The 72,089-nt window shown below is 37.3% G+C and overlaps 2 protein-coding genes across 4 annotated transcripts in view; both read left to right on the forward strand.

The window, feature by feature from the left end:
- Positions 1 to 5,162: 5,162 nt before the first annotated feature.
- MYCT1 (MYC target 1) lies at positions 5,163 to 32,344 on the forward strand. Of its 2 annotated transcripts, none has more exons than XM_045500074.1 (2): positions 5,163 to 5,361; positions 29,719 to 32,344. In XM_045500074.1, exons 1-2 carry the CDS (start codon positions 5,163 to 5,165, stop codon positions 30,225 to 30,227), a joined length of 708 nt encoding a protein of 235 aa, XP_045356030.1. In that variant the 3' UTR covers positions 30,228 to 32,344. The 2 variants fall into 2 exon arrangements, with proteins under 2 accessions (XP_045356030.1, XP_045356031.1); XM_045500075.1 differs by lacking the exon at positions 5,163 to 5,361 and adding an exon at positions 23,878 to 23,908.
- A 38,811-nt stretch (positions 32,345 to 71,155) lies between these two features.
- Positions 71,156 to 72,089, forward strand: part of LOC123609188 (vasoactive intestinal peptide) — a 9,004-nt gene continuing 8,070 nt past the window's right edge. Inside the window, exon 1 of one of the 2 annotated variants that reach the window (XM_045500077.1) lies at positions 71,156 to 71,420. The gene's annotated coding sequence lies outside the window, so the exon portion shown is untranslated. The remainder of the gene's footprint in view (positions 71,421 to 72,089) is intronic. The other variant, XM_045500076.1, reaches the window with a different exon arrangement.

Here is a 72,089-nt window from a genome sequence, read left to right on the forward strand (position 1 = left end):
TTATTATTATAATTCTTATAAACATTTGGATTTATTTGCATATTTATCAGGGTTTGGGGGTTTCATCAAATTTTCTATCAAGAATAATTTTCCTTCTTTCTGAACAAACTTCTATAGTAATTAACTTAGGATAACAAAATCGTTCCATTTTTATTTTCCTAAAAGTATATTTCACTTTTATCTTTAAAACATAGACTCATTAAATGGGGCACCTGGGTGGCTCAGTCAGCTAAGTGTCTGACTCTTGATCTTGGCTCAGGTCATGGTCTCATGGTTCCTGAGTTCATATTGAGAATGTGGAGCCTGCTTGGAATTCTCTATCTGCCCTTCCCCCATGCACACACTCTCTGGTGCACGTGCTCTCCCTCTCAAAATAAATAATTAAACTTAAAAACATAAATGAATAAAGGATAGGTTCATTAATACTCAGATGCCTAAGTAGACAGGTGATTTTTTTTATCTCAGCACATTGAAGATATGATTTCATTTTCTCCTGGTTTCCACTGTTACCATTACAGGTCACCTTTCAGAGGAGTTCATTCCTTTGGAAATAATCTACTTCCGTGGGCTGGAAGTCCAGCCACCGTGTGGTTTAGCTGATTTCTCTGTCCCAGACCTCATCCAACTGAAACCAAAACCTTAGCAGGGCTGCTTCCCTTGCTTGAGGCTCTGGGGGAGAACCCGCTCTGAGCTCGTTCAGGTCATTGGCTGCTAAATTCAGTTCCTTGAAGTTGCATAGGACCGAGTTCCCCATTTCCTTGCTGGCTTTCAGCTGGCCAAGGGCTACCCTTGGCTTCTGGAAGCCTCCACTGGTCCTCGGACATGGTCCCCACATCTCAGAGCCAACAAAGGCATGTTAATCTTGCTCAAACTGGGGTCTCTCTGACTTAGTCTTGGTTGCATCTCTCATGTGTCTCTCCCACCACATTTCTCTGACTCCGGGCAGAACAAGTTGGTTTTAAGATCTTATGTGACTGCATCGGGCCCACTCAGTTAATCCAAGATAATCTCCCTACTTACATTGCCACATGATGTAACATTCCATCAGGGACCAGGGTATGGACATCTTGGTGGAGATGGGCTTTTTGATGTTTGTCTCCTTATGTTTTGTAAGCCCTTGTTTCTTACAACTATCTCTGGGCATTCTTGGTTTAAAGCCTGTTCCTTTAGCAAGTTTGCTTCTCTAAGCATGTAGGTTACTGCTAATACACCTAAATAATGTAAATTTCCAGTGTGATGTTTTCTGATCCTCAGCACAGGATTTTCATGAGGAATTCTCAGAGGTGCCGAGTTTTCTCCTCCCATTTCCCTGAGTGGAGGCAAGGTGAGCAAATCTTTTACAGGACAATTCCTTTTTCTTCTCTGGTTTGTATTGTATTGATCAGCAAGGGGCTGACAGCATCCTAACCTGGACATCAACTCCAGGCTCCCTCCCTGTGGCTCCAGCTTCTCACTGTTCATGTCCGTCGGCTCCCCACCTCTCTCCCATTATCACCAACCGTAGCATCACTCAGACATTCAGGAAGACATATCTACTTAGAAAAAAATACCCCCCTCCCCCAGTCCCAGAAAATCATCTTTATTTACCCTGCAGTTTGTAAAACCCTAAGCCCCAGCAGTGAGATGTTCACACGCCTGACCTGACCTCTACTACTTTGTCTGTCTCTGTTTTGTCATCACCCTCCAAGAAGAAATGAGTTTAAGGAGAAAGGAGAAAGAAGACCAACTTTCATTCCATGTAAACAAGAAATAAAAAAGGCATAGGTATGTTAAAATAGCATGTTTACATTTTAACTTATCCTCCAAGTGACTTTTTAAATACTTGATATGTTTTTCAACTAGATTTAAATATTCATTTTTTGTGGGTAGTTCTTGTATGTTCTGACACTTTTCTCCATTTAACAAAATTGTTTGGATCAATTTAATACAGGGAAGACAAAACACAGCATTATTTTAAAAGATGAAGCTAAAAATGAAAGTTTAAAGTCAAATACAATATCTTCTCTTAAGTGTGACAATGTCCTTTGTGTCATTTGATTCTGTATCAAGTTGCATGTCAAATTTTTAAAATATTGAAATGCCTGTTAATAGAAGTTGTTAACTTTTGCTTTTAAGTGCAAATGACATTTTTTATTAACCTGACTTGGAATGCCTAAAATACTTTCATCTTCAGATTCCTTGGAATTCTTTCCTTTATTGGATAAATATTTATTAAGAGCCTATTATTAAGAGCCTGTTGTGTTATTTAGTAACATCAATAACTGTTATTAAGAACACTCTATCAGAGCCTGGAGCCTGTTTCCGATTCTGTGTCTCCCTCTCTCTCTGCCCCTCCCCCGTTCATGCTCTGTCTCTCTCTGTCCCAAAAATAAATAAAAACGTGGAAAAAAAAAATTAAAAAAAAAAAAAAAAAAAAAAAAAAAAAAAAAAAAAAAAGAACACTCTATTAGCCACAGGAGAAACAGAGATGAGCAAATCGATAAAGTTCCTGTTCCCATGGAATTCAAGTTCTGCTGGAAGAGACCACAAAAAAAAAAAAAAAAAAAGCAAAAGAATGTATAGCAGAGAATCAGGGAGTGATAAGTGTTCTGAAGGAAATGAGGATGCGGGAGACAGTGGTTAGAGTGGGGACGTTTGAAGCAAAAGAAGCAAGGTGGCTAATGAATGCCTGATAAGGAGGTGACCTGAGCAGACCTGAATGGGGGAAGTAAGTCCCATGCCTAGCTTACCGAAGAACAAACTTCCAGTGTATTCTATGACCCCTGGAGAATGCAGATAGATCTAAAGACCCAACTTGTGAAATAATGAACAGTAGAAAAGCAGACCTAACGTTGTAAAGACAAAAATCAACTGCCTGTTTTGGCATTACAAGTCACGGGACTCAAAAATCCCATAGACATAGACACTCAGTTATATGGAACTCTGCCAAGGAAAAGTACAAATCCTTACCAAGCAAATTACATGCACAGATAAGAACTCATGCTACCAATAAGCTGTTAACAGAAAAAAATATATATATACGCTTAGGTCATAAACTGCTAGAAATCAAGTTTTCTTCAGAGTTTTGACCGGGTTCTGACCATCTGCAAAAGTGAAAACTTAGGAGGAAAAAATCTAGGTGATTAAACAAGAAACAATGAAAGGAAGTCTCAGACTACATCCCTGCCCCGAAATGGAGCGAGCTCCGCGTCTTACACAGAAGGCAGTTTCAACAAACCCCAACTCATCTGTTCCACTCACTGGGTTTGTTGTTTTAGGGTAAATGTGCTCCATGTGACTCTTTATAAAAATTTATCCATTTTTAAAAAAAAAATTTTAAAAAATATCCATTTTTGAAATTAATATTTATTGAGTCAGACAGGCCATATTAACACAAAATGTGTATTTAAAAATACGTATAATAATGGAAGAATCCCACTCTGTTTTTTATAAGAATTTAGAAGTATTTCAGTCTACTTTCACTGTATTATAGATTTTCCAATATCAGATGGTCTTTTAATTTTTTATTTTTAAATTTTGCCAAAAAATATCGAAAAGTAAAGGTAACTATTAAAATGTGAGTCCTTTCTCTTTTCTTCAGCAAAAATGGATATTTTATTTACTCAATAATAATAACCTATATGGGAATAAACCATAGCAAGAATATTATAGAGATGAGTCTTCACATTTGCTCAGTGAAATCTCTAAATTTTCTATGACATTCTATTATTCTCCTTTAGAGTGTCTATATTCTAACTTCCAGTAAACTTATACTTAATGTAAATCTATCAAAATTAAGAAAATGAGCAGAAGCAACAAAAATTAATATGGGGTAAACTTAATGTTATTTTTTCCCCAGATGTTCCTAGAGCTATTCAGAAATGTATGACAGACCTTGGAAAGATGATTACTGCTCCATTAAGAATCACAGTCTAAGGACAATTAGGGTGAATGCAAGAGTTAATGGCTGATTTAATCAAAGATTGAGGAAACCAGGTCTGAACGGGGTTTAGGGCAGTTAAGTGCATTCTGGCACTTTGACTTTGACTTCCAAGGTTCCCCAGTGCTAGAGGAACTGGTCTAAACTAATGAAGCTAAGGGTCCTTGGGTGGCTCAGTCATTAAGTATAGGGCTTAGGCTCACATCATATCTATGGTTCATGAGCTGGAGCCCCACACTGGGTGAACAGGAGCCCTGCTTCTCCCCTCTCTCTGCCCCCTCGCTCACTTGCGCCCTCTCTCTCTCTCTCTCAAAAAAAAAAAAAAAAATCAATAATAATAATAAGCAAATAAAGCTAAAACTAATAAAGACTCTTAAAATTTTAACTTATCTACATCTCCTGAAAATTTTCATATAATTCTTTCCTATAGTCACACCCACGATATCCCCTGTGTGAATTGTGATGATTCTTCTCTGTTTATATCGTCCTTTCTGCCTTCTTACTCTCTCCTCTTGGTAAAATTATGTTCATACTTTCCCACAGAGTTCTTAGACATCTCCATGAAAACAACTACTGTGATCATTGTACTCTCCGTTATAGCGCTTATCTTTCTGCTGTAATTCCGTGTTTGCATTTATGTTTCTCTTACTTGGCTTTAAACAGGCTCCTTCTGTGTGGAAATCATCCTATTCATACTTAAGTACCAATTCAAGAGTAATACAAATTAAACATAAGTTACATTTTAGGTAGCTATTTATGAAAGGAAGCAAATAACTTTTCAAAATTAATATGCCAAATGGAGAAAGAGACAGGTTACGAATTTTAATAAATAACTGAGATTTATAAAAAAGGGTATTAGATAAAATTAATTGTACTTGAATGGAGTATGAATTTCCAATTAGAAATTGGAAATTGGAGAACCCCCCTCCCCCAATTTGCTGAATAAATCTAATTGTGAAATGTTGGAAAGTAGTCTCTTTCTCTATCCTATAGAAATTTAACCCAAAGTGCTGTAGCTTAGATTTTGGAATCTTCCTATATATGTTGGTAGGAGCTGGAGAAGAAGAAATGGAGCCTCTCAGCCCAAAAGCAGCCAGAGAGGAAGAAACTTGGTAATTTAGCTGAGGAAATGACGAGAAGGAAATTGTCTCCTGTCTCAGGAACCATGTGGAGTTCCGAGATAAGAAAAACAGTTGCTAATTTGAGTATAAAAGCAGGAAACATGATACACTTGTTTCCTTTTATGCAAACCCAAGTATATGAGGGGTTGTGTGAAAATTATTTTTCTCTTGCTGAACCACAAAGACATAGAATCAAAGTGCTTCTTTCGAACATACTGGCTTTTCTTTCTTTTTTTTTTTTTTTTCTGTCTCTTCTATTTCTTGTGGATATTATGGCTAATAACACAAGTTTAGGGAGTCCATGGCCAGAAAACTTTTGGGGTAAGATATTTTCTTTAACTGTTTTTAATTTAAAATTAGGATGCAGAAAAGGTCCTGCATAATTTATTGAGTGAAAATCTCTGAGTTAGTTTGTTTACCATAAACTGGTTACTTAAGTTTTCATAAGTTTATTATAATAAATATATTCACATAATGTGTTTAAGGTGGGTTTTGGAGACACTCAAGAAGAATCTGGGCAACAAGTATAGATTTTGTTTGGTGTTACAAAATATAATTAGAAAATAATGAGAATAAAAATGTGAAAAAAGAAAAGATGGAAATAATTGCTGTTTAGAATACGATAATGTGGATTTTGTTGGAAAATTAAGTTTTATTTGTCTTAAGGCTATAAAGTATATGTTTTATTTAATGAAATCAAGACTTGCTGAAGAGGTTATTTTTTCATTGTCAATGTCATACTCTTTATTTTCCAAAGGAAATCAAAACAACAAAATCTATACTTGAGGACTGTGATGTCATAGATAAAATAAGGAATCTTGTTGTGAAATTAAAGGAAGAAAAAACTATAATAAAAAAAGTTCACTTGAACTAACATTACATATAACATTAAAAGGAAGCCTATCACAAAGGAAAAAAGAAACAATACAAAAGTACTTTTTGGCTGAGTTCAGACACAGCTACTAGTTAAATATCAGTAATGGAGTAGAGTTGAGGTCAAAATTACCAGCTGTTCAAGGCTAAAGAAGGAAAATGCTAAGGAACATGGACTAAGATGTAAATTGACGAGTATTCTTGGATTCAGGGATATTTTAAAAATAAGGGGGAATATTTCAGTTAAATTCAGAAGAAAAATTTAAAGGAATCAATGGAGTTTATGAAGAGATCAATAGCCTTATTTTTTGTCTAGAACAGATTTTTTAATTCCCTCAGAGAACTATTTCATACTTTCTTTTGTGATTTGTGGGGATGCTTTGGGAGCTATCAGTGAAACGGAGCAGCAATATTGACTGTCCCTAACAACCTCACCTAGCACCTAGCTGTCCGCCATCACAAAAATGTGCATGAAGGGAAATAATTCTTTTTTTCTTTTTCTTTTTTACTATCAACCCTTTATGTTTGCTTCAGGCCCGGAAAGGAGGGATATTAGTGAACACCCTAACATAATCATTAAAAAATAAGAAGAAAGTAAATTATGTTTGCATACTGTTAAGAATGGCTTTGGTAATTAGTAATTCTTGGAAAACCCAACAGCCAATAAGCCTTAAAACTGTGGGAGTCTTAATTATATATATTTGTTACAATACTGCTTGCTGTCTTCATATATAAGAAAAGTGAATGCATTAAACACACACTGAAAAATAGCTAGAATTTGTTTATGCCAAATTCATCATTACAAAATTAACTATACAAATTATTCAAAAGTAAAGTAGCTCTTACTACAAAAATTAATCTGTGAAAGCCAGATTTATTTTTTTTTTCAGACCATTTGAAGTTAAATTTCAGGTTTACTTAAGTGAAAGGAATCACTAGCCACTGACTCAAACATGGGTAATAATCATAAAATAAACCTGAATTAATAAGACAATGCTTAACTGAAGTCTATTTACCGATCCTAAAAACACTGATTTTTTTGTGTGTTATTTGTGCTTGAGAAGGAATTCAAACTTACTGTTTCAAAGATAGTTCCTAGGGCTTTTTTTTTTTTTTTTTTTTTTTTTGTCTTAGTAGGTGAATGCAATGGAAAATAGATGGAAATAATGAAAACCAGGAAGGGGAGTGTTACATTGATAAGCATTAACAAAACCAATGCAACCATGTTGAGCAGATATACTGTTTGATGATTTGGGGGAAATATATGAAAGATCACATTATTTCTTCTGGGGTAAAAAATACTAAGTGTAAAATGTAAAAATCTAAACATAAATATAGTAAATGTAGAAATTTCCTAAAATATAAATGTAGACCTTTTTTTTATTTATTTTTTTTTTAACATTTTATTTATTTTTGAGACAGGGAGAGACAGAGCATGAACAGGGGAGGGTCAGAGAGAGGGAGACACAGAATCTGAAACAGGCTCCAGGCTCTGAGCTGGAGCCCAATGCGGGGCTCGAACTCACAGACCGCGAGATCATGACCTGAGCCGAAGTCGGCCGCTTAACCGACTGAGCCACCCAGGCGCCCCAAATGTAGACCTTTTAAATTTTATTTCTTATTTATATCTAAATGGGTATCTATTTTGATCACTGATTCCGCAGAAATATTATTTTGAAAATCTTATCAAGTACATTACCATGCATTTTCTATTGTGTCCAATTTCGAATTTAGAGAATAAAGATGGAATTGCTGAGAAAAGGAAAACTTGCGCATTGAACTATATAAATTTCTCGAACTTAACGCACTTAAGATGTATGGAAAGTTGTTTTCCAAATATCAGTTTTTGGGGGGTTACTTTAATGAATGCTGAAAAATAAGATACTGATACCAGGTTGTTACCAATAATAATAGCTTGCATTTTCATAGTAATCACCCACTAGGACTTATTAATGTTGTACAAGCATTACAGTCATTAGCGCAAGAGGAAGCAAAAAAAGTGGTTTGAGGCCAACAACACAGCTGAAGGCCACCTGTATTTCTCTCTTTTGCTTTCTTTAATGCATTTTTCTTCTCTGGGAACATTCCCCACCAAAGCAGCAGGAACCAGAACCTGTAAAATTTGCGGCATCCTGCCTCCATGAAATAGTAGACACGTATCCTTAAACTTAGGATTCTCTCTCTCCCTCTCTCTCTGCCCCTCTCCCACTTGCTCTCTCTGTCTCTCTCTCAAAATAAATAAGTAAACATATACAATTTTTTTAAATGGCAAAAATGGTCCCAAAATCTTTCTTAGAGGAAAAAAAAAAATGATGCTTTATCCGTTCCTGTAAGTCGGAGGAGATTCACAGAAGGAGATAATCCTAGGAAGGACATGTTAATCATCATTTTCCCCACATTAACTTATTAACTCACTCATTCATTCACCTATCAGTTTATTAGTTTACTCGGAAGCATTGACTGGCCACCCATTATGTATTAGTCAATGTGTTAGGTGTTAGTGATATAAGCAAGGCGTAGTTGGACAATTTCAGGGAGTTCAGGAGAAATGCTACCAACATATATGCAGAAGCAAAAGCACACGAACCACATCTGTAGAGGTGAATGTCTTGAGGCAGATATTTTTAAAGTTTTGTGTACTTTCAGTGTAAAAATTTGACCTGATTTAACATAATAATGTTCAATCTTGTGACTTTAGATCTTCCTGTTTTCCTCTTCCTTAGGACCTTTCCCTAAGGTTGGAAAGGGCCTAAGGTGGGGGGATTATAGACTATTAGGGGTATTGGAAGGAGAGGGCCTTTGATTCTTGACCTCATGTTCTGGTCTCTGCTGATATCTACCAATAAGTATTTCTCATCTGTTTTTAGGGCATTGCCCTTTCCTCCCTTGCTTCCACTGCTGAGGGCTCTTACTGTAGAATCCGGCTCATGTGGTCTATGCAAATTTTGTTAATGGCATGGTTTCTCCTTTTTTTCATGTCCCCTCTAGTCTACTACTGCCTTTTATTCAGGGACTTTTCCATCTGTCTCAGTGGTATAGAACAGTATTGAATGCTCTCCCATAATCCGAGGGTTGTGAAAGTCTCTTGAGGTTAAGCTGTTTATCAAGTGCCCTAAGCCCAGATGTACCAATGTCTACCATCCCCACTTCTACTCTGCCTGTCAGGCACCCAGGGTTTCTCAGAGGGAAAACTCCATTTGGACCGCATTTGGACCCCAGGAAGCTGGGAATGGATACCAGTTTCTCTGGGATTCCCTAAATCAGTCTATAACTCATCATGAGCAGAGATGGAGTGATGATCCCTTCTAGTCCCTTACTAGTCACATACTAGGTCAGGAGGGTGGGAGCTACATGGAAGGTTTAATGGCCTGGTAAGAAAAGGAAGAGAGATTGCTCTCTCTCCCACTCTCTGTGAGCATGCACTGAGAAAAGGCCAAGTGAGGTCAACAGCGAGAAATAGGTCACCTGCAAGCTACGAAGCTTTCACCAGACCCTGATCATGCTGACACCTTGATCTTGGACTTTCTAGCTCAAAGAACTAAGAGAAATAAAGACCTGTTGTTTAAGCCATACAGGCTATAGTATTTTGTATGGCAACCCACATTGACAAGGACATGACTCGTAGACTGTGGTTCATTTTTCCCAATACCGTTCTTACAGTAAAAAGATATGTTTTTGAGCCCTTTAGACTCTTAGCATTTTGAAATTCTAGCAAACAAACAGAACACTCTTATCTCTCTCAAAATATCTAGTGATTGCAGTAAAGCAACTGTTTTTCAAGGTTTTTACCTATTTGGTTTTCATCCATTCTACATATTTGATAATCCAGTTAGAAATTCCAAGGATCAACTTTTTCTTTTTCTATGCATGCTTGCTAACCGTACGAATCCTCTCCAAAGTAATTGAAGAGATGAAGGGTTGTGAACTGATTTATTGGGTAGTCAAGTGTCAAGGGGAGAAAACCTTGGTTAATAGCTGAAAGTTCTATTTCCTGTAGAAAAATGTCTACATTTAATACACTAAATTAAATGTTACAGGTCTACTCTCTGTAGATAGGAGCAGGATGTTCTCAGAGAAACTGGAGACAGAGAGAGTTTATTGAACACAAACCCCAATGATGTCCTCTATATTCCCTCCTCCTAAAAAGCAAGCCAATGTTATTATATTTCAAATGCGTCTTTAATTTGTATTTGTAAAACAAACATGTGTCCATCATTGGACACATGTGCATCATTGCACATTAATGGCCTACCAATTATTTCCCTTATCTCAGTTACCCAGAAAGCTTGAAAAACAAGTGTTTACAAATTGTTGTCTTTAAAGCAGCTACATCTGAATTATATAAATAAATTTGAAAATGCATCTCTCACTGGGCTCCATGATCAGAGATTATGATTCAGTAAGCATGAGCCTAGAAGGCTGCACCGTTTACTAGGTCCCTGACCTTAGAACTCCTGTATCTACATTCAAGAGAGAAATTTGCCTATAATAGTCTTTTCTTGCGATAGTCTTGTCGGGCTTTGGTACTAGTGTTAGGCTGGTCTCATAAAACAAGTTAGGAAGCGTTTTCTTCTACGAGTTATGGAAGTTTGTGTTTTCTAAAACTTTTCCCACTTAAATTAAATTTCCATATATATTGCCTTAAAGTTGTTTGGGATACTCTCTCATATGTTTTTCCAACATTTTATTATAAAAATGTTCAAATATAGGGAAACATCAAAGGATGCTTACAGTGAATACCCATACACATACCCCTTAGGTTCTATCATTTACGTTTTTTCTAAATTATTGTTTTAATGTTTTTTTCATTTTTTGAGAGAGAGAGAGAGAGAGAGAGCGAGCATGAGTGGGGGAGGGGCAGAGAGAGGGAGACACAGAATCTGAAGCAGGCTCCAGGCTCTGAGCTGTCAGCACAGAGGCCGACACGGGGCTCGAACTCACAAAGGGTGACATCATGACCTGGCTGAAGTCAGATGCTCAACCAACTGAGCTACCCTAGTGCCCCTATCATTTAGGTTCTTACAATAGTTATTTTATTCACCTACCTATTCACTTGCATTTCTTTCTTTTCTTTTTTTTTTAATGTTTATTATTTTTGAGAGACAGAGAGAGACAGAGCATGAGCGGGGGAGGGGCAGAGAGAGAGGGAGACATAGAATCCGAAGTAGTCTCCAGGCTCTGAGCTGCCAGCACAGAGCCCGATGCGGGGCTCGAACTCACAGACTGCAAGATCATGACCTGAGCTGAAGTCAACCCCTTACCCAGCTGAGCCACCCAAGTACCCCTATTCATTTACATTTCAAAGTAGACTGAAGATGTCAGTATACTTCTTCCTAATTACTTCAGCGTGTATATCATTAATCAGAATTCAATATTTTTTCTGTTTTTTTTCCTTTTAAAGTCAAATTTACCTACAATGAAATGTGTAAAATAAATAATAATGAAGTGCACAGATTGTAACTGAACATTTGCTGAATTTTTACAAACATGTACACACCTGAATCACTCTGTCTTCAATCATAGATATTAAATATTATCACAAACCTAAAAAGTTCCCTAATTCCACATCCCAGTCAGTTCCTGTCTGCAACATCCCCAGAAGAAACCATTACTTTGATTTTTTTTTTTCTAGAACAGATTAGCTTTGCTTGTTCTAGAACTTCTGATAAATGAAATAATATAGGATTTACTCTTTTGGTTATAAGAATAGAGCTGTAACAGATATTCTTGTAAGAGTCTTTTGTTGATACATGTTTTCATTATTCTTGGTAGCTTCCTAGAAGTGGAAGAGCTGGTCATAGCTTTAGTGTAGGTTTGATTTTATAGAAAATTGTCAGGCCTTTTTCCAAAGTGGTTATGCAATTTACTTTTTGCAAAAATATATGAGGTTTCCAGTTGCTTCAGATCTTTTTCAATAGCTCTTTTTTTATTTTCAACCCTTTATATTGTAGCCTTTCTGGTCAGTATTTAGTTTTATCTTATTGTGGTTTTAGTTTGTATCTTCCTGATGCCTGATGATGATGAGCAGAGGTTGGCAAAGTATGGCTTACTGGCTGAATATGATGCATGACTTGTTTTTATAAATAAAGTTTTATTGGGACAATTGTGTGTTTATGATGTTTTGTGCTACAATAATAGAGTTGAGTTGTTTCAATAACGTATGACCTGAAAAGCCCAAAATATTTGCTCCCTGGGCCTTTAAAGACAAAAATTTGCTGATTGTGACATTGAACATCTTCTCTTGTGCTCATGGGAATTTGAATATATATTTTGAAGAAGAATCTGTTCATTTCTTTGGCGCATTTTTATTTTCTTTATCTTTCTCCTTCTCCTTCTCCTTCTCCTTCTCCTTCTCCTTCTCCTTCCCCTTCTTCTGTCTTTTTATTATTGATTATAAAAGTCCTTTATATATTCTGGTGTCAGTCAGTCATCAGATAAATATTTGCGTTTTTTTTTTTTTTTAAGTTTATTTATTTATTTTAGAGAGAGAGGGAGGTGGGGCAGAGAAAGAGGAAGAGAGAGAAAATCCGAAGCAGACAGAGCCCTATGTGGGGCTTGAAAGATGAAGCTGAAATCAAGAATCCAAAGCTTGGGGCACCTGGGTGGCTCAGTCGGTTAAGTGTCCGACTTAGGCTCGGGTCATGATCTCACAGCTCATGATCTCACAGCTCATGATCTCACAGCTCGTGAGTTCAAGCCCCGCGTCAGGCTCTGCGCTGACAGCTCAGAGCCTGGAGCCTGCTTCAGATTCTGTGTCTCCCTCTCTCTCTGCCCCTCCCCCACTCATGCTCTGTCTCTCTCTGCCTCTCAAAATACAGAAATGTAAAAAAAAAAAAAAAAAAAAAAAAAGAATCCGAAGCTTAACCAACACACCATCCAGGCAATGTTTATTACCTGTAATGTGGCTTGTAAATGTTTACTACCTGTCTGTGGCTTGCTTATTTATTTTCTAAAGTGTCTTTTGCTGAGCAGATTTAAAAACTTTTAAGTCTAATCTGTATATCTAGGTATCACCTATCTACTGTGTTTGTGCTTATTTTAAAGAAATTAAAAGAAAATAGTCTTTTATATTTATACTGATACTATTTCTGATGTTCTTTATTTCTTCCTGAAGCTATAAGTCTTTTAGTTGATATCATTCCCCCTCAATCTAAGGGTTTCCTTTAGCAAAGCTTTTATTTTTTTTTATTTTTATTTTTTTCATTTGAGATTCTTTTTTTTTTTTTCAATATATGAAGTTTATTGTCAAATTGGTTTCCATACAACACCCAGGGCTCATCCCAACAGGTGCCCTCCTCAATACCCATCACCCACCCTCCCTCCCCTCCCACCCCCCATCAACCCTCAGTTTGTTCTCAGTTTTTAAGAGTCTCTTATGCTTTGGCTCTCTTCCACTCTAACCTCTTTTTTTTTTTTTCCCCTTCTCCTCCCCCATGGTCTTCTGTTAAGTTTCTCAGGATCCACATAAGAGTGAAACCATATGGTATCTGTCTTTTCTCTGTATGGCTTATTTCACTTAGCATAACACTCTCCAGTTCCATCCATGTTAGCAAAGCTTTTAATGTAGTTCTGCTAGTCATGAGTTTTTCTCTAAACCTGGAAGATTATTTATTTCTCCATTATTCTTAATAGATAATTTTCAGGATATAAAAAATCTAGTTTGATTGATTTTTTTGTTGCTTTGAAATATGATGGTATCCTATTGGGGATTAGTAGTTGTTCAAATAATTGTTTTTCTGAATGTAATTATGTCATTTTAATTTTTAATTAAATTAAAAATTTTATCTTTGGTCTCCAGCTGTTTGATTATGATGTGCCTGTGTACAGTTCTTTACATATTTCCTGCTTGATATTTCAAGACTCTTGAATCTGTAAACTCATTTCTTTCATTAAGTTTGAAAATTTTCAGTCTTATTTCTTCAAGTAGTTTTTAGCTCCATTCTATTAAATATTTGTAAATTGTTCCATAATTCCCTGAGGCTCTGTTCCTCCCCACCAATTTTTTTTTTCTCTTTTTCAAAATGGATGATTTCTATTAACCTATTTCTTTTTTTTTTATAATTTTTTTTACATTTATTTATTTTTGAGAGACAGAGAGAGACAGTGTGAACAGGGGAGGGGCAAAGAGAGAGGGAGACACAGAATCTGAAGCAGGCTCCAGGCTCTGAGCTGTCAGCACAGAGCCCATGCAGGGCTCGAACCCATGAACTGTGAGATCATGACCTGAGCCAAAGTCGACCGCTTAACCAACTGAGCCACCCAGGTGCCCCGTCTATTAACCTATTTCTAAGTTTATTGAATCTTTTCATTGTCATCTTAAGTGTAATGTTAGACTCATTGAGTGATTTTTTTTTTTTTTTTAGTTTTGATGTTCTTTTTAGTTCCATTTGGTTCTTTCTTAGAATTTGTATTTTCTGTTGATATTTCTCACTTTTCACTCTTTTTTTAAAAAAAAGGTTTTTTTTAATGTTTATTTATTTTTGAGAGAGAGAGAGAAAGGCAGAGTGGGCAGGGGAGGGGCAGAGATAGAGGGAGACACAGAATCCGAAGCAGGCTCCAGGCTCTGAGTTGTCAGCACAGAGCCCCATGGGGGGCTCAAACTCATGGGCAGTGAGATATGACCTGAGCCGAAATTAGCAGCTTAACTGTCTGGGCCACTCAGGCACTCCTCCGACTTTTCATTCTTTATGAACACTGTCCTTCACATCACTGAACATAAATATACAAGTTGCTTTAAAATTTTTGTGTGCTAATTCCAACATCTGGGCATTTTAGGCTATATCGTTTGTTTATTATTATTTATTTTTATTTTTTAATTTATACCCAAGTTAGTTAGCATATAGTGCAATAATGATTTCAGGAGTAGAATCCAGTAATTCATCCCCTACGTATAACATCCAGTGCTCATCCCAACAAGTGTCTTCCTTAATACCCCTTTTCCCATTTAGCCATCTCTTCACCCCCAACCCCTCCAGCAGCCCTCAGTTTGTTGTCTATATTTAAGAGTCTCTTATGTTTTGTCTCCCTCCCTGTTTTTATATTATTTTTGCTTCCTTCCTTTATGTTCATCTGTATTGTACCTTAAAGTCCTCACATGAGTGAAGTCATAGGATATTTGTCTTTTTCTTTTTTTTATATTGTAGTATTTATTTATTTATTTATTTTTAATATGAAATTTATTGTCAAATTGGTTTCCATACAACACCCAGTGCTCATCCCAACAGGTGCCCTCCTCAATACCCATCACTCACCCTCCCCTCCCTCCCACCCCCCATCAACCCTCAGTTTGTTCTCAGTTTTTAAGAGTCTCTTATGGTTTGGCTCCCTGCCTCTCTCACTTTTTTTTTTTCCCCTTCCCCTCCCCCATGGTCTTCTGTTAAGTTTCTCAGGATCCACATAAGAGTGAAACCATATGGTATCTGTCTTTCTCTGTATGACTTATTTCACTTAGCATAACACTCTCCAATTCCATCCATGTTGCTACAAAAGGCTATATTTCATTCTTTCTCATTGCCACGTAGTATTCCATTGTGTATATAAACCACAATTTCTTTATCCATTCATCAGTTGTTGGACATTTAGGCTCTTTCCATAATTTGGCTATTGTTGAAAGTGTTGCTATAAACATTGGGGTACAAGTTCCCCTAAGCATCAGCACTTCTGTATCACTTGGGTAAGTTCCTAGCAGTGCTATTGCTGGGTCATAGGGTAGATCTATTTTTAATTTTTTGAGGAACCTCCAGACTGTTTTCCAGAGTGGCTGCACCAGTTTGCATTCCCAACAGTGCAAGAGGGTTCCCATTTCTCCACATCCTCTCCAGCATCTATAGTCTCCTGATTTGTTCATTTTAGCCACTCTGACTTTTTCTAATTTCGCTTAGCATAATACCCTCTAGTTCCATCCATGTAGTTGCAAATGGCAAAATTTCATTCTTTTTGATTGCCTAGTAATACTCCATTGTATATATATATACCACATCTTTATCCATTCATTCATCGATGGACATTTGGGCTCTTTCCATACTTTGGCTATTGTTAATAGTGCTGCTATAAACATGGGGGTGCATGTGTCCCTTTGAAACAGCACATCTGAATCCCGTGGATAAATGCCTAGTAGTGCAATTGCTGGGTCATAGAGTAGCTCTATTTTTAGTTTTTGAGGAACCTCCATACTGTTTTCCAGGGTGGCTGCACCAGTTTGCATTCCCACCAACAGTGCAAAAGAGATCCTCTTTCTCCGCATCCTCACCAACATATGTCGTTGCCTGAGTTGTTAATGTTAGCCATTCTAACAGGTGTGAGGTGGTATCTCATTGTGGTTTTGATTTGTATTTCCCTGATGATGAGTGATGTTGAGCATTTTTTCATGATTGGCCATCTGGGTGTCTTCTTTGGAGAAGTGTCTATTCATGTCTTTTGCCCATTTCTTCACTGGATTATTTGTTTTTTGGGTGTTGAGTTTGAGAAGTTCTTTATAGATTTTGGATACTAACCCTTTATCTAATATGTCATTTGCAAACATTTTCTCCCATTCCATCAGCTGCCTTTTACTTTTGTTGATTGTTTCCTTTGCTGTGCAGAAGTTTTTATTTTAATGAGGTCCCAATAATTCAATTTTGCTTTTGTTTCCCTTGTTTCCTGAGACATGTTGAGTAAGAAGTTGCTGCAGTCAAGTTCAAAGAGGTTTTTGCCTACTTTCTCCTCAAGGATTTTGATGGTTTCCAGTTTTATGTTTAGGTCTTTCATCCATTTTGAGTTTATTTTTGTGTATGGTGTAAGAAAGTGGTCCAGGTTCATTTTTCTGCATGTTGCTGTCCAGTTTTCCCAGCACCACTTGCTGAAGAGACTGTCTTTATTCCATTGGATATTCTTTCCTGTTTGTCAAAGATTAGTTGGCCATATGTTTGTGGGTCCATTTCTGGGTTCTGTATTCTGTTCCATTGATCTGAGTGTTTGTTCTTGTGCCAGTACCATACTGTCTTGATGATTACAGCTTTGTAATATAGTTTGAAGTCCAGGATTGTGATGCCTCCAGGCTATGCCTTTGTTGACTACCTTTTCTCCTGAGAATGGGTCACATTTTCCTGTTTCTTCATATGTCAAGTAATTTCATATTGTATCTTTAACATTTAGAATGGGCTTTTGGATTCGGCTATATTACCCTGAAGACTACTTTTTTTCTCATTTGTTTTCATGGGAAAATAACATAGTAGGAACTCAAACCACAAAAACCTATAAAGCCTGTCCTTTAACAAGCAGTTCAGGTCTCAGTTTGGTTCAGTTAATTTCTTTATTTTCTCTAGTTATTCTAAATGAAACATGCAGTGTAGTTCTGGAGTTGGGCACAGTTACAGGATATGTTTATCCATAAAATTTTGAGACCCTTCTCTCTGGTATTCTCTTTTCTAAAATTTCTCTCCCATACTCAAACAGCTCTGGTTGCCACAACCTCTGTCCTCTATTTCTCCAGATTGGAAATACCGCAGATTTTCAGTTGGTGTTCAGTTATTGCCCACATAATACAGACTGGAAACTGTCCTCGGGCTAGAAGTTTTTCAAACTAGGAAATTCACCTACTGCCTGCTATTTGAGGCTTCCTTCTTTTTAATTTTTTTTAATGTTTCTTTATTTTTGGGAGAGAGAGAGAGAAAGAGAGAGAGGGCGGGGGGAGGAGCAGAGGGAAAGGGAGACACAGAATCTGAAGCAGTCCCGTCTCTGAGCTGTAAGCACAGAGCCTGATGCAGGGCTAAAACCCACAAACTGTGAGATCATGACCTGAGCTTAAGTCGGATGCTTAACCAAATGAACCTGGCTATATAATCTGTTCTAATACCATCTTGTTAATTTCTGATATTAGTAATTCTCTCTCTCTCTCTTTTTCTTTTTCCTTCCCTTCTTCCCATTTGGTCATTCTTATCAGCAGTTAATCAATTTTTTATTAGATGTTTTTTCATGGAAACCACATTAGGCTTTGATAATTCTCCCTCTTTGTTTCTTTTCTTTTTTCTATGTCTTTACATTCTGCTTTCTCTTATCTATTTCTTATTTATTTCTCTTATTATTTCCTGTATTATTCCATTTTACTTGTGTTTGATTTAGTTTTTTTTTTTTGCTAGCTTTTTGATATGGAATATTATATAATTGATTTTTCAGCCTTTCTTCTTTTTATTTTTTTAATTTTTTAAGTTTTTAAATTTATTTTGAGAGAGACAAAGACAGCACCAGTGGGGAATGGGCAGAAAGAAAAAGAGAGAGAATCCCAAGCAGGCTTTGCACAGTCACTGCAAAGCCCCACATGGAGCTCAAACTCACAAAACCATGATTTCATGACCCGAGCAGCAATCGAATCAGATACTTAACCGACTGAGCCATATGGGCACCCCAGCCTTTCTACTTTTTAAATTTATGCCTCCAAAGGTACACATTTTCTTCTAAGCACAGCTTTAAGTGCATATCATGTGTTTTGATATTTCATATTTTTAATATAACTGTTAAAATATTTTCTAATTTTCATCAGATATTTTTATTCAAATATTTTTATAAGTCCCATTCTTTCTTGAAATGGTTCAACTTGTTATGTATTTTCTTTAACATATGAATTCATGGTTATTTTAATAATTGTGTTTGATAACTGTAATATCTTGATAATTTATGGTTATTTTTCTATGATATAGTCATTCTCTTGGTTTTTGTTCATTTGGTCTTGTCTCTTGGAATGCTTTGTAATTTGTTATTTATGCTTAGTAATGGCTGAAGCATTGTAGAAACAATTTTAGACTCTAAGTAAGTTTATCTTTTTCTAGAAAGGATTGATTTTTCTTCTGGAATTAGTTGGGGTTAGATCTATTTTTATTTTATTTTATTTTATTTTATTTTATTTTATTTTATTAAGATGAAATTTTAAATAGGGTAATCAGGGTAAGTCTATATAAGAAGGTGATGTATGAATGAAAACCTGAAGTTAGCCACGGAGATACCTGGGGAAAGAATTTCAGAAATAGGTTACAACCAGCGCAAGGTTCTGAGTCAGGAGCACATCCGGTATGTTGAAGGAACAGCAAAGAGGGTGGTGTGGATGGAGCTAAGACAGAGGAAGGGTAAAAATGAGCAAAGATAATTGGGAACAGGTCAACTTGGAACTTTAAGAACACTTTTAGGAGTTTTCTTTTGCTCTGGGAGAAGTGGAGGGTTTAGAACAGAATAGTGTGATTTGACTTCTATTTTCGAAGGTTCACTTTGGCTACTGTATTGGAATAGAGGGTTGTTAGGGAATGATGGGAATGATAGGGTCAGAGGTGGTGGTCATGTTGGACTAGGGAGGCAACAGAGTAGATAGAAGTTGAATTCTGCATATATTGTGGGAAAAAACCATATAGGATTTTCTGGCAGATAAGCTACACATAGAAAATACCAACACTTTGTTCATTTTATTATGATTAATCAAGTTTTCTGTGCCCTATTATTCTCTCAAAATATTTTTGTCAAATTCTTCTTATTGCATGAACCATCCTCCTGTATACTCTAAGGTACCAAGAACAGAAGAGCTTTATTTGGCATTAGCTGGGCTTCTGATTCTTAAAATTGCAAAAGGTATTGTGAATTGATCAATGTTCCATTCTGTTGACACTGATAAAATCACTTTTCAGATTTGGAACAATTCAACTCAAAGCCACTAGATGGTGACCTCTACTAAATTTTAATACTAATGGACAGACTTTGAAGCATTGATGTACTGAAAACCAGATTCAATATTAGAATCTTAGAATTGAAAGATACTATACTGGCCATTATTTATAAGTCAGCAAGTACCAAATGACTTGAGTAAGTCATACAACCATTAGTAGAAATAGTTATTATTCACTGAAGACTTATATACCAGCCCCTTGCTAGTTGTATAGATATACATTACAAAATCAGGATAAGGATATCTAATTTATATTTTTACCTTACTGAGGTTAGAATGTGTACCTTTTACCTTCAAAGGGAGATCTTAAGATTATTGATAAGTAAGAAGGTAAATTGTCCTTCAAAAAGAAGGATCTGTGCCAATATGTGTGTATTTTTTGGGTATATTGTTTTAATAGTACATTTAAAAAAAAAGACTTCCAGAATTTGTTATCAAAAATCTGCCAGAATGGAATTACATATATGAAAATTTAAAGCTACATGGCCAAGAGATGCTGTTTTCATTATATGTTGTCTGTATTCCAGTTTGGTTCAGAAAAATCATTAACTACAGTTGAATTAAAAAAAAAAAATCCCTATGGAAGACCATTCTGGAACAGGCTATACTAAAATTATGGCTTGAACAGATAAAGGGGATTAAGAGTACATTGATCTTGATGAGGACTGAGAAATGTTTGGAATTGTTGAATCATTATTTTGTACACCTGAAACTAAGAGAACATTGTATGTTAAACTTGAATAAAAAATTTAAAAAAATGACTTGACATTTGTTTCTTATTGCTTTTCTGGAATTTTACACTGTTTATGCAGTTTGGATGCAAGGGAGCTTAAGAAGATAGATAAGGGGAGCCTGGGTGGCTCAGTCAGTTGTGTCCGACTTCAGCTCAGGTCATGATCTTGTGGTTTGTGAGTTTGAGCCCCACATTGGGCTCTGTGCTGACAGCTCAGAGCCTGGAGCCTGTTTCGGATTCTGCATCTCCCTCTCTCTCTGCCCCTCCCTTGCTTGTTCTCACTCTCTTTCTCTCAAAAATAAATACACACTAAAAAATTAAAAAAAAAAAAAAAGATAAGCTTTTTACCATATAGTTCAGCAAGTCTTAGACATTCTTATGTCATTATTATAGTTCATAGTTATTAAGAAATTCTGCACGTATGGTAGCAGCATAAGAATTAGTGCGATTGGGGCGCCTGGGTGGCTCAGTCGGTGAAGCTTTCGGCTCAGGTCATGATCTCGTGGTTTGTGAGTTCAAGCCCCGGGTGGGGCTCTGTGCTGACAGCTCGGAGCCTGGAGCCTGCTTCGGATTCTGTGTCTCCCTCTCTCTCTCTGCCCCTCCCCTGCTTACGCTCTGTCTCTCTCTGTCTCTCAATAATAAATACACATTAAAAAAAAATACTAGGAATTAGTACAGTAATTTCTAATATGAATATTTGACTAACTTCAGGGGTTAGGAAGCCATTTGCATGGTATGTGCACTCAAGTGAACAACAAAACTTAAGGGAATCCATATAAAAGCAGCATGATTTTTTCTGTCATTTTTATAACTTCTGCTCCATCTTAATTTATATTCATTCAAAATGTAACTGGTTTATTACTAATGTATATATATTATTCTCATGATTCTCATGTGCATTTAAAATTTGTCATTTAATCTTTTCAGATATCTCTATAACCCTATACAGTCTTCTATTTATAATAGTAATAAGATATTTTGAGTTATTATTACCTATACTGCCTGCCATTTCCCTAAATTTCAGGCATAGATGGTACATCTACAGTGTTAAATATGATATTTAATATTATAACATCATAAATATTATAATATAGAAATATTATAAAGCCATAAAGAAGAATCATTTAAAACAGATTTATTGTCAAATTGCACTCCTAGAAATATTGTTCTAGTTTTTTTTTTTTTTTTTAATTTTGTTTTTTCAACGTTTATTTATTTTTGGGACAGAGAGAGACAGAGCATGAACGGGGGAGGGGCAGAGAGAGAGGGAGACACAGAATCAGAAACAGGCTCCAGGCTCTGAGCCATCAGCCCAGAGCCCGACGCGGGGCTCGAACTCACGGACCGCGAGATCGTGACCTGGCTGAAGTCGGACGCTTAGCCGACTGCGCCACCCAGGCGCCCTGTTCTAGTTTTAGTGCCACAAAAAATGCTTTTATTCACAAACTGAAATTTTTCATTTAAGAAAATTTTGATGAATGAATATATTCTATAACACTGGTCTGCTAGAGTTTGGATATTACCCTTGTTTTCTTATATCAGAATAGTATATTTTGGAAATTAGTCATCTGGCACATAAATATATTTCTTACTCTGCGTATTTTGGTTGCCTTTGCTAATTTTCTCCATCGATTTCAGAGACAAGACATTATTTTCCCTTGATTGTACATTTGAAAAGTATCTAACTTTTTTCTTGAAATTAAACCTTATGCTATTTTTCTCTTTTTTAAATGTTTTTAGTTATTTTTGAGAGAGAGAGACAGAGATAGAGACAGAGGGAGACACAGAATCTGAAGCAGGCTCCAGACTCAGAGCTGTCATCACAGAGCCCGATGCAGGGCTCAAACTCATGAACCGTGAGATCATGACCTGAGCCGAAGTCTGATGCTTACCCAGCTGAGCCACTTAGGCGCCCCAAACCTTATGCTGTTTTTCAATAAAGATAAACCACTGAGAACATTTTATTTGTCAGAAGAGACAGCAATAGAGAGGCTCAAAGGATACAAACACTGAGACCATCTATAGGAACTCCTATAACCCTTAAAGGCCTTTATTGGGTAACTGAATCTATTTTCTCTTTAAAGATTCTAGTTTTATCCCCATTTAGTTGAAGTGAAGTGAATATATCTCTTTAATATCATCTATTATATCTGCTTATAGCCTGAGATATTTAGAATCCTCGATCAGACCATAGTGGTAACATTGGTTTACAGAAAAACAGGGGCATATACTCTGCAAACTTGAATATTTGTCTTCTCGTTTTATTCCATTTATGAGTGAAAGCAATAGTCCCCTGACCAATGCCAGCTGTCAGTATTCAATCATCAAAACAAATCAACTGTTAGTTCTACCACATAAAACTTAGACTCTGTTTCAGTATCATTAAAATGAGGATTCTGAACCAAGGCATTTTTAAGAGTTAGTTTTAGCTGAAACCCCTTATCTATAATTCTATATCTGAAGTTAATATTTCTTTTTTTAATTAAAAAAATTTTTAAATGTTTTACTTAGTTTTGAGAGAGAGAGAGACAGAGTACAAGCAGGGGAGAGGCAGAGAGAGAGGGAGACATAGAATCTCAGGCAGGCTCCAAGCTCTGAGCTGTCAGCACAGAGCCCGATGTGGGGCTTGAACTCGTGAACCACAAGATCATGACCTGAGCCGAAATTGGATGCTTAACCGACTGAGCCACCCAGGTGCCCCTGAAGTTGTTAATATTTCAAATTCTCCAGTAGAGGCTGTTGATTCAGGAGAATGTTATCTATAGAATGCATAATATTGCCTTAACACAATTTCCCCAAGTATTTCTGTTTGTAACAGGCTACCAAATCTGGTATTAAATTGGTACATTTTTTATGCATTTTAAGTTCTTCACTTATGTTTTAGATTAATATTTTCTTACAACACACCTAAGAAATATAGTATTCCCCTTATGGGTTTGCTTGAGAATTGAGCGGTATGATACATGCAAAACAGTGCCTGAGACCTATAGATTAAATTAATTAAATAGAAACATACTATAGTGTTTAACATATTCATGAAATAAAAATAAGATTGCGTATTTTATAAATTATATTCCTCCAAATATCGAAATTACCTAAAGTATTTTTTTCAATTTTTTTTAATGTTTACTTATTTTTGAGACAGAGAAAGACAAAGCATGAGCAGGGGAGGGTCAGAGAGAGAGGGAGACACAGAATCTGAAGCAGGCTCCAGGCTCTGAACTGTCAGCACAGAGCCTGACGCGGGGCTCGAACTCATGGACCGTGAGATCATGACCTGAGCCGAAGTCGGATGCTTAACCGACTGAGCCACCCAGGCTCCCCAAGTGTTTTTTAATGTTGATTTATTTTGACACAGAGAGAGAGAGAGAGAGTATGAGCAGGGGAGGGGAAGAGAGAGAGGGGGAGAAGAGAGAGAATCTTAAGCAAGTTCCATGCTCAGTGCAGAGCCTGATGCTGGCCTCGATCTCACAACCATGGGATCAAGACCTGAGTCGAAATCAAGAGTCAGATGATCAACCGACTGAGCCATCCAGGTGCCCCAAAATTACCTAAAGGTTTAATGAAAACTTTCTGGGGTGGAATAATAGAACTTCAAGGAGCTAATAGTTTACCTACTAGATCTCTACCTAATGCTTTATTTTCCCATTCAAAAGTACAACATCTAGATGAACCTTGGTATATCTTTCATTCATTGTTCTAAATAGGAAGATAGGATTTCTGAGTCAGTTGAGTGTCAGACTGTTTGATTTCTGCTCAAGTCATGATCCCGGGGTTGTGAGACCGAGCCCCGTGTCAGGCTCTGCACAGTGTAGAAATTCTCTCTCTCCCTCTGCCCTTCTCCCCCACTCATGCTTGCTCTCTCTCTCTAAAATTAAACAAACAAACAAACAAAAAAGCCAAAAAAAAAACCCTAAAACAAAACCAACAACAACAGCAAAAAACACATTTTCAGCGAGGTACCGAATTTATGCAGCCAAAACTTAAAGGAAATTTAGTGTTAATGATAATGAAACAATAAAAATTTGAGCAACTCTATTGTCTTGTAAACTTACATAAAATAGTAAAGGCATATAAATCTCACGAAGTAAGAAGATACTGAAATTTTTCTAAAACATTATGATTTAATCCAATTATTAAATCACTGCTAGAAAATAACATCATAATCGAGATCTTAGGAGCAAGAACCTCTAAACCTCAGTTTATAGCCCCACTCCCCCCATGTCTTATTTCTAGTGTTTTAGATGGTGTAATCCTTTGGAATAATTTTTAGGTTCTTTTGACTTTGGGTCTCTTGTGACTAAGTGTTTTCTTTCCTATTCTTATGGTTACTTCCCACATTAAGTCATTATTATTATTGGGTATCTGGATCATGGCAGGAATGTTCAGACCTGTTTCAACTATCTTCCCTTCTCTGGGCCTTGGTCTGTCTCATTTATCATGGTTAGCTCTGTATTCTATCCTTCCTATTAGGTCACTTTGTTCAAGGCTCTTTTTTGCTCCCTCTGCCCACAGTAGAGAGATTGAACTTTTTAGAGATGCCCTCATAATCCTCCATCATCTGACCTCAATCTGCTCTGGGCAAAGTGGCCAACGGCTCCCTTATTGCAGGCTTAGAGGAAATTTTCTTATCTTCATTGAAGTCTTATAGGTTGTAAACTCCACCAGTGCTAACATTTTGTTTTCTTCACTCTTGCCTATAAATTTAGCCCTGCTTGGTATCCAGTGGATGTTTTATATGTTAAATAAATGAATAGATAAATGTTTCTGGGGCAAGTAGCTGGTAATCACTTCCACCTAAAATTGTTACTTAGAATCAGTGCTAGTATATTTTTTGTCTGATCAGACCTCCCAAATTAGTCCTTCTTTGTTTCTTTGTTTACTTCTGCCACCTGTTAAGTTGTGATTTTCCTGGAAATCTATTCTCAACTCACTTCTAAACACACTCTTGCTTTTAGTGTAAATGCTTTCCATGATGGCTACAAGTCTCTTGTACTATAAAGATTCCTAATTCTGCTCCTTTTTAAGCTCCATATTTATTTAACTCTGATTCCAAATGAGTATCTCAGGGGCACTCAAGTTCAGCATCTTCCACTATCTTACATTTCTTCTTGGTTTGGATGAATGATGCTAATATCTACCCTTGCCTGCCCATGCCAGAATCCCGGGAGTCATTGTAGATTCCTCCTTTCCTCAGTGTAGTAACGTATGGTGTTTTTACTGGTTGACTTTTAGAGGACAGAGGTGGGGAGGAATTATGTGTCCTTTGTTTTTTATTTTATTTCATTTTTTGTCTTGAAGGACTCTAAAATTTTCCCCACTCTTCCCTCTTTTCTTTTTCATTGTGTGGTTTCCAAAAAGCACCTCTCTTTCTCTGTCATTTCTCTTTTTAACACCTTTATTGAGATAATTCACATACCATAGGATTCACCCATTAAAGGGTACAATAAATGGTTTTGTTATAGTCACAGAGTTGTGTGACCATTCCCACCATCTAATATGAGAACACTCTGGCCTTCAAAAAGAAACCCACGGCCATTAGTATTCCCTCCCGTTCCCTCCACCCCACCCACCAGCCGTAGGCAATCACTTATCTGCTTGTTCTCCCCATAGTTTCCCTACCCCTCTTCTGGACACTTCCTGTAAATAGAATCTTACAAGATGAGATCTTTTGACTGCACACTTTACCCTCTTCTTCCTAAGGGAAGGATTACTTTCCAAGGCTGCCTTTTCACATTCTTTTCTTTTCTTTTCTTTTTTTTTTTTTTTAACATTTATTTATTATTGAGAGACAGAGAGACACTGAGCATGAGCAGGGAAGGGGCAGAGAGAGGGGGAGACACAGAATGCGAAGCAGGCTCCAGGCTCTGAGCTGTCAGCACAGAGCCTAATGCGGGGCTCGAACTCACAAAATGTGAGATCATGACCTGAGCTGAAGTCAGACCCTCAACTGACAGAGCCACCCAGGCACCCCTGCCTTTTCACATTCTTGCATGCACTTGTATATCCCTTTACTATAGTCGGGTGTGCTTATGGAACAGAATACCTTTTCATTATTTCTACACTTTTTCTGGAACCATCCTTTCTCTCCATGAAGACTTGAGATAGAAGCATGGGAGAGAAGGTATTGATATCTGTTTTATCAGTTTACTTTCTTGGTAATTGAAGTTTGGATGTTCTTCGTCTTCTAATTATGCCGAAGGCATGGGTTTTGTATTGTTTTATTTGTGCATCTTGTTCTCTATTGTTTTTTTGGAAGAAATTCTGGGACATTCTGATTTACACAGCTATCATTGCCTTGGCAACCCAGAGTTCCTATAACTTCTTTTTTAGGTTCCCAATATTTGGGGGCACTGATAGTTACAAGTGAATTTTGAATTTTACTATATAACCAATGAGTCTGATTTTAGTTTCTGACTGTATTTATTATTTATTTGTTGTTTCCAGATAAAGCCTAATTTTCTAAAATCTCTGTCGCAAGAGATTGAATTTTAAGGCTATGAGTCAGTATTATTTTTATGAGACATTTTGGGAGAACAATACTTGGTCTAGCAGAGCTGTTCTAAATCATCTTATAATTTAGAGTCCTCTTCCTATTACAAAGAATTTATTGTTTAGATTTGATTTAAGCGACTGTTTTGGAGGATTTTGATCTAAGCATTTGTGAAGGTAATTGTAAAAATAGAACAAAACATACATAGTCTTGACACAGGAGATAAATGTGAACATAAGGTAGAAGGACACTAATTGCTTCTATATCTTAAGATTAAGGAACAATGAGTAGTCTTATGTATTTATTAGCATTGGTTTTGTTTTGCTATTTTTGCATTATATATTTTCTATATATTATCATAGATTGCAACAATAACCTGAAAATAACCTTGATAACCATAAAATCTAACTTCTTCATTTAAAACATAATAAAATGAGGGGTGCCTGGATGGCTCAGTCGGTTACGCATCTGACTTCGGCTCAGGTCATGATCTCATGGTTCATGAGTTCGAGCCCCACACTGGGCTCTGTGCTGACAGCTTGGAGCCTAGAGGTTGCTTCAGATTCTGTGTTTCCCTCTCTCTCTGCCCCTCTCCCGCTCACGCTGTGTCTCTCTCTGTCTCTCAAAAATAAATAAATAAACGTCAAAAAATAAAAAATAAAAATTAAAAAAAAACATAATAAAATGAGTCCAAACAAATTTCCTAAAAATCATACAATATGTTAAAAGATAAAGCTGAGTTGGGAATCTTGAATCAGTTAGCTTTTGCTGTATAACAATCTACCCCAAAACATAGTGTGGTAGGGTTCCCTCCCTAAAGAGAAAAAGAGAGAGAGAGAGAGAGAAAAGGAGAAACCCAGAACAAAACAACCCACAAAACTTCAAGATAACCTGGCTATCACCTATGTGACAACATCCCTCATGACCTCGTAAACTGAGACCACTTAATCAGACTACATGTTTGTGTGTGTTACCATATATGGGAGACAAAGAAATAGAAAATGTACTAAAAAAAACTATGCCACGTGACGTTCGGTGCTCAGTTCTTTCGGGTACGAACCCAAATGAGCGGTGCCCACAGGAATAAAGTTGCTTTCTGGAAATTAAAAGGCCCCGGTGTCACGACTGTCTTTGCGAGAATCCTGCTACGACAGCAGCTTAAAAATATCATCTATTCAGCTCACAATTCTGTGGGTTAGTAGTTTGGACGGGGATCAGTCAGCTAGATAGATTTTCTGCTGGTCTTCTCTCATGTGTCACACTCAGTTGTTAGGCTAACACCTGAATGATCTAGGAAGACCCCATTCATGTGTTTGGAGGTAGCCGTGTCTTGGCTGGAGCAATGGGGTAACTGGCCCAATGTGTCTCTCATCATCCGGTAGGCAAACCTGGGTTTGTTGGGCGCTGGCAATTACAGGGCTTCTGACAACAGCTGGGGTGGAAGCTGAAAGGCCTCTTGGAGTTTAGGCTGCATTTTGCACAACTTGATCTCCATCGCATCCCATTGGTAAAAGCAGGCTGTGAAGCCAGCCCAGCTTCAAGGGCAGGGAAGTAGATTCTACCTCTCAAAGGGAGGAACTTCAAAGCATTTGCAGCCTCTCTGTTTGTTTGTTTTGTTTTTTCACAATTCAAAACCTCATTGAGCTAATTTCCAGTCCCTGGTCCTCTCAGTACAGAATCCCTAGATAAGCAATGAGATAAGATACCTCTTTACTTCCCGGTAACTAATTTTTGTTCATGAACCAGTAACTAATGTTTGTTGATGAAACCAAAAAGTGATACTTGAAATGGATCTTGAAGAACAGGTTTTTCAGACAGAAATTTAAAAGTTGTGTCCAGATATAAGGAAAAATACGTGGAAAAGCACAGAGCTTGAGAGAAAAAGACAGGCTCTGGGATAGTGAGAAAATCAGCATGACTTGTGGGTTAGATCATGGGGAAATGTGGTGGGGTCTTCCAAGGCTGGTGATAAGACGTGAGAAGTCTTCTGATGTGCAGAATGTCTTTACATTCAAAGCAGGGGCTCTGCTCCCCAGTTTTCTTCAAAAAGGGGTTTTTAGTTCACAAGAAAAAGCATTAAGATAGAATTTCCATTTGGGGAAAACCAACTCCCCTACCCCCTGAACAGGAAATCTGAACAAATACAAGTTCTGTGAATGGAAGGATACTGGTATATAATAGAGATTCTATGGATCCAGGGGACAAAACTGTCATTATCACAGTGAGGGCATGACAGCAGCATGGACTGGAAATGATGGTCCAAGAAAGAGCACAGTAGTCTGCATGGGTCATGTCATCAATGAGTCAGAGATACAGGTTACAATCCAGGAGTTCAGGAAATAGACCATAAATCAGTCAGCCCACCAGATGGCTCTAGCTCAGCACTTCCTGTTACAAAATGACCACAGGAAGTGAGACGTCATGAAGCCTGCAGGTGGGAGACATCGCTGGGGTTGATGAAAGCAGAGGCAGGAAAAGGCAAAGTCAATTTGACTACAAAATCCTTTATCAATTTCTGGAACATTATTACTGCCGCAGCGCAAGAGGAAATAATCTTAGGACTATATTTGCAACCTTATAACCATTTATGAACTGAAGAATCCCCTTTAAAAAAACAAAAAGACTATTCTCATTTATTACAGGTGATAAAATAGCATCAGCAACGTGTAATGCTACAGCTAAAAATGTTGCTTTAGATCCTTTTGCTTTAAAAAATAGAAGCATATCAGCTGATATTCATATATGGACCTAGCGCAGTCTTATATTTCCCTAATTCACAATCGCTTTCAATTAATCATGTACTCCATAGTTACTGTTGGTGCTCTGTCCTGTGGTTTTAGTTGAACAGCCATTTGCAAATGAAATTACCTATTTGATTTTGTTTGTTTGTTTCAGAGGATGTTATCACGTCCTTCTCAGTGTCCATTACAATTGTGCTCGTAATTGGAGGGCTTATTTGGGCTCTGTGTGTCTGTTTGTCTCGAAGAAGAGCCAGTGCCCCCATCTCGCAGTGGAGTTCAAGCCGGCGGTCTAGGTCTTACAACCATGGCCTCAACAGAACTGGATTTTACCGCCACAGTGGCTGCGAACGGCGAAGCAACCTCAGCCTGGCCAGCCTCACTTTCCAGCGACAAGCTTCCCTGGAGCAGGCAAATTCCTTTCCAAGAAAATCAAGCTTCAGGGCTTCAACTTTCCATCCCTTCCTGCAAAGTCCACCACTTCCGGTGGAAACTGACAGTCAGCTGGTGACTCTCCCTTCCTCCAGCTCGGTTCACACCATCAGCACTTCGCACAGTCTGAGCCGCCCGGATTTCCACTGGTCCAACAACAGTCTTCGAGTGGGCTTTTCCACACCGCCCCCACCTGCCTATGACTCAATTATAAAAGCATTCCCAGATTCCTGAGGAGGGTGCTTTTGTTTTTAATTTGTTTCTTCCCTTTCTTGGCTTTTCCCGAAAGAAAATTACAAACAGGCTAAACGGAATTTTGAGGGCATGGCCCAAACAGCTGATGAGTTTCCAAGTTGAATTATGTTCATGCACTATAATTCAATGCAGAAAATGTAAAACACATTTTCTTTGAATACACTTTTTCCTTTTGTCTCACAGAATAGTAATGTTTTCCAAAAAGGTATATATTTATGTTTTTTTTTTTTTAACTCAACCTGAACGTTATTAAAGACAGTGGTTCTTATCTGAGACTCGGCTGTGATACAGTATATAAATATTTTAGACTAAAATTAAAACTTTAGATATTTGTGGTTTACAATCCTCATTCACTGTCCAATGTGACTATAAAGGGGGAAAATCACTATGTCACTTTAAAAAAAAAATCTATCCTAAAGAATTTTAATTTTACCTTCCTCGGAATGACATGAATCCTTTTATAGTCTTGGATTTTTAATGGATTATATGAGCACAAAAGTGACAGAACAGAGATTTTAAAGTTCCTTGATGGCACTCATTTATGACAAGTGTGGGAACCAAGCAAAGGAAGAGAAACTCTGTGGGCGTTATAGGACACTTCAATTTTGACACTTATTTTCCCCCCACCCCAGCCTCTTTTGGTGCCTTCCCCAAGAATAGTTATCTACATCATTGAGGCGAAATCCGTGGGTTTACTAAGATCATCTAACTCTCCTTCACTGTTATAGTTATGTTGTTAGACAAGCAATACCAGCAAACCCAATTCTTTGACCTAAACTTTAATAACACCAAGCTCACATTTTTCCTTGGATATATTTTATTTCTTAGATATAAAGTTAGCCATTGGGGAAAGCACTTTATCTAGGGACCATCTCTTGTGACTTCACAGACAAATGGGGGTCGGTAGGGAGGAAGTCTATCATTGCGACAACCATGAAGATTGCTCCTTCCTGGATCGACTCATCGGATATCATCCCTTGTTTGCTTTTCTACGAATTTCAACCTCACATTCTATGAAGAGTCTTTGTACAATGATTAAACCATGCCATATGGTCTTTGGTGCAGACACTTATTTAAGGAGTCCACTTCCACAGAGGGCCACCCTCTTAAAACAAGGTACATTCCCAAATATGGGCACCAGAGAGCTTCAGTGGCCAGATGCTTACGGCTGTCCCTCTTCATGTAAGGACACAAGTTCACTGGAGTATTATTCAAAAGGCCTAGGGTTCATTTCTGATAGAGTGACTATTTAGCTTATGTTGCTGTTTGTTTATTTCTCTGAACACTGGGATTTTTCATGAAGAAAAATGTACTATTATTTTAGCTTCTGCAGTGCAGTGCTCACAGCTAATAGTGTCTGAGTATGTTTCAAGAACATAATAATTTTTACATAGTAAGAGATTCTGTATGGCATTCTGTTTTTTATTTTTATTTAGCATTTATTTTCCATTGTTCCTCAAGGACAGTTATTCTTAATGATGTCTATAGATCGATGCTGTCTAATGTAATATACCAACAAGAAAGACAGAAAGAAAGAAAGAAAGAAAGAAAGAAAGAAAGAAAGAAAGAAAGAAAGAGAAAGAAAGAAAGGCAAGGAAAGGAGGGAGGCAAAAAAGCAGTTAGGAAGAAGGGAAGAGAGGAGGAAGAAAGGTGTTAAGAAAAAATTCTCACAGGATAACCAATTTGTTATAAGTTGGTTTTTAACAAATCTGGCAATTGTCATGTAGCCAGTTAAGATTTCAGGAGAGCATTAACTTAGTAACAAAGCTATCGTTTACTTCCAGGTCATCCTTAATGTTTCATATGAGAAGTAAACAAACTGTATGGCTTTTATCTAGAATTTATACTGGGATAAAAATCGCTTTATAGCTTTCAAATTAGGAAAATGGGAGCAGAAATCCCGCGGTGAATTTAACCATCTGGCAGAATTATTGCCTCCCCTTTCCTCAATTATGAAACAATCAAAATGAGTATCTTATAAATATTGTGCAATTTATGAAATGTGAAATTTAAGCAAAAACTAGAGACTTTTTAAATTGTATCTGTTTAATTTGAAATGTTTAGTTGATTATGCAATAAAATTAAACTGATGTCAATTTCAGTTCACAGTTTGTTTATTGAGTGACCTGTGACTATCTCACATTTACTTTGGTATTTTAATTCAGTCTAGGCCATTCTTTATCTATTCTTGAGAAACAAACTTTATTTTATATAGAAATGGGTAACAAAAAAAGGTTACATCATAAAAAATGGAACAAGGTGTTTTAATTAATAATGCAGATGTAAAATGAGTACTTTTTAAAAAAATTAATTAAAAAAAATTTTTAAATGTTTTATTTATTTTTGAGACAGAGAGAGACAGAGCATGAGCAGGGGAGGGGCAGAAAGAGAGGGAGACACAGAGTCTGAAGCAGGGTCCAGGCTTTGAGCTGTCAGCACAGAGCCCGACACAGGGCTCAAACTCACAAACCACGAGATCATGACCTGAGCCAAAGTCAGTGGCTCAACCGACCAAGCCACCCAGGTGCCCCCCCAAAAATATTAATTTAGACTCTTACTTCACTAAACAAATAATTCCAGAATTACTTAATTAAAATTGTAGAGAATAAGCTTTTTTTTCTGAGATATAGTTGACATGTAACATTATATTTATTTAGGTGTACAACATAATGATTCAACGTCAGTATATATTGCAAAATGATCACCACAAGTGCCGGGGGCATCCATTACCGCGTATAGTTACAAATTCTTTTTTCTTATGATGAAAGCTTTCAACATCTACTCTCCTGTAATTTTAAAATATGCAATTCATTGTTATTAACTACAGTCACCATGCTGCACATTACATCCCTGGAAATCATGTATTTTGTGACTGGAAGTTTGTATCTTTTGACCCCACCCATTTCACCACCCCCACTTCTGGCAACCACCAAAGTGTTCTCTGTATGCATGAGTTGAAACAAACATTTTAAATAAAATCAGTATAAAATAAGAGGAACTTAAAATGTTTAGCAAATCCATGAACAGAAAAGGAACACTTTTTAAGAGCCAAAGGGGTGGAATAAATTACAAAGGAAAATATTAATAGGTGTGATTATTTGAAAAATTCTGAAATTATATTCATCAAAAGATAAACTTAGCCAAAATTTAAAAGCAAGGAGAAGGAGTAGAGACTCACCATAAACATAGCAAACAGATGGCCAGTATCTCTAGGTTATGGTTTGTTCATACAAATAGACATGGAAAACATTCCATTCTAAGTTGATAAAGGAGTAAAGGACCAAAAGCGATTATTTATCAAAGAGAAAATTTAGTTAATTAACAAGTATATGGTGAAATAGCCAATATTACAGCTAAGAAATTGCATTTGTTTTTGTTTTTGCCTTGTTTTTGTTTTTTTCTGTATCCACCCAGAGGTACAGATTTGATTTGATTTGATTTGATTTTTTTAAATATGAAATTTATTGTCAAATTGGTTTCCATACAACACCCAGGGCTCAACCCAACAGGTGCCCTGCTCAATACCCATCACCCACCCTCCCCGCCCTCCCACCCGCCCCCCCCCCCATCAACCCTCAGTTTGTTCTCAGTTTTTAAGAGTCTCTAATGCTTTGGCTCTCTCCCACTCTAACCTCTTTTTTTTTTTTTTTTCCTTCCCCTCCCTCATGGACTTCTGTTATATGTTAACAATATTCTAGCATTTTTGTCTACCACCTTAGATGATCATTTATAAAAGAATGAAATCCCCTCACTGTTGACAAATGTGCTGAGAGAGTAATGCTCTCACACATTTCTGGTGGCAAGGTAAATTGGGACTACAGACTGGTAAAATGTATCGAGAGTCTTGCACTGGACAAATCATGAAGTCTCATAGTGTCTGCTAGGTACACAATTTCCTTTGAGAAAGATGGCAGGGGGCATTTAGGGAGACCAGTCTTGTTATATTGACCATGCACGACTGAACCAGAGTATCTCATAGCAGATGGTGAGTAACTGACCAAATTAGATCTTTCCTGCTTTGGGCTGACAAGACTGAGATGAAGGGAGAGCGAGGGAGAATTCCCTGCAGCACCACCTCTAAGGGGAAGGAGCTACATGAATAGCAAAGGCCTGGGGCAAAAACACAGCAGCAGCCTTTTAATAAACCCCCATTACTTAAGGTTACATATTTATATTTATGATTCCAATACTTGAAAGAAATTAACCCCCAAACCAGTTCAAGGAGTCGGTGATGAGAAATAGACTCTTAGCCTGTCTTTACTGGGATAATTCTGCCCTGGCCCAAGCAGGTGGATCACTGCTCCGGGGGCTGTATGTCTCACAAGACTCCACGCTTTGGATACTTTCTTGAAATTTTCCAAGTCACAAGTCAGTGTGTTGTACGGGCCATTACTGGCAATGCTATTTGGATAAGGTGTCTTAAGCTTGGATCAGAACCCAAGTGGGTCTTGTCCCCTGTTTCTTCTTTCGGGGGTGCTCTTTGATCCTTTATACTATGTGTGGGATTGACCAGATGTCCCGGGAGTTTTACAGCTTTTATCTTTGGGTTTTTCTGCCTTCTTATGGCTGGGTCCCAGTTCAAGGAGGCAGTCTAGGCAACCACACCACTTTTGCTGAATGGGGCCTGTTTCTGTTGTAGAATCAAAATTCGATAGATAACCAGAGTGGGACTAACATGCTAATTTGGGGTAACTGACTCAGAATGAAGAATTTTTATGTGCTTTGAATTTTTATACATTATTTGATTTTATAACACTATTTAAGTGTTATTTCTGAACACATTAAATATTTATGGAAAGATCTCTATGCTTCACATGTGCCCATGAATTTTGTAAAACACTTTATTTGTCATATTTTTCTAATTGGCTTTATTAAGTGATTCATGAATGGGGCAAGCAGAGGGGGAAAAGTAGAGGGGGTTCCTGTAAAACATTTTAAGTCAATTTTTTAAAATAGAATAGGGCCCTACAAAAAATATTAACCAGAGTCTCATATACCCTAGGTGTGCTGAGATAATGTAGACAGACATAAGACATTTGCCTCACCTGATTTGGAAAGTAAATAGTTCAAGTTTTGAGGTGATAAATGGTTACCATTTCTGACTCTGGTGGTTCAGACATTATAGTTACCGAAGAACTTTGAGTCTTATAGCTTTAGAGTGAATCCAAGGGGTGCAAGAAGAACAGGTGTCTGATCTCTCTTAGAAAGCAGCCATTTAAGTACACTGTCATACATGGTGGCTCTTGCAAGGTATGTTGTGGAAAAACTAGATCCTAGTGTCAACACAGCTGACCAGGAGGTAGAACTCCAGGGCTAGTATGCACCACGGCAGCCAGAAGCCCTTGCTGCTTATAGCCTTCACTTTGAGACTACTCAAAACCAGCTGCAGAAATGGGTATGTTCATGAATTGTGGGATTTCCAGAATGCCAGACACTCCATGATTAAAGAGGGTCTTTACTGACAAAAAGCCAGGCTTGTCGATAAACCTTAGCAGAGCAAAAGGTAGGCAGTGGGAATGCTGAAACTTATTTTGTGTTATTGGCTACAATTAGGAGAGGAGAAGCTAGGGCTCGTGGCTAGTAAGTAACCAAAAGCCAAACGGCCAAATGGTCATGGGAATCCCAGGGTAAAGGTGTTCAGAGTACGATGTTTGTTCCAAATTAAAGAGCAAATTGAGAGGCCATATGGACAAAATGCGTGCCAATGAGTTAATGATGTTTGCGTAAAGCACTCATATGATCAGTGGGAAATGAGGAAATTCACAGCTGAAAATGAAAATAAAAAATCCTGAATAGAAAACAAAACTCCATTTATGCTGAAAGTAAGGAAAACTAAAAACTCCTTTAAAGAACCCACAGAGAACAGGGAGTGAGGAGGGTGGGAGGGGGGCCTGGATGGCTCAGTCAGTTAAGTGATTGACTCTTGGTTTCAGGTCAGGTCATGATCTCACGTTTTGTGAGTTCAAGCCCCATTTTGGGCTCTGTGCTGACAGCATGGAGCCTGCTTGGAATTCTCTCTCTCTGCCCCTTCCCTATTCTCTCTCTCTCTCTCTCTCTCTCTCTCAATACATACATACATACATACATAAACAAACATTAAAAAAATAAAATGAAAAAGAAAACCAAACAATCCACAAAGAATAGCAACAATCAATAAACTTCTGATGAGATTGACAAGGGACACCAAGAATAACATGCACTTTCCAGCTCGGGGATACAATGTGATATTTAGAGAATCAGGTAAATGGAAGAAACTCTGCCAGGCAATGTGAATACCCAATGTGAAGAGACACAGGCTGGAGACCGTAAGTGTGTGGTTGGAAAAATTAACCACTCCTTGCTCCAAACAGCGACCAATCAACTGATTTGACAAAGCTCAAGATAATTACTCTGTCCAACAGGGGGGGTGTTTGTTTATTTGTTTGTTTTTTCCTCTAAGCAGGTTTTCCATCAGAGACTGTTGAAGTCTCAAGATAAACTCTTTGTACCCGCAGAGAAATATATTTGTAAAGTTTGTTCTGCTACTTTGATGTGATTAACCTCATACACGATTGGTAGGTGGAATAATATCAGTAGAAAGTCTTATGAGATCATTTGGGATTTTCCCCAGCATATTCATGTTTTGAAGCGATCAGTAAGAAATGTTCTCAAATTAAGAAAAAAAAGACCTCTATCAACATCTAAAAATCACAAGAAAAACAGTAAAAATCTGCATAAGTGCCTAATTTTAGTGCAAGTAGTGGCTGACTTATTGGCATCACAAAGCACTGGGTTTTCCATATGTTGAGCTATCTGGTAATGCTGTGATTGTAGATGAAGAAGTTGCAAAACTGTTTCTCCTATATTGAAACAATGGTTTATGAAGACAACTATCTCCTGGATCAGATTTTTAATGTATATGAAAATAGAGAATTAAATGTCCTCCAAGACTATGTTATGAATGTAGAAGCTTCTGCTTTAGGCTTCAAGTTATGATAGATTGACTTACTCTGATGCTAGGTACAAATACTATTTAGACATTCAACTGCCATAGTAATATTATTAGGATTGTTATTGCTTTTGCTAGCGCTCTAGTTACAAACTTCCACAGGTCTTTTAGGTTTTGGAGTGGCTTGCCCCTAAACTTATCTTGTCTATAAGCAATATTATTTGTAGTGCTTAGTTTTGTAGAACCTGGGATTTTTCAGGAATGCATCATATAGTCTTAGAGCAAAAATGTACACACACATATGTATATATGATAAGTTTCAAGAAGTTAAAGGATCTTCCTCCACTATGAATGTCTTATCACAAAAGTATCTGGCTAAACATTAGGCAGTGAACTAAGTTCAATCCAAGGTATTTCTACCACACAAGGCAGGAGATCCTCCCAATGTGATAGAAACGACCACAGTTGAGGGAAATGTTATAAATGAGGGAGAAAGTGTGGAGTCAAATCTCAGACTGCAGACTTCCCCCCTGCTTTATCCACGAGGCATGTTAAATATTCATTCAGAAGCTATTCTGTTCTCCATCTTGGGTGCTCAGAAAAAGATCAAAGGGCCCCAAGTAAAGAAGTAAGGAACACAAGAGATTCTATCACCACACTATAATTGGACACATAGCAGATCTGGATAGAGCATTCCCTATATTAGTTCTCAACAATAATTCATTTGAGCCAGCTTTCAAATATGATTGTAGGAGTTGATTATAATGGTATCTCAAGGAAGCCCCCACAGGGAAGAAGCCAGGCTTTAGAGGCAAATGAAACAAGCTGCAATCATGGATTCAAATACCAGGTCTCTTTCCCTCTTTCTCTTTTTTTAAAAAAAATTAAAAAATTTTTTAAAATTTAAATCCAAGTTAGTTAATATATAGTGTGATAATGATTTCAGGGATAGAATTTAGTTATTCGTCATTTACACATAACACCCAGTGATCATCCCAAGTGTCCTCCTTAATGCCCCTCGCCCATGTAGCCCATCCCCCTGCCCAGCACCCCGCCAGCAACCCTCAGTTTGTTCTCTGTATTTAAGAGCCTCTCACGGTTTGTCCCCCTCCCTGTTTTTGTATTATTTCTGCTTCCCTTCTCTTATATTCATCTGTTTTGTATCTTAAATTCCACATATGAGTGAAATCACATGATATTTGTCTTTCTCTGACTGACTTATTTCACTTAGCATAATACACTCTAGTTGCATCCACATTGTTGCAAACGGCAACTTTTTTTTTGATTGCCAAGTAATATTTTAATATTCCATTGTACATATATACCACATCCTCTTTATCCATTCATCAATCGATGGACATTTGGGCTCTTTCCATACTTTGGCTACTGTCTATAGTGCTGCTATAAACATTGGGGTGCATGTATCCCTTCGAATTAGCACACCTGTATCCCTTGGATAAATCCTAGTAGTGCAATTGCTGGGTCATAGGGTAGTTCTATTTTTAACTTTTTTGAGGAACCTCCATACTGTTTTCCAGAATGTTTTTCCCTCCCTCTCTTATGTTTGCTTGTCTCTACAAGTTATGCAGCTCTTTTTTTTTTTTTTTTTATTTATATATAATGTAAAAAAGAATGTCAATCACACATTAGGGGAAAAAGTAAAGCCAAAAATTTCCAAAATTAATTAGCTACTGGGGGATGGGAGCAAAAGAGGGATACTTTCCTTACTTTTCATAGCATGAATGTATAGGACACAGCATTTTGCCAACAAAACCCCTACTGTTCTGAAAATGACATTCTCAGGGCGCCTGGGTGGCTCAGTCGGTTAAGCATCTGACTCTTGATTTCTGCTCAGGTCATGATCTCCTGGTTTGTGAGATCGAGCCCCATATCAGGCTCCGTGCTGACAGAGATCTGAGCCTGCTTGGGATTCTTTCTCCCCTCTCTCTCTACTCCTGTCCTGCTCATGCGCACGCACTCTTTCTCTGTCTCTCTCAAAATAAATAAATAAACATTAAAAACATAACTATAGTCCATGTCTGGATGGCTGGACTATGGAATATATATGAAGACCACATTCTCTCCCCTGACTAATCTACTCACATGATTATGGCGGGAACACTGCATCAAATATCACCTCAATGATTGCTCTAGGAGAATGTATCTGATCAAGTAAATCCAGTGGCCCTTTCCAAAGGATTTTGTGGGGGAGGATCCTGAGAGAGATGGGCCAATATCTCTCAGATGGCTAAAACTGTAAGAAGTAAAATTTAAAAGTTCTTTTCTTTCGGGGCCTCTGGGTGGTTCAGTCTGCTAAGTGTCAGACTCTTGATCTCAGCTCACAGGTCATGATCTCACGGTTGGTCGGACCAAGCCCCATGTCTCGCTCTGCACTGACAGTGAGGAGCCTGTGTGGGATTCTCTCTCTGCACCCCCCCTTCCCCTTCCCTGCGGGCACATACATGCTTGTGCTCTCTTTCTCAAAATAAATGAATAAACTTTAAAATAAATAAATAAATAAATAAATAAATGCTCCCTTCTGTCATATGGTAAGGAAGAAATTCAACTGATTCACAGAGAGAAGCAGAATAAACTAAAAGTGCTAATCGCTTGAAATTCTCAGTTCTGGTAGTTCCTGAAGCCTGGTTGCGTAGATCCCTCTCCTTCCTATGGCATGAGCAATTAAATCTTTCTAAAATTTCACCAGGTACCACTAAAACTTTCCAGCAAATTCCCATTTTTATACAAAAGAAATTGATTTAGATTACAGTATTTTGACAAAAATATTCTAACTAAATAAGTAGTTAGTATATACTGCTTTATTTTTGAAGCATACATTGAGAAATAGGGGTATGAGCATAAAATGAGAAATTATATCAGCAACTGCTAGTAAAATTAAGTATGGAATATCTAGCTTAGGAAAATTGGCATGTTGAGAAAGAACAGATTATGTAGAAAATGGTAGAAAACAAAGGAAATAATAATTAAAAGTAAAAAGCGAAAGCATTAAGATAAGATGTCAGGATTAATATCAAATCAATTGCATTGTTTACAAAAATAAATACAAATGAGATAAACATACACAAAGTAACAGGCTTCAGTTGGATCAAAAAATCCAACTGTCAGTTATTGTATATCTTGCCCAAAATGAAGTGTTTCAGGAAAGTTGAATGTAAAAGGGTACTCAAATGTATATTAGACTATAGCTATTATCGGTGTGAGAAAACGTCAAACTTAAGATGAAACATGAGACTAGGATAAAACGTCTTACTTGACAATATTAAGGAACGTAATCCCAGTGAGGATATAAGTCATTTTCTGTCTTAGGTAGCAAGGCACCAGAAATGTCTTTATAAAAACAAACTGTAAGCATAGTGGAGGATGTAAAAGAATATTTGAATATTATGTGCAGGACATGCCTTCTGTATGCATAAGAGGCCACAATATTTTAAGATGTTTTCTATGTAACTTAATTTTTACATTCAGCATTGTTTTAGTCGGAATCCCATCTTGGCGACTTACGTTTTGTGTTGTTTTTGTTTTTGTGTTTGTCTTTTAATTTAGATGAAAATAGAAAGTCATGTGGAAATAAAAGGTAAGAAACAAAGTCATTACAATTCTGGGAAAGGAGAATAGTGACAAAAGACTTAGCCTACCAGATATCAAAGCATTCTTGGGGTTAAAATAATAATTAAAATACCATGCAAACAAAATCAAAGAAAAATTGTGTACAGATCAACTGAACAGAATAACAGTACAGAAGTAGAAGCCAGGTATTATGTGAAAAATTACTTGTGATAGGGTGGAATTTCTAATAAGTGAAAAAAAAATGATTTTATAAATGTTTTGGGGGACACTGGATGGCCAAAGAAAAAATCTTTCTCGTTCATCTAAAAATAAATCCCGGACACCTGGGTGGCTCAGTCGGTTAAGCTTTTGACTTGGGCTCAGTTCATGATCTCATGGTTTGTGGGCTCGAGTCCAGCGTCAGGCTCTGTGCCGACAGCTCAGAACCTGGAGCCTGCTTCTAATTCTGTGTCACCCTGTCTGCCCCTTCCCTGCTCATGCTCTGTCCCTCAAAAATAAATAAACATTAAAAAGATTAAAAAAGTAAATTAAAATAAATTAAACATGGCTAAGAAATGAAAACATTAATATGAAATAAGAAATAAACACATACTATGGGGCACCTGGGTGGCTCAGTCGGTTGAGCATCCGACTTCGGCTCAGGTCACAATCTCCCAGCTCATGAGTTCAAGCCCCTCATAGGGCTGGCTATGTGTTGATAGCTTGGAGTCTGGAGCCTGCTTTGGATTCTGTGTCTCCCTCTCTCTCTGCCCCTAACCCACTCACATTCTGTCTCTGTCTCTCTAATAATTAGATAAACATTAAAAAAAAGAAAGAAAGAAACACATATTAAAAAATAACTTCTCGGGGGCCGCCTGGGTGGCGCAGTCGGTTAAGCGTCCGACTTCAGCCAGGTCACGATCTCGCGGTCCGTGAGTTTGAGCCCCGCGTCAGGCTCTGGGCTGATGGCTCAGAGCCTGGAGCCTGCTTCTGATTCTGTGTCTCCCTCTCTCTCTGCCCCTCCTCCGTTCATGCTCTGTCTCTCTCTGTCCCAAAAATAAATAAACGTTGAAAAAAAAAATAAAAAAAAAAAAAATAATAACTTCTCGGGGCGCCTGGGTGGCGCAGTCGGTTAAGCGTCGGACTTCAGCCAGGTCACGATCTCGCGGTCCGTGAGTTCGAGCCCCGCGTCAGGCTCTGGGCTGATGGCTCAGAGCCTGGAGCCTGTTTCTGATTCTGTGTCTCCCTCTCTCTCTGCCCCTCCCCCGTTCATGCTCTGTCTCTCTCTGTCCCAAAAATAAATAAACGTTGAGAAAAAATAAATAAATAAATAACTTCTCTAAGCAAATTTGGATGGGAACATATAGAATTTTGTTTTCCATTCTGAACTTTAATTTTCATATTTTTTTAAGTTTTTAAAAATTTTGTTTAACTTTTTTTTTAAAGTTTATTTAAGAGAAAGAGAGAGCAAGAGAGAGGGTGAGGAAGGGACAGGGAGAGGGGGAGAGAGACAATTCCAAGAAGGTTCCGTACTGCCAGTGCAGAATCCAACGCCAGCCAGCCTCAATATCACGAACCGTGAGATCATGACCTGAGCTGAAATCAAGGCTGAACCATCCAGGCACCCGAAGAAGTTTAATTTTTAAAATGAACAAATCCTATTAAAGTTCATAATTGAAATAAACTTCACTGAGATTTAATTCCTATACAATAAGATGCATAACATTTGAAGTGTGATCAGTTTTGACATATGTACACACCCATGGTATCATCACCATAACCAATATATATACCCTTCCATCATCACAACGTGCTCCCTGATACTCCCTCGTGATCAATTCCCATTTTCTACCTCAAGCCCCAAGCAAACATGGGGCTTCCTATCATTATAGATTAGTTTTATTTGTCCTGGAGTTTTGTGCAAATGGGATCCCACACTATGTACTATTTTGAGGCTGGTTTCTTTCACTCAAGAAAAGTACTTTGAGATTCATCCATGATGTTGCATGTTTCGCTAATCATTTCATTTTTTTTATTTAAAAAAATTTTTTTTTGAAGTTTTTGTTTATTTTGAGAGACAGAGAGAGACAGAGCGCAAGCAGGGAAGGGACAGAGAGAGAGGGAGACACTGAATCTGAAACAGGCTCCAGGCTCTGAGCTGACAGCACAGAGCCTGACGCGGGGCTTGAACTCATGAAGCGTGAGATCACGCACGACCTAAGCTGAAGTCAGACGCTTAACCGACTGAGCCACCCAGGAGCCCCAATTCATTTCTTTTTATAGCTGAATAATAGCCCATTGAATGCCAATATTATAATTTATTTATTTGTTAACTTATTGGGCATTTTAGTCCCTGTTTTCGATTATTACGTATAAGATTTCTATGAATATTTGTGTACAAATTTTTGTACGGACCTGTAGTAATCTGAACATTGGCCTCCCAAAGTATCCTAATCCTTAGAACCTATAAATGCTACCTTATTTGGAGACAGGGCTTTTTCAGCTGTGACTAAATTAAAGATTTTGAGAAGGGGGAGGGGAGATTATCCTGAATTATCTCAGTGGGCTCTCAAATGCCATCACGAGTGCCCTTATAAGGGAGGCGGAGGGAGTTCTGACACAGGGGGAGGAGAAGGTGATGTGCAGACAGAGGAGAGAGTCGTGAAGATGCTGGCCTTAAAACCGGAAGAAATACTGCCACAAGCCAAGGAATGGTAGCAGCCACCAGAACCTGCAAGACACAAGGAACACATTCTTCCCTAGGGCTTTGAAAGAGGAGCAGCCGGGCCAGCACTGGTTTTTAGCCTACGGGAAAGATGCTGGATTTTCAGCCCCCTCTCGGTGAGAGAGTACATTCCTGTTGTAGCAAGCCACCGTGTCTGGGGCCACTCGTTACAGCAGCCATAGGAAACTATTACAAGACCTATGTCGTGAGCTTCCTTGGGAAAATACTGGGGATTAGCATTGCTGGATTGCATGGTAAGCCTGCGTTTAAGACACCGCAACATTCCTTTCCAAAGTGGCTGCACCATTGTATTTATTTATTTATTTATTATTTGAACATTTATTTATTTTTGAGAGACAGAGAGAGACAGACCGCAAGCAGGGGAAGAGGCAGGGAGAGAGGGAGACACAGAATCCGAAGCAGGCTTCAGGCTCTGAGCTGTCTGGGCTGTCCTTTATTCGACATCCTCGTGAATGTCGGATGCTTGCTATTTTCTGTGTTTTTAAAAATGTCATTGATTCTAGTAGATGTACGGTGTTGTCACAGTTTTCATTTACATTTTTCTGAGGCTAAAGACTCTGAGCGGCTTTCATGGTGTTTATTAGCTATTTATGTTCTTTCTTCTGCGAAGTATCTTCGCAAATACTTTGCCACTTTTAAAAAACTGTGTTGTCTTATTATAGAGATTTCAGTGGTCTTCGTGTAATCTAGGTAAAAGTCCCGTATCAGATGCATGTGTTGGCAAATGTTTTCTCCCAACTGTGGCTTGCCTTTTCATCTTTTTAATGTGTATTTTGAAGAATGCAAGGTCTTAATTTTTATGAAATCAATTTTATCAGTGTGTAACGTTTCTTTTTTTTTTTTTTAATTTAAATCCAGGTTAGCTGACATACATTTTATGATTTTTATCCACCCCGAAGTCAGAAAGGCTTTGTTAAGCCGGTTGTTTCCTGCTGTGCAATAACTGCGCAGCAACTTGTAGCTACCTCAGCCCCCTGAACTCTGCACTCTCCTCAAGTCCCTAGACCAGTATGCTCTTGTTGGGATCCCTCTCCCTACTCTGGAATGTGTCCTCTCCCCAGATTTGATGGTAGGGCTATCCTCCTTTATTTTCCTTCTTTAAGGAATCAAACTCACCACGCTGCTTGTTTCCCAATGCCTGGATTTACCACTCTGCCGTCCAGCTCTAATTTTTACTGGGACAAAACCTGTTTTGACTTCCCCACTGACCGATAGGTTGTTTTTCACAGACCCTGTGGTTGCAGGGCTGCTGACGACACCACCTCGGAGCCGGAAAGAGCAGGCTGGGAAGAAGCAAGTTAAAATGCCACCTAGCCCACCGTTCGTACGGAGATTCAGTTGTTTTGCTTGAACAGCTGCTCCTTGGGTTGCTTCAAGCCTTTAGTTAATTTCCAGAGTACTGGAAAAGTCTCATTTGTCGCCTGAATTCTCATTGGCTTTATGAAGGAGTAAAATTTCAGAGGCCTTTGTCACTCCAGAAGTGTTTCTGCTTACTGACATGTTGGTATTTAGACAATCTTGCTAGGAAAGCCTACTGACATAAAGTGCATAGGTCCTAAAAATGAGAACTCAATCCCACCACTCCTTCACCAGAATACTGTAGTGATTTCTCCTGGGTTTGCTTTTCTTACGATATGAAATAGTAGGTGGGAACGAAGACCACCCACTCTAAGGAGTTGATAGATTTTACTGGCATATCTTTCTTCAACCATGAATCTCTTGTAAATGGGAACAAAATGTAGGATGCCTACTGATAACCAATAGACTGCCATGTCATATATCAATTTCAAAATCTGCACCATATAAGGCAAGGCTTTCAGTCCTCCAATGCTCCAGAATAAATCTGCAACTTTATTAAATCTATGTCTTCTGGACGGTGTAGAATTTATTGTTCTTTACCTTCCTGAAAGGTCTTGGAATGAGGAGATGCTCATGTGCGATAAACATCAAGATCAAATATATTGCTTGAGGAAATTTTAATCTTTGTGTTTAGACACTTCCATTCACCTGGCCACAGAGAAATCCAGTCTTCAGTGGTATTTTCTCTGGGTAGAAATAAATAATGGGACCCGTGTAGGGACTGATTTGTCCTCTGCCATATCCCAAAAGGCATGCATTTCCCCAGTTTATTCCTCACTGAAATTTTCATTAGAGGAGACACTTCAGTAACATTTCCCACATGCTTTGACTTTTTTTTGAAGAACATGTTTCATTCTATTAGATTAATTTCGCCCTAAGGTATTTGCATAAGGGATGTGGGCCTGGCCTTTGACGTTATCTTCCTGAATGATCTCTGATTGCTCACTCAGGCATATCGTAGACACAGGGTCTCATTGAATCTTGTGCTATCTTTACCAAATCAAATCTGTAAAGTTCATTTGTAATTTAATGTATTGTTTTTGAGTCATCTTGACATTTTGACTTCATAAGTGTAAACTGAAAACTACATTTACTGGAAGTTTGTTTTTAAAAATAAGACAACATATGCCAGATCCCTGATCTACAGATGCTTTATAAAATTAGGCAATGCTTATGATGAGGTAATGCTACCAAAAGAAAATTTTTAAAAAGAAATTTATGCCAATAATTCTAAAGCACATAAAAGAACTAGACTATGTTCAATGGTGGAATACACAAGGACTGGTGTAAATTATTAGTATTGAATCCAGTTGTTTATTTTTAAGGGAGACAGAGAGTGTAATCAAATGTTAACAGGGCGACAAGAAAGAATCGGAAGAAAAGCTTTTTATATTTCAAAGGTATATATATATTGTAAATAAATACGCTTTTTAATATGGTGAGCTTATATTAAAAGTCAATGTATATTGATTTTAATTAACAGAATCTTTGGTTATTTTATACTAAATGATACCTTATTTTATAATAATATTGAAAGTTGAAATTTTCCTAGAGAATAATTTTTATTAATGACTGAAATAGTCTAGAGTTAACTCTTGCTGCTGAATGGAATCACAACAAGATTGTTCCATCATTACATTTTTACTAGCCAGTTAGTGGGATCCACGTGCATTGATGTTTAGAAGTAAAGGAAATAGCTAAACACAGCGGAAGAGGCACTTTGAGTATGCTTACTTCACCCCTTCTGAGGCTAAGAAGTTTGGCAGTTGTAAGAGATATTTTTGGGAGGAGGATAACTGGGAAATTTGAATGCAGACTAGGTATCCAGTGCTATTGGGAGATTATTATGACATTTGTTAGGTAGGAAGAGTGCTATGTGATTATGTAGAGACATGTCCTCACTTTTCAGAGACACATTAACATCTACAGAGGTGAGATATTGTAATTGTTATCTACTCTAAACTACTTTAGCAGAAAAAAAGGAAAAGAAGCGATACAGCATAATATTAACAATTTTGAAATCTAGGTGATGTGAATGCTCATGACACCATTTTCTTAACTCTCTGTATGTTTGGAAGTTTTAATAATAAAGATGTTTACAATGTTTTGCAGTTAAAAAAAGAAAATAAGTTTTGGCCGTTGAGATTTAGCAACCAGCACTGGAACATATCGATTGTCAAAAAATGATTACTTGTTTCTATTTTGTTCTAAATTTTCTTTCTTTAAAAATTTGTTAATGTTTATTTATTTTTGAGAGAGAGAGAGAGAGAGAGAGACAGAGCACGAGTCGGGGAGGGGCAGAGAGGGAGACACAGAATCCAAAGCAGGCTCCAGGCTCTGAGCTGTCAGCACAGAGCCTGACATGGGGCTCGAACTCACAAACTCGAACTCACATGTGAGATCATGGCCTGAGCCCACGGTGGACGCTTACCTCACTGAGCCATCAAGGTACCCCTTTTCTAAATTTTCTAAAGTTTCTTATAAAACTTTAAACTATAAACAGAATTAAATATTTAATTAATTGCTTGCTTTGAAAGAACTGAAATATAAAAAAATATAACAGTTAAAAAAAACTTTGTTTTCCTTCTTTTTTTTATTTTTTATGTCTTCCCTCTTTGCATTGTTACATAACATTCATGAAAGGACTTCTAAACAAGAAAATGTCAATAAGAAATGATGATAGGGGGTGCCTGGGTGGCTCATTTGGTTGGGTGTCCAACTTCGGCTCAGGTCACGATCTTGCGGTTTGTGAGTTCAAGCCCGGCATCTGGCTCTGTGCTGACAGTTCAGAACCTGGAGTCTGCTTCAGATTCTGTGTCTCCCTCTCTAGCTGCCTCTCCCCCACTTGTGCTCTGTCTCTCTCAAAAGTAAACAAACACTAAAAAAAAATAAAAAAAAAAAAAGAAATAGATGATAAAGCTAAGGAGAAATAAAGTAGAGCCAGTAATTAGGTTCGTGTTAAAAAAAAAAAAAAAAAAAAAAAAGTCTTACATTCCAAACCTAGCTTTGCCGGGGGCCACAGAATTGGCTCTTAACTTTCTAGCTGTAAGGTTTTTTGTTTGTTTTTTTTAAGTTTATTTATTTATTTTGAAAGAGAAGAGAGCAAGTGGGGGAGGGGAAGACAGAGGGAGAGAGAGAATCCCAGGCAGGCTCCATGCTGTCAGCACAGTAGCTGTAAATTTTTAAACAGGAACATGAGGGGCACCTGGGTGGCTCAGTCAGTTAAGCCTCTGACTTCGGCTCAGGTCATAATCTCATGGTTTGTGAGTTCCAGCTCCGTGTTGCACTCTGTGCTGACAGCTCAGAGCCCGGAGCTGCCTTGGATTCTGTGTTTCCCTCTCTTTCTGCTCCTTCCCTGCTCGTGCTCTGCCTCTGCCTCTATGTCTCTCTCTCTCTCTCTCAAAAACAAATAAAAACATTAAAAAAAAAAAAAGAACACGAACAATTATCTTATTCGAAGTGCTCTTAAAATAAAGAGAAAACGTTCATCCAAGCAAAGCAAAATAATTTCTAATTTTAAGTCCTAATGATCATTCATTTGAAGTTTATCCTAAAGAGGATCTTGTATCATGTAATGAGCAAAACCCTAAACAACAGCCTTAGGATAGCTAAAGCAAAGAGGTTTATGGAGATGTGTCTTAATTTAGGCATTTGTCATCTTGACCAAAAAAAAAAAAATCTGTGAAAATTCGGGTATTGGGGTAAATGCCACAGTATCTTCAAGGTAATCAGCACTTCAATGGTACTGCGAAGAGATTTTGGAAATACCTTGAACAAACCTTATTAACCGGTTTCTAGAACCCAAAGGGAGTTGACACATAAACTTTGAAGGAAGAGTTCTAGGAATCCTGTAAATTGTGTACATTAGTGGGCATTTATGAACATGGATGCAGTTTTCTGACAGGGTTTGTATTTTTTTAAATTTCTTCATTAAAAATTTTTTAAAAATGTTTATTTATTTTTGAGAGAGATAGAGCACGAGCAGGGGAGGGGCAGAAGGAGAGGGAGATACAGAATCTGAAGCAGCTCCAGACTCTGAGCTGTCAGCACAGAGCCTGCTGCAGGGCTGGAGCCCAGAACATCGAGACCATGACCTGAGCCAAAGTTGGATGCTCAACCGACTGAGCCACCCAGGTGCCCCAGGGTTTGTATCTTTTATCAGAAGGATATTTGCTTCAGAAAAAATTGAGAACCACTGATTCACAGAAACAAAGAGACTGCTCATCTGGTATGAATATCTTTTTCTTAATGAGCTTTTTGAAAATAAGCATTTAAGATTATGCTCTCTACCCACTTCTCAGAATGAAAAATATTCTGTACGTTCTCTAAAGAAAGAAAATGTATGCTCTGAGTCAGCTCTCCAGGGCAGACTTGGCTTCTTGTCATGATAGTTGAGGTACTGACTTAGGGCTAATTGGTAGAGAAATCTACTTCATGTATGCTTAGAGATGAGCCCAGAGTATATTCTTTAGGTAAGAAAGAATTTTACGGAAAATCATTTGGGGTGTATTGCAAATAAAATTAAAAAAATAACTTCATATAGTGTGCTAATAAGTTTAACGTGAGCATTTTAAAAGCAGGTGTAACCAAAGGCTTATTTTGAACATTACCAAAGAAAAGTTGAATAAATCACCCTTAGGCTGTCTGGCTTTGAGCAAAACAATTTCCTGGAACAACATACTAATATAAATTGCTCGCAAAATGTATTCCTCTGTAACTGAATAAGATACCTTGCTGAATATGATTGTTAGCTATAAATGAGTTAAAAGTTTTCTTTCTGGCAATAAGGAGTCAGGTCCTAAGTTTCTTAAGGTCTTAGGTAGATAATATAAAAGGTAATGTAAAAATTTATTATACGTCTTGTGTATGTATTTGTGTGTTATTGAATTTACGTATGAATTAAGATTTCCTAACTATATATTATGTATTAAGAAAAATATATTAAGCATATATATGTGCATAAATGTGTGTATGTGAATTTATACATATGTAAATGGTAGAGCTTGCATTCAATCCATACACAATGTATGCCTTAGCCACTAAGCTAGCCTCCCTCCATGTGCAATAGTACAATTATATTATTTGCTAATAAAAGAATGTTGCTTTTGCACTGTCTGTAAAGGGATTTAATAAAGAAACAAGGCATCTATTTCACACAAAATACTATTCAGTCATTAAAGAGCAAGGAAACATAAAAAAAAAAAAAAATCCCTGTTATTTTCTCCCAGAAGTAATTAACTGCTCTGTCAAGACCATTCGTATACTGAACATTTTGTTTAGGGTTTCACAACAGCTAATGTAATAGCTGGATGTCTTCTCTTACACAGCTACTGTTTAAGCATAGGAAGGATGGCTGCATTTGTACATAATTAAGAGAGTCCACTTAAATGATTTATCCTCCTCTCAAATCTCTCTAGCCAGCTTCATGATTGCTTATACAAGTTAACACAGCAATTCCTACTACAAGGAATTTATCCCAATAAAATTACTTAGGGAAAGCAAAAAGCTATATTCATGGAGAAATTCAGTCTGTCTTTATTTATAATCAAATATAAGAAAACATCAGAGTGTGAGGGAACCCGAGAGGTCTCCTATTAAGGGGGATAAAGAAAGTTGTCTCAACACAATGGAATACTTTAAAAATATTATAAGGAACCATAGTGATTCTATAAAATCATGAAGAATGTTTGGCTAAGTGTCCAGAAAAGATATCAAATACTAATTTATAAATAAACATCTAACATCTATTATAATTTTAACAATAAAAATTATAAACGGGTAAAGGAAATGGGAAAAAAATGAAGTCATATTGTAATGGAATTATACATTTTTTGTTATTCTTTCCTTAACATTGTGATTTTTTTTTCTTTCTGATTAACATTTGAAAATTCCTAGACAGGTTTCTAGGTTTTCATTAGAAGTCTTTAAAGTTTCACCAGCTATTAATAAACTTCCTACTTTTCATATACTGGCTCCTCCACTCATTAGTGGGATAATATTGTGCCAATTAATTAACTTCTCTATACTGCCTTTTCCTGCTTCTGAAGATGGAGAAAACAATACCTCATAGGATTATTTAGATCAAAGGAAATTATGCAAATCAAGCCTTAAGACTTTGTTTCCTACTACATAGTATGTGCTTAAAAAGAACAAACCCAGCGGGCGCCTGGGTGGCTCAGTTGGTTGAGGGTCAGACTTCAGCCCAGGTCATGATCTTGAGGTCCGTGAGTTCCCGCCCCGCGTCAGGCTCTGTGCTGACAGCTCAGACCCTGGACCCTGCTTCAGATTCTGTGTCCCCCTTTCTCTCTGCCCCACCCCTGCTTGTGCTGTCTCTCTCTTTCAAAAATGAGTAAACATAAAAAAAAAAAAACTAAAAAAAAAAAAAAGAACAAACCCAAGTTGGTAGGCAAACTCAGCTACTATATTAGGTGTTTAGAATTTCCCACTAATGTGTGGAATACTACCATTTTAATGGTGAGAGAAAAAAGATGAAATTCAGATGTCAGAACAAAACTTAGTTTGTTTTTAAACTTGTCTCCATAGAAAACAAACACCATATTCTATCACATGTCAGACACAATTTAATTTTTTTCTGATGTTTTGGGGAAAAAAGACATTTCAATTAAAAGCAACTTAAATTCATTAATAAAAATTTGAAAAATTGAGAAAAACAAGAAAAAGAGAAAGATTATCAATGGCTTCCTCCAAAAATACAGCTCCTTTTAACATTTGTAGGGGGGAGGAAGTCACTTTCAGCATTGCTGTTTCCTACACATAAGGTATTTCTCACAAGGTAATAAAATTATCTTTGCAATTTCCACCTAACATTAGAAGTGGCTTTCTTTGTTGTTACACTCCTTAAACAGAATACTAATGACTACATAATATTGCATTAATTGGATAGTTAATTATTGAAAGAGTTTATAATGGTGTACTTGTTTTCACTATTTAAAAAAAAAGTTTTTTAATCTTTATTTATTTATTTTTATTTTTTTTTTAATTTTTTTTTCAACGTTTATTTATTTTTTGGGGGACAGAGAGAGACAGAGCATGAATGGGGGAGGGGCAGAGAGAGAGGGAGACACAGAGTCAGAAGCAGGCTCCAGGCTCTGAGCCATCAGCCCAGAGCCCGACGCGGGGCTCGAACTCCCGGACCGCGAGATCGTGACCTGGCTGAAGTCGGACGCTTAACCAACTGCGCCACCCAGGCGCCCCTCTTTATTTATTTTTGAGAGAGAGACAGAGTGTGAGCAGGGGAGGAGCAGAGAGAGAGGGAGACACAGAATCCGAAGCAGCTCCAGGCTCTGAGCTGTCAGCACAGAGACCAATGCGGGGCTTGAACTCACAAACCGTGAGATCATGACCTGAGCCGAAGTCGGACGCTCAACCGACTGAGCCACCCAGGTGCCCCTGATTTTCACTATTAAAAATAAAACATAAAATAAAACATAAAATAAACAAATAAAAACATAAATAAAAATTATTGTGCAATAATAATTTTTGCTTTTAAGATTATTTCATTACTTTCTTAGAATGGTTTTCTAGAGGTAGAAATGAATCATGAATATTTTTAACAGTTTTGATATAGATTGATGTACCTCATTGCTGGCAAATAAATGGGGAATAAAGAATAAGACAAAAAAAAAAACCCAAAAACCTAGACACTTTGAAAGATGAGTTTCTCTTATTTCAATTAAAGTCTTTCATTTTTCATAAATACAGGGTAGAATATTTTTCGGTATTTATTAACCATCTTAGTTTTTCTATGTGTGAATTGTCTATTCGTATTGTTTACTTACTTTTCTTTTAGGCACTTTGTATTTCATTACCATTTTGTATGAATGCTTTGGTTTAGGAAACTATTAACTTTTTGCCATATTTCAAGTATTTTTCCAGCGTCTTTCCATTTTAAATTTGATTTTTTGTGGGGGTAGAGGGATAGGGAGAGGGAGCAGTGGGAGAAGGAGAGAAAGAATCTTAAGCAGGCTCCTGCTTAAGAGATCATGACCTGAGCCAAAATCAGGAGTAGGATGCTTGATCTACTGAGCCACCCAGATGCCCCTAAATTTGATATTTTTAAACAGATACAAGTTTTAAATGCATATGTATTCAAATGAGCATATGACTTCCTTTGCAATTTTTATTTCACTTCAAATGTTACATCTTTCAAGTTCTTTTCCTTTTAGAATTCATGCCTTCCTTAGGGAAAGAAAAAGAAAATTGAAGAAATAAAGACATTCTGAAATGCTATGATTATTATTTCCTTTATAAAAAAACGATAACTTTCATTTGAGTAACTGGAAGAAAATTTCAGAATGTACATATTTTCTGATAAGTGCTTGGAAATTTATTTCTTTTCTTACTGTTGAGTCAGACGGAATCTAGGCAATCAGGCAAAAAAGTCTAAAATACTCAAAAGTAGACATAATACATAAAGAGATGCCTAAACTTGAAAAGTAAGCACAAAGGAATAAAATAGTTCTAACTTACAAAATGATGTAAACCTTTTTTTAATGATGTAAATCTTATAAATAAGTAAAAATTTGAAGTAAATGCAAATTAGTTTTTATGTTAGTAAATTACTCTGCTCCTCTGAGAGGACTTCTCTCAGAGGAGGTAATTTTCTAGAATTGAGGTATCTTACGAGGAAGTAGGAACAAAAGGATAAATGTTCTTTATGTTCGAAAAGCTAATATTTTATATAAAAATTAAAGTATATTTAGTCATATCTGATTTATAGATCTATTTTTCCTTTAATCATAAGCACATTCTTAAGAAGAATGGTTTTAGGGATGCAAAAGTTAATTTTGAAAGGTCTTTATAGGTTAAGGTTGTAAGGGCACTTCAAAAAAATGTCTTCCCTTTTCTAGATCTTTCCATTCAGATTAGTCACATGTCCACCTTCACCTTCACCCCCACCTTCCTCAGAGGACACAAGCAAGCAGGTGATTATCTTGCAACTCAGAGGCACCAGTTTTAGACTATTTAATGTGGCCTCCATTGGTGTAGCTTTTGTGAATACATTTCACTTTTCTCTAGTTTATGATTCTCCATATTTAGTGACGATCTTATTTGATTTATTATAATTATGTATCCTGTCTTTCATTTATTAGCTATTTTTCAAGCTATTTCTAGGTCCTTCAAATAGTTTCTAAGAATGAGAGAAAATATTCAAAATTAAAACTACTGGGGCGCCTGGGTGGCGCAGTCGGTTAAGCATCCGACTTCAGCCAGGTCACGATCTCGCGGTCTGTGAGTTCGAGCCCCGTGTCGGGCTCTGGGCTGATGGCTCAGAGCCCGGAGCCTGTTTCCGATTCTGTGTCTCCCTCTCTCTCTGCCCCTCCCCCGTTCATGCTCTGTCTCTCTCTGTCCCAAAAATAAATAAACGTTGAAAAAAAAAAAAAAACTATTGAGGAACAGCTAAGATATATTTTTCTCATTTGACTTCATAAAGCATGTGGCTTCTCCATGTCTGTCAGCTATTATCTGATGGCACTTAAGTTAACAAAGCTAAAAGGAAAGTTTTAGAAAGACCTTGGCCATTTTTTACTCGCTGTGAAAGTGGATAGGGGATAGGAATGGAAAAGGGTGTAGTTAGTATAACAAATCTGAAGCCCAAGTTAAGTAATTTGTCCCTAGTTTAGTACATTAACTTCAAGCTGTTTCAGAGGACAAAGTGACCAAGAAACTTTGACATCAAGTATGTCTGCTTATTCTAAAGAAAACTTTCAGCTTAAAAAAAAACCCCAGTTTGGAAGGTTTTAAGTTCTGGAATTATCTTGATTCTCTACACTTTCAATCATACTTTATGGGTGAATTGACACTTGGGGATTTTTGTAAAGACACAGTAATCCTAACACATTTGAAATCTGCTATTTCTTGGAAGAAGCTACAATTGATTAGAGCCTCCAATTTCTAACTTTTCATCTATCAAAATCTTTGAAAGAGCATCTCTCCTCACTATATCCCAAGAATTGTTTTTTTCTCCTTTGGTTTTAAGAAAGAATAGAAACATCACTCAAAAGATTTATCTTTGAAATGTATTTGTACCACTCAATTATTTTTGGGTACCTCTTTACAATTTCACGTACTCCCTAAAAATAGTACATATTAAATGCAGGTACATTAAAATTTAGAAAAGTAGATGAAAAGAAAGAGTTATCAGTAACATGCTCCCACACACAGACAATTATCATTGTGATATTGATGTATACCCTGTAAGAGCTTTTTATATAACACATTCAGGAAGAAGCTCTTCAAAAGTATACATCAATATCATCATAATAATTATCTGTGTGTGGGAGCATGTTACTGATAATTCTTTCTTCTCAGGAAAATTGTAAAAGGATAATGGAACAAAACATAGCCCCTGCTGTTGCACCTGGTCTGTATGTAACTCACAATTGAGACTGAAATTCATAGTCACCACTATAGGAGTCCTCCCTTGTTCACACAGATACATTCCAAGACCCCCAGTGGATGTCTGAAACAGTGCCTAGTACCAAACCCTATACATGCTGTTTATTCCTATACATGCATACTAATGATAAAGTTTAATTTATAAATTAAGTGCAGTAAGAGATTAACAATAGTAACTAATAATAAAATAGAGCAATTATAACAACATACTTTAATAAAAGTTATGTGGTCTCGGTCTCTCAATTTATCTTATTCTACTGCACTCACCCTTCTTCCTGTGATGGTGTGAGATGATACAATGCTGACATGATGAAATGAAGCGAGGTAGATGATGTAGGCACCGTGACATAGCACTAGGTTACTATTGACCTTTGGACGCTGCGTCAGAAAAAGGATCATCTGCTTCCAGACCGCTGTTGATTGCAGGTAACTGAAACCATGGAAGGCAAAACCATGTATAATGAAGGACTACTGTACTACTCATTCTAGATTCCCCTCATTCTTGACTAGCACACCTGATCAACTCGACAGCACATCTACGGGGCGGGATGAAACAGACTCTTACCTGTGAGATGTCTGAGTCTCTGGCCACCATTCTCTCCTCAGGCTGTGACTCCTGTATTTGTCCATTTAATATACATGATGGAAAAAGAGCACTAAAAGATAGCATAACCTAAAACTGAATGGGACTCTTGCCATGCTTCTAGGTGGAAACCTGTTCCCTCTATTTACTCAATACCAAAGTAAACTCATAAGCCCAGATTTGCAGAAATGGGAACCACAAATTCTTTAAGTGGGTCACTGAGAATAATGGTTGATGGTGATGAGCAAGATTATTCTTACTTTTATTCCTTAGTTTCTGAGCTCAAGTATTATATCTATTGGCCAGCAGCTTCTGGGAGGAGCAACATGTAATTGTGGAAGTGTGTCCCATAGATATGTGCCATTGTTGCACCTCCATTGCTGTAAAGGAACCTCTTGATTTTAATGGGATCCAGTTTTGGTAGATTGAGCAGTCTGTAAATCCATGGACAGTAGAGCTGGCTGAGGTCCAGTTGTCAGAAAAGGCCAAGATATATCTGGAATCTGTGCCAATTTCATATAAACTTCTACCCCTTCCATAGTCTTATTTACTATTAGTTTCATTCAATTTTCTGCTTTTGTTAATTTTCTTCTGTTCTTGCTTTATTTTAATTTAGTTTTCTTTTTTTTTAGTTCTATCTTTGCAATATAGTTTTCTCCTATTTTTCCCACATCTTCCCCAATTGAATTAACGTATCTTATTAATGAGCAGCTACACTAGAAATCAAAATTCTTTATTTTTATTTATTTATTTTTATTATCTTTTTACGTTTATTTTTGAGAGAGAGAGAGAGAGACAGAGCGTGAGCAGAGGAGGGGCAGAGAGAGAAGGAGACAGAATCTGAAGCAGGTTCCAGGCTCTGATCTTTCAGCACAGAGCCCGATGTGGGGCTCAAACCCACCAACTGTGAGATCATGATGTGAGCCGAAGTTGGATGCTTAACCAACTGAGACACTCAGAGGCCCCCAAATTAAAAATCTTTAAATAGTGCTTCTCAGTGGTTTATAGCATTAAAAATGTTAAGATAATGATCCATTAATATCTTAATGTAGCCTAATGTGGACTAATGTAAATGTAGACTATTTATTGGTTGGTGTTTTTCACTAACATATTGAGTAGAAATAAGTAATAGAAAAAACAGTTGATTCTTTATAATTTTTTGGCAGAATTACTATCATACAAGAACAAATTATAATTTTGTTTTCATTGGCTAATTGTAATTCTTTATGGCAAATTTGTCATAGGTTCTCTTCAAGTTGTCTTTTTTTTTAATGTTTATTTGTTTTGAGAGAGAGAGAAGAGAGCATGAGTGGGGGAAGGGCAAAGAGAGAGGGAGAGAGAAATCCCAAGCAGGCTTTGCACTGTGCAGAGCCCAATTTGGGGCTCGATCTCACGAACTGTGAGATCATGACCTGAGCCGAAATCAAGAGTCAGGTGCTTAACCGACTGAGCTACCCAGGTGCCTCTAAGTTGGCTTGGACCATACTAGATGTCATAACAGATAAATATTTCTTTTGGGGACCTGACTCTGTGCATTAACCACATTAGGTCAGTATTCCTCCTTGGTCTAGGAAGCCTCCAGGCTTGCCAAGAGGGATGCACTAGCTGCCTTCAGTGGACAGAGGACAGCTGACACACAACTCCCCACCTTCCTGGTGACCCCCAGGAGCTTAGACCACCTCCAGAAAAAAAAGGGGAGAAACAGGCAGTGGAAGGGTCTGAACCCTGGAGGTGACTAAATCTTGATCTAAAATGTCTTTATTTATCTAAGAAGTATCTGTGAACTTACAACAGCAAATTTGGACTCTGTTATCAGCAGAAATAAGAACTCCTAGAGCTAACTGAAATTTTATAGAAATAAAATGACATTCCTTTCCCCCTGAGGAAATAGCTGTTAAAAATGCTCAGGTTTTCTTCTATTTAAAAACAAAAACAAAAACAAAAACCTCTTTATTTTAATTTCTCTTGAAGTAATGTCATATGTGTCTCCTTCATGACAAAATCAAACTTCTGGAAAGCCCTCTTTTTTCAATTTCTCCACTTTCAATTTCATCACCCAGAAGCTATTGTAGTCTGACTTCTGCCCCTTCAGCTGAAATGCCCCTTCCACTGAAATGACTCTTGCCAAAGACACTTCATGTTTGTCCGATCCAGGGGACTCTTCAGGCCTTACCTTTCCAATGCTCCAGAGATCTGATTGGCCATTCTCCCCACCTTAATCTCTCCCCTTTGCTTCCTTAGGACTATTCTGCTGTTCTCCTACTTTTGTGCTGTTCTTTTTCAATCTTATTTGGGTATTTTTCTTCTGTCTATGCCTTAAACATTGTTATTCCCTTGAAAAGTCAATTCTAGACCTGTTCTCACTCTGCTCTCTCTTCCTGGGCAAGCTCAGCTACTCACTTGATTTCAGTTATTATATCAATGCTGGTGATTCTCAAATCCATATCTCCAGCCCAGATTCTTATCCTAGACTATAGACCCTTATGAGCTACTGCTTTCTAAATATCTGCATTGGGATGGCTGATACAACCTCTCCAACGCAGAATGAATGAATCATCATCCCCAATCTGTTCCCCTTCCTGGATTTCTCATTTTCCACCAAAGGACAAATGATTAAAATCCTGATCATTGGGATTCTCAACATTTCCTATATATTCCACTGTGTATTTCTAATTATCTTAAATTTTTAATGCATATTATCAACCCTCTGTCTCACAAAGTTATCTTTCATCATAAAAATATTATACCTCTGCCAGTTCTCAGATTAAGATCTCACCTTCTATTTTCCATAGGAGCCACCAAATGTAATATGCTCAAATTCCTACCAAAACATTCTCACATCTACATCAGATCTTTTTTCCTTTTCTGCGGGTTCCATGGAGTAAATAGGCCGTAATGCCTTCTCAGAAACCCAGAGCTATCAATTAGCCTACCCTGTCTCACATCTTCAACATCCCGCTTTCCACTGGTTCCTTTCCATCATCACTAAAATATATGGAAGCTCTTTCATGGTGAAAAGCCTCTTCTTTTCAATTACTATGCTGTCCTCCTCCTCCCTTTTGAAGGCCAGAATTTTCAGTAGAGTTTCTGGCTTCTTTTACTCTCTTCTGACATCCCAACAAATCCCAAGATTTGTCTCTTCCCATCTCCCCAAGTTCACTTTTGTTGAGGACTCCATGGAAAACAGCTTTATGTAAAACTTCAATTACCCTCAGGAAGAGTCACTACTGCTGATCACCTTGAAAACAGTCCTTCCATTTACAACCCCTATTCTTGGCTTTATCCTGGGCCACCAATAGCCTTCTTTTCACTTGTCCTACACCTAGTGGTAAAGCCTGTTCTGATCTTTCTTGTCTCTCTTCTACACTTTGTCCTTAGGCAATCCAACCTAGCCCTTTGGTTTCTTTTACCTTAGTCAAGTTGATGAACCTGATACATTTCTTACTTCTACATTTCTTTTGAATTCCTAAGTTATATGCCCCTCCATCACCTCATTAGGGGATTTATAGCTCCTTAAATTGAACATCTGGGCCTTACTTTATAATCATTCTCCTCATCTAATTGTACCGATCACTAGTTGAGTTTTCTCCCCTATTTCCTCTTCTATCAAGCCTATCAACACCTACTTATTTCAAGCTAGAAATCTAAGAAACCTCTTAGTCTTCCCTCTCACATCCCCCATTTCCAGAGTCACTAAGCAACCCATCCACTGCTACTAGTTTAAGCCAAACCACTACTGTATTTTCACTTGTACCACCTCTTAAGTAGTTGCTTTAATAGGATTTTGCTGGGAAAAACCCACCTGGGGGCCTATGCCCTTTTAAGCAACTTTCATCTACACATACTCATTACCATCCAAAACTGTTGTCTTGAAATATTCTTTCATTGTTTTATATGATTATTGAATACTCAGATCGTACAACCATTAGCTGTAAAGGCTGCTACTATAGTTTGACTGAAGCAGAACAATTCAGATTTAGGCACCAGTACCATGGCTATGAATTATAAGCATGTACTGACATGTTAGATTGGTGCCTTCAGAGAACTGGTGAGCTGTTCTTGGACAGGGTACTCCAGACATTGAATATCTGGCCAGTGTAATGACTTAATGTCCAATCATCTTCAAATCAGTTAACTCCCCAACTGCTGCAAGTCCTTCTACCTGAGAAAAAAGTAAGGACTGTACCCATTTGGGCCTTTTAAAAGGCACACTAGGCCTATGCAGATTCTGTTGTGCATCCTAAAAAATGTCCTGTTTACCAGACAAGAGACCCAATTTTCTGAGGAACAATGGGTACTGACAGTATGCCTACCCACTCAACACTGCACAATTACTATCTCTTTTCTACCAAAACTAAAGAGCCTGGAACTTAATTCTCTTTGTGACCAAAATGTCTCCACTTTTATTCCTACTATGTACTGTGAGGCAATATTAAGTTTGCTTACATTTTTCTCACAGTCTATGAATTGAAGCATCTATGAAAGATCTCTTCATCCTGAGAAACAAATCTGCTTTAATATTCTTTTTAAAACTTTAACTCCAGTCTTTCTCAGACTGGTTGGTCTTTCTGCAGTCTGTATTTAACCTGTACTCCATGCAGTGGCCAGACTGATCTTTTAGAAACAAATATCCACTCATATCATATCTCTATCTCTCTACGGGCTTTTCTGTCTTTTAGCATAAGGAAATTTATCAATTTCTTATTTATGCCATACCTCCAGGCCTTCTCAAATATTCTTTGTTAAGCCTAGAATATTCTTCCCTATTTCCCTCTTTTACTATTTTTTAAGGTGTTCTAGGGTCTCAATAAATCTCAGTGTCACTATAACTTGCACAGAAATACTTGTTCCAGTTCTCATAATACACTTAGGTCAATCTACCTTATAATTACTTATGCAATATCTGTGTTTTCACTGTTTCTTTTTCTTGAAAGCTGAGAGTATTTGGTGCTTTCAACTTTATGTTCTTAAATAAAATAGAAAATGAAAGTACTACTTTTCTTCCATGGTTAAAAGCAACAGGTTACTTTTTAAAAATTTTTTTTGAAATTTATTCATTTTTGAGAAGAGAAAGAGAGAAAGAGTACGAGCAGGAGAGGGGCAGAGAGAGACTGGGACACAGAATCTGAAGCAGGCTCCAGGCTCTGAGCTGTCAGCACAGAGCATGATTCGGGGCTTGAACTCACAAACTGCAAGATCATGACCTGAGCCAAAGTTGGATGCTTAACTGACTGAGCCACCCAAGTGCCCCTAAAAGCAACAGTTTATCTACTATTGTATCAGGTTTGTCTAGCAAATAAATATGTTTTTCATTTTATTTATTCACTCACCTTTTAGAAAGAGATAGCTTGGCCTTTCTTTGAATGCCTCAAACATGGAATGCATGAACATTTTAGTAAAGCCACAAAGGAGTGTTTCACAGTTGTCCATGAGACAATTTCCATAAATGTAGTACATGAGTAACTAACTTCAAGATTTCCACTAAGAAGAAGAAAAATTAATGGATGTTAAAATGCTTTGGTTGATACAGAGCCAAGATGGACAAGTTTTTTTTTCTGTAAATAGCCTATAGTAAATATTTGCACCTTTGTGGGCCACGCAATTTCTGCCATAATGACTCCACTCTGCCATTGTAGCACAAAAGCAGGCATAGACAATATTTAAACAAATGGGTATGGCTCTGCTTCAATAAAACTTTGTGTATAGACACTACAACTTGAATTTCATTTTCATTGTCATGTGTCGCAAAATATTATTCGTCTTTTGACTTTGTCAACCATTTAAAGTGTTTGGACCATTCTTGTCTTGCAGGACATACAAAACAGGTGACAGGCTGGACTTGGTCATGGGTGATAGTTTCCCAACTCTTGAAGTGGTTTCAATACAACCACATAGCTGAAGAGCTAGTTCTTTGGAACACTAGTCTGCAAACGACTTGTTCTATAAATCCAATGAATGCAACTCTAAAGGTTTTATAAATTAAAAACAATAATTGGAACTCTTTTATAGAAGAGAATTTCTGGGTTTTTTTTTCATTTTTCTTCAGCCTTAGAAGCAGAAGAGATGCAAAATTAAGATTAAATAATACCAGAGGTAATTAATTTTTTTAAATTAGAAACACCTTTCCATTTTTCCCATTTAAATTATTAAGTTCTTTCTGATCAGTAAGCATTTGGGGGGAACTTATAATGTATCAGGTGTTAGGGATATAATGATGCATAGAACTCAGTTTCAGTAGAGACATAGTTAAATTAATAGCCATTTGAGTGCAGTGTGGAAAATACTATTAAAGAAAAGTACAGATTAGGTGCTACAAAAGCAAGTCTAGCTGGGTGAGGAAAGACATTCTAAAAGAATGATGAATCATTCACTTTTTAGAAAAACATTCCCTTTTCTTTTGTGAAAATATGTTATTCTTAAAAAAACTTCTTTTTAATGTTTACTTATTTTAAGGGAGAGAGAAACAGAGTGTGAACATGGGAGGGGCAGAGAGAGAGGGAGACACAGAATTTGAAGCAGGCTCCGGGCTCTGAGCTGTCAGCACAGAACCTGATGCAGGGCTCGCACTCATGAACTACAAGATCATGACCTGAGCTGAAGTCGGACACTTAACTGACTGAGCCACTCAGGTGCCCCATGAAAATATATTATTTTTATAAGAATTTTACTGGCTTGGGTCAATGTTTATCCAAGTTGAAATACTCACCAGTATACTAATCAAGCATTAGTCATAGAGCTGCTAAAACCTAGTATTTCTTTTCAAGATTAAAATGCAACCTATTTGTTATTTAGTGAGACTTAGCCCTAGAGAAATAATAGATATGGCTGAGAATTTTTTAAAAAGATAAAATTGGTAATATCAGGGAAAAAATAACATCCTGTACTAAAGACTAGGTTGAATTTGAGGATGGGAAAGAAATATTGGATATTGGGCCAAGAGAACCAAAAAAATAATAAAAATAAAGATATTTGAAATCCAAACCAAATAAAGTTGAAATGAACACAACTTCAATCTCATCCACTCATCTAAAATAGCGACTGAGCACTTATTATGTGTCAGGCTCTGTGCTTGCATGTGTTAAAATTGTCTCAGGGTGTATGAAATGTAATACTCTACAATAACACAGTGCGCTCAGTGTTATGCTGTGGGGAAATACAGAATTAATGGGAACCCCAAAGCAGAGCACCTGGCCCAGATTTAATGGAAGAGTGGTTTGAGATCTTTCTGGAAAAGTGTCCCATAAACTGAGACCTGAAGGAGGGGAGATTGGATTGGGTATTTCTGAGGGAGAAAATGGTACGTGTGAGTAGTAGAGGCAACAGAGAATATGATAGTTCTGAAGAACTGAAGGTTGTTCAGCATGGCTTGAGAATATGGCCGGATTGGGTGGGCTCAGCAAGAAGACATTGAGAGTAGCATGTACCAGGCTTGCATGCCTCTGCTGGGTCAATACTTTGAGAACAATGGGAAACCCATAGAAAAGCTTCAACAGGGGAAAGATATGATCAGAGATATGCTTTGTAAAGATCACTTTGGCAACCTTGTAAAGAAGGGTTTAAAAGGAAGGCTGGAGGCAGTGGGGCCACACTGGAGACTAAGGCAGTAGCATAGGAGAGGGAGAATGGAGACCCGGCCTTCTTCAGTGGTTCCTCAGTTTTGTTTCCAGAGAACCTGGATTCTCACATTGGACTTTTCCCCCCTCCTCAAATGATGAGAGCTCCCACATATATACATATAAGTACAATTGTCAGTTCTTTGAGATCTGTGCCTAGAAACACAGAAAACTTTAAAAGTGTCTAATTCTCATTCCCTTTTCAAGAAAAATGCCTAGGACAACTCTTCTTACTGTGAAGAGGAGTAAGAAACACTACATGCTTTTTCTATCTAATATTTAAGCTCAGAACTATTTTGACAGAAAAACTGGCAGGGATGGGCTTTCTCTTCTGTGCCTGGTGTTTCTTTGAGGTAATCTAGAGACCTTGGAGCCACAAAGAGACTAGTGTGGACCCAGAAAGCCATTCCCTGTTGTGATTTCACTCAACACAGTTTCCTTTGGTTATTATTTTGGGGGAGAACTCTTTCCAAACAAATGAAAATCACTGGATGTTAACTATCTGTTGATATCATCAATGCTGTCAAGTGTCTCTGGTAAACCCACATTATTCACAGCAGCAAAGGTAGTCATGGTGTCTTCCCTTCTCTTCCCTCTCACTTTGGCTCATAACAACCCATTCTCTATTCTACGGGTTGCTAATCTGCTGGCTTCACAGTCCAGTGAAAAGTCAGTGAATTTGGAGAGAGAAAAGAAAGGGTCCTAATCCCAGCCTTGCTAGGCATTTGAAGTCACTTGCCTCTTTGGGACATAGAATTGTTACAATTTCTCAAAACAAAGGAGCAGGACTAAATTATCTTAAATTCTTGTCACTGAAAATTATGGTTTCATGAGTCAGATAGAACATCAGTTTCCCAGACTGGAAAGTACAGTGAAATGACTACAAATACAGGATATTAGAGTGATGATTAAGAGAGAAAAAAACAAAACAACAGCAACAAATTTATCAAATAGCCAGAGCTCCTGCTTCCTAGACAGTGAGGTTTTCTTTCCTGAGGATGAGGCGCCAGGAGCCTGGAGAGGTGGCAGGCCATGTTTGCTTCAGATGTCCTTCCCCAGGGCCGTTCTGCTACTTATTCCCGGAAAAGATCCCCATCAGGGTTTGATGTTTAGCTTCTGGCAGCACATTGACCTTTCCTCCCCACAAGGACTCACAATGGATCCAGCCTCTTTTCTTCGAGGGGCTTGAGTAGCATCAAGGGTCTGAATGGGCTTCTAGTTTATTTGTGTTTCAGCCACAGTCTTCAAAAACCAACTGTTCACCAATCTGACAGACCTGCTCAGGGTGGCAGTGACATTCCTCTAAGCTTCCACATTAATTATTCTAAGAGTTCTCCCAACTTGAATTAAAAATACTACAACTTTAAAAATGAGCAGAACTTCTAAAACTATTGAATCCTGAAATGAAATGTGTCCAGTTATTCTTAGAAGTGTGAGGTCCTGGTGCAGAAGTAGGAGTGCACAGGACAGGACTCAAATGGCTCTCTCCAAAGGTGAATGGAAGTGAGTTTAATAAAGATGTTAAGAACCAACGAAGTGGCAAAGGACTCATGAACTAGCTTCACCAGGAAGCTATTGGCACCTGTAGGGTTGCAGTTGAGGGAATACCTACAAAATGTTGGTCTTGGTGGAGGAATGTAGCCTCTACCAAACCGTGGTCTATGGGGAGTAAATATTCAGAGCTCTCTTTCCTTTAATCTTCTGTCCTTTTGATTTCCTACTAGTGCCTCCTTTTGGCTTAACCAGAGACCCCATGGCATGGATGCATCTGGAGGTCAGCCTCTAGGGAATGAAAAGCAGTGTGGAGAAGAGCAAATAGAACATCCAAAGGGGCCATTTGAGAGTATCCAACAGAGAGGAGCATCTGGGTTTGCAGACTGTGGGATCAGATCTGTCCTGACAGCAAGTCAAAACTTGGGTAACTTGGGCGTACTAGAAGGTCATAGAAAGATTGAGGCAAAATGAAAGAAAGAGGATGAGAGCTTGAAGGCCAAAGAATAAGATGGGGAAGCCTAAGGAGGGAAACAGAGCTGAAGCTGGAGATCAACTTGAATGACCAAGGGGACAAAGGGGTAGGGGGAAGACTCAAGAGCACACCTTGTTATTCTAAGATGGATCAATGGCCTGTCTCACAGTCTTTTATAAAGTGATTTTGATACTAAGTAGGATACAAGGTTCTGGGCAGGCTCCTCCTATGCAGATCATGATCATATACAACTCAAGGTCATTTGTAAAGCAATAGCAAGAATAGATTTTCACAGACCACATAGTAGGACATACAAAAAAATTTAGTTTTAAAATATTTCCTCTATTTTGATCTCCCATTCCACAGAAATGTACAATGTATAAACATTTATTGTATTTACCAAGAAATTACTAAGATTTAAAATTCTGCCAATTCAGGATTTGCTCTACTTTTCTTTTTTCTCAGAGTAGCATCTAAGTTTCTGAGAGTGTATATAACAACATGAAATCTGGGAAGCTGCTTTTTGGCCCTTGGGAGATGCTCTGTGCCATACTGTCATCTGCTCAGATGTTTGTTCATCCCTGGATATAATCTGGCCTTGGTAGACTGGTGGGCCTTTCCACTCTTTACCCCTTGACAGCATTTAGGGTTTTACCAAGCAGGGCATGGTGGGGTATTTTGTCCTCTAGGTTTATCAACTTCTTCTGATACCATTGCAAAGAGTGCTTCTCCATGGTTTGCTGTAGCAATCAGATAAGAAAAGAAGCCAAGTTAGTTTCTACTATTTAGTCCCCTGTCTTTAATAGGACAGGGTTCTGTTACCCATTCCTTCAAATCTACCATAAACTCTCACCAACCTACAGGCAAAAATTTCCTCTCCATCTTGAATAATCTCTTTTCCCCATTTCAGAGGCTTTTTCCTCTATGGGGAGGATGGATATAGTGATGAAGGGGACATGAGAACTCATTCAGTAAATATTTTTGTCGATCCTTTCATTCCAACATCCAGACTTCATTGTTATTTAAGAGCCAGGAGCTGGACACTGTTGTTTTTCATTTCTTCCACTGTAAATTTCTCCCTCTCCTTGTGGACCTCACATATTCTGATCCCCAAGTTGAGAGCATCAGTGAGTTGGTTACGTGGAATGTTCTATGGGGGAGTACCTGCAGGACATATGACAATGGGAAGCAGATAGATTTGTTCTTAAATCTTTAGTACTTTATTTGTAAATATTCTTATCTTAGAATACTGTGGTTTTTTGATTTTTCTACAGCTTTCCTCCAAAATTTACTTTCAAAAAATTATTTCATAAATACAACCCTAAAGTAAGCTATAAATGGCTCATAGCATTTAATACATTACTTTTACTACACGTGTCTTGGTTAAAACAAGAACATTCTGAAATACAGGAATTATTTTCTATAAAATTCTCGGCATCAGTAAGTGGGATAGGTGATGGCATTGTAGAGTTCAAAGAAAAGTTGTCCTCTGCTTATCATTTAAATAATTAAGTGTCCAATTGCTTAATATTTAGTAACACATTTTTTGACTCCAGAATGAATTGTAGTAGTAGCTTTAAAGGGAAAATTTACTTCCGTCTTAATTTTTTCCCCCATCAAATCATTGATATGAGAATATAAAAACTATGGAAGTAAACCCAAATTTTCTAAGTTAAAGAGATTAAAAGTATATATACTCTGGGGTGCCTGGGTGACCCAGTCGGTTAAGCATCTGACTTTGGCTCAGGTCATGATCTCGTGGTCCATGAGTTCGAGCCCTGCGTCAGGCTGTGTGCTGGCAGCTCAGAGCCTGGAGCCTGCTTTAGATTATGTGTCTCCCTCTCTCTCTGCCCCTACCCTGCTTGTGCTTTCTCTCTGTCTCTCAAAAAATGAATACACATTAAAAAAAATTTTTTTAAGTATATATATTCTTAGAAAGAATATATAAAATACATTTTACAAATTACAAAATTATAAACAATTGTATATAATATTTAAAGTATATATGTACTGGGGCGCCTGGGTGGCTCAGTCGGTTGAGCGTTGGGCTTCGGCTCAGGTCATGATCTCGCAGTCTGTCAGTTCGAGCCCCAGCTGTCTTAGCTATGCTGACAGCTCAGAGGCTGGAGCCTGCTTCGTATTCTGTGTCCCCCTCTCTCTCTCTGCCCCTCCCCCACTCATGCTCTGTCTCTCTCTGTCTCAGAAATAAATAAACATTAAAAAAATTTTTTAAGTATATATGTACTTATATACTGTTAATATATAACACAAATATTATATACAGGTGTATGTATACATATACTTTTAATATGAAAATTATACAGGTGTGTATAATGTATATTAAACATGCATAAATATATATTACACATAATATATACATATACTATGTATATTATACATAGTATATGTTAAAAGTGTATATATGTATGTATTTCCCAGTTGAAAGCTAGAGGACTGGGGCACCTGGGTGGCTTGGTCGGTTAAGCATCTGACTTCAGCTCAGGTCATGATCTCGCAATTGGTGAGTTTGAGCCCTGCGTCCGGCACAGTGCTGACAGCTTGGAGCCTGGAGCCTGCTTCCAAATTCTGTGTCTCCCTCTCTCTCTGCCCCTCTCCCGCTCATGCTCTGTCTCTGTCTCTCAAAATTAAATAAATACTAAAAAAAAATTTTTTTTAAAAAGATAGCTAGAGGACTTAAGGATATTAAAACAAACATGACCTCTTAAATAATTCCTCAGACAGGAGACTCCAGACCAGACATTGACAAAGCTTTGCTGTGAAGGCCAACTAGTAAACATTTTAGGTGTTTTGGTCTACGTAGAGTTTGTCACAACCATTCAACTTGACCATTGCAGCACAAAAGCAGCCATTGATGATGCATATGTGATGAGCATTTCTATGTTCCAATAAAACTTTATTTATGGACACTGAGATTTAAATTTCATATATTTTTTTCAAATATGTTTCACCTGTCACAAAATATTTTTAAAAATTTTTTTCCAGCCTTTTAAACATGCAAACATCATTTTTACTTTGAGAGATGTAAAAATCATAGGGATCAGCCATATGTGGCTCATAACCAGTGGTTTACAGACTTCTCATCTTGACATAACCCCTTAGGATTACCCAGGCAGGATGGCCAGGTCTCAGGCTGGGTGTGGATTGGGGTCAGTTAGGAAAACAAAGCTGTCACACCAAGAGGCCAAAGGGGACACAATGGGCATATCATCCACGGCAGCAATAAGGACTCTCTATTAGCTCTTCGCGCTACGGAAAAAAGAGTGAATCTGGATTTCTGCCTATCTCCTGAGCTTGAAAATTCCTTCCATCTGACTTCTCTATGTTTAGTATATTTTAGTTTGGGATGCCAGTTTTCTTTCTCTACTCTTGGTTCTGTTGATGAAAAAAGGAGAGAGGGATGCCAATATTTTTATATGTTTTTATTTTCCTTCTATGATGCGTTAGCATTGATAATGGTGGTAACAACAGTTATAGAAAATCACCAGTTCTTAACAGAAAGAAAGCTATTATCAAGATCCAAAGAGCTATCTTTCAATTCTATATTTGTTATTAACCTCCTGAGTGATGTCAGTTTACCTATTTGTAAAGGGAGAATCTTGGAGATTTGTTCTAACTGTACGAATGAATGACAGTTCTTATAAACATCACTTCATTGAAAAGCCTTAAGGTAGGAAATAAGTTTCATTAGATATGTTGGAAAGTTATGGAAAGATATGTTAAAGTAGGGAAAAAGCAGATTAAAAGAATAAATTCATGTTTGTATTTTTGTATTTACTGAGTTTTTTTTTAGTAAAATGTTCAGGATAAATTCAGCTACAGTATTATTTTATGTTTATTTTTCTGTAAGCATCCATAATTTAACTAAAGGACCTCTGATTTACATTCATTTCCTTGAAAGAAAAGATAAGAAACACATTTTTTAAAAAACACCAAAAAAACCAAAACCTGTGACTTAAGACCTTAAACCTGCAGGTGGTGCTATGATCCCATTATGAAATTCAGTTATGCTTTCTAGTTTACATTCATAGGAAGAAAATGCGGTCCTTTGATTTGGTTTATCTTTATCCAGAAGTAATAAAATTGAATTATTTCTCTTATGTTTGTGTTTTATTATCATAATGGGAGAAACTGTTTTTGCCACTGGAAAAAGCTAATGTAGTTACTCTTTGTGAATGCTAAATGCTTCCCTAGACCAAATAATAATCAACTTTTATGTCTTTTTTCATTTAAATTTTTCTGCTTATCGTTCAGCATTAGTTTTTCTGTTACTTTCAATCAACTTACTTTGCTGTTTCTGTTCTTAAATAAAGTTGCTTCACTGAGAATTGAGTGACGAAGAGCTAAGGATAAAACATTCCACATGAGAATCGTTTCAACCTCTAGTTTGTAATAATCAGGTAAAAAAAGATTTCCTGGAATTAAGCCCCAGGAACTCTGGCTTAAGTCAGAGCTGTCAACTGGGAAACAAATTTCCAGACATTTTGAAATTTAATTCATTTAATTTTTCTTGTAACTGGATTAGAAAATATGATTAAGCATAGCAGGATATTCTCTTACTGGATCAGTCTGGCTTTGAATTAAGCTGTAGATACTAAATTTTTAAAGCAGAAGAAAGGGGGCTTCGGAGTCTTTCTCCCTTGAGGAACTTAGGAACAAAAATGTAAAAGAATACACACACTGGAAATTTAAAAGAAAATTATGGGAAAGATGGTATTTTACTTTGTTGTCCATGAAGTTGTTCATGTGGCTGTATTTTTACCTGAAACTCTGATTGAATGTATGATAGTCTAATTTGAATTAAAGCCCCACAAACAGAAATGAACAATTTATCAAAGTACTCCACAGATGCTTTCCAACTAGTTCTTTGAAACCTGCCAGTTGACTAAGTTGAAAATGTTCAAAAAGCTGGTGTGGCTGTGTATTTAGGGATGAAGGGCAGAAACAAAATAATTCTATATGGTGCAAAGACTTATTATACAAATGATGAAAATTTTTTCCTTTATGAAAGAAGGAAAATTGAGATATATATATATATATATATATATATATATATATATATATATACTGCCTGATAGCTTATTTTTTGGATTATTTGAGATCATGTATGTGAAAGTGCATTGGAATTGTGATATTTTGTACAAATGTAAAATAGTAGTACCACGACTACTTTTGACAACAGTGTGCATATGGCACTATTTTAGAGTCTTTCAGAAACTTTTATCTTGGGATTAGTTTCAACACAAAGGAAATATAATAATAGAAAAATGGAAAATTATTTCTAGATGCTTTTCAAATTAGGATAGATCTCAAGAAAGACTAAATAGGGATCTATGTGAATAGCATAAAAAGTTTTAAAGGCTTTAGAACTGATATTTAATAATAAAGGGGAATTATGAATTTGTAGACAAAATTAACATAAGTATTTGGTTTTTTTTCTACATTTGTTTCTACACATAAAACTCCTGTTTTCTGAAGGAACCCCAGTGGCCCTGGCTATAACACTAACCATTTTTCCTATTTCATTACTACTAATCAAAGATTAAAACATTTCATATTAAGCTTGGTACCTTTTTTTTGTTGTTCACATAAAGAAAAGTAAATTTCCTCTTTATATCTTACATCTTGAAGTTACTCAGTATAAATTTATATAAATCAGACGTAATGACAATTTAATAAGAACACAAGCCCTATTCATCCTGTGGGAGTACTACTGTGACGTCTTTCAGAGAGCTTTGTGATTGCTCAGCCCTAAGTGTAAGCCCTATAAAATGATGGGCTTTGAAATGCTGGTCAGAGTGGAGTGAAAGGCAGTTGCCTGCAATAATAGCCAACCAGTACCAAGTTCTGGTTCAGCTCTGAGAGCAGAGAACTGGTGGAAACTTTCTCGGCCTCAGAGGACTTCAGCACCTAAGACAGCTCCAAGAATCTCCTTCTATTATAGAAAGCTCCCAAGGAACACTACTTGGCAAGGTGAGTGAAAACTTTACCTTTCTTTTTCTTCTTTTTTTTCCTCCTCCTGCTTTCAAACTTTTCTCAGGGTATATTGAATATTTCTTTCTCTTGAAAAGAATTTTATAGTGTTCCTCCTTTAAAAAAAACAAAAGACAAGTTTCTTAAGTCACCTGGTGAGTGCAGATAGAAACGTTTCAACTTCTTATATATCAGTGGATTTTTTTAATTCTTTTAGTTGGAAGATATTTTGCCTGGATTACTGTATACTTTTACTCAATGCTGTCTTTTTAAAAATGAATTAAAGTATTTTTTTTTTGCTTGTATATACATTTTTGACTGAAGGGTTCTGTGGGTACATTTGTTTTAGATTTTCAACTTCTTTTGTTTAGTGTTGTTCTATTTCATATGTTAGTTATGTGAATCAAGGAAGCATTTATTTTCCTCTTTAAGTCTAAATTCTGCAATTTTTATAGACAAGACAAACAAAGCCAAAATTCCTAAATTTCTATCTAGAAACTTTGGAAATGAAACATGTAAGTGGGTTAGCTGTATAAAAGCACAAACCTTAATTTTAGTATCTTTTTCCTTTTATGGCAAAAATTATTTCAATGATAATATGTGGTTTAATAATTTTTGGTATTAATTTTAATGATTAAGTTAAGTTGTTCAAACCCAGGCATAAGGAAA

Source organism: Leopardus geoffroyi, chromosome B2, assembly GCF_018350155.1.
Source record: "Leopardus geoffroyi isolate Oge1 chromosome B2, O.geoffroyi_Oge1_pat1.0, whole genome shotgun sequence".
Taxonomy (NCBI): domain Eukaryota; kingdom Metazoa; phylum Chordata; class Mammalia; order Carnivora; family Felidae; genus Leopardus; species Leopardus geoffroyi.

What these genes read in the sequence shown, in the direction of transcription:
- MYCT1 (XM_045500074.1), top strand. Translation starts at nt 5,163, where the DNA reads ATGCAAACCCAAGTATATGAGGGGTTGTGTGAAAATTATTTTTCTCTT. An exon ending in ATGGCCAGAAAACTTTTGGG is followed by an intron (nt 5,362 to 29,718) that starts GTAAGATATTTT and finishes TGTTTGTTTCAG; the next exon opens with AGGATGTTATCACGTCCTTC.